Source organism: Panicum virgatum, chromosome 9K (assembly GCF_016808335.1).
Source record: "Panicum virgatum strain AP13 chromosome 9K, P.virgatum_v5, whole genome shotgun sequence".
Taxonomy (NCBI): Eukaryota; Viridiplantae; Streptophyta; class Magnoliopsida; order Poales; family Poaceae; genus Panicum; species Panicum virgatum.
In genome coordinates this window covers 12,487,584-12,559,157 of record NC_053144.1, presented here as the reverse complement: position 1 = coordinate 12,559,157, position 71,574 = coordinate 12,487,584, and the positions used below count along the sequence as shown (strand labels likewise).

The window sequence follows — 71,574 nt, the reverse complement described above, 5'->3', positions numbered from 1 at the left end:
ACGGCGATCCGCCGGCCCGGCTCCACCGGTGGAGCAGAGTGGGGCGGCCGGGCAGACACCAGACCCGCCGGAGCCCTGCCCCGCACCCACCCGGGCACCGGCACTGGGGGCGCAAGATCCGGCCGAGGAGGAGCCGGATCTGCCCGCCATGGCGACCTTGAGCTTGTGGGAGGGCAACTCATGGAGGAGGCACCGCCGTCCTTGGATCCGACCGAGGAGGGGCCGGATCCGCCCGCCGGCGACCCGCAGACCCGCTCCACGCGTGGAGCGTCCAGCCATGGCGACCTTAAGCTTGGGGGAGGGCCAGCTCGGGGAGGGAGGGGGAGGGGGTGAGTGGATGGAGGCCTCGCCGCCACCGTCCCTGCGCCCGCGCAGACTTCCGACGGCGGCGAGGTGGATGGACGGGACGGGGAGCTCCTCTAGAGAAGTGGCGGCGGTCCGCCCGAGCCTCCCCTGGGGGAGACGCGAGCGCGCGCCGGGGGGTGCGGGGGGGGGGGGGATCTCCGTCTAGTCTCCTATTTCATGAAGCGTTATATTGAGCATTCCTCTGTGCTGTTCTTGTAGCGTTATCTTGATGAATTACTGCTGGTGGAATGCGTGTGAATCTCTGCTTATAATCAAACAAAGAGATAATTTATCGGTAGGGCTCCACGGGACAAACAAGCTCATACAGCAAATCACCACTACTTGAAGCACTACCGGATTCGGCGCTTCGAACTACACACACGGCGAAGGGTTTCCCGTAGGGCAGATTGAAGGTATTTACAATATCAAAGTCAGAAAAAGAAAGAACAAAATTGATGTATGGTTCAATCACCCTTTATTTAATAATAACCAACATATATATACAAACTTTTGACATCTATGGCCTAACTATCGAAATCATTTTTCGCTAGTGGGATCCATGATCCAAGAGGGCGGGTATGGAAAACATTGTTCTATGAATTCTTCATTAGATAGGAATCCATCATACCCTGTTGGGTACAAGTTACCCAGATCTTGAACCTTTATGCTATTATTAATAAAATGGTATGCCAATCCCCTCCTTGACCGTTCACCCAAGAAGATAATCTCTTTGTATGGGTGAAATCCTAGGATATTGATGTATCCACAGTACGACTGGCCCTCGTCTTCATCACTCTTAGTGTAGGATTCAAGTTTCTCCTCTTCTGAGTCCCATTCAAACATTTCTTCTACCGGTACTTCTCTGTCATCATCTTCCTTATAACTCCACCTCATCGCTCTATTATAGTGAAAGGTAATGTCGCGTAAGGTCCATGGCCCACGAACTTCCTGTTGCTCATCAATGTCGTGGCTCAATAACCATCCAGTGAGATCAGCTTCATGCTTCAACACCCACGCCATCGGGCAACATGATTCATCAAGGAACCATATTTTAAACTCGCATCGTCCACAGACTAATGCAAAATAAACCCCGTTTTCTGACTTTCCAAGATGAAGTCCTAGATTGTCCCCTTGAAAATGGATCGGAGGTTTCACCACTTGCATCTTATTATCTGACAGGGATATTCTGAAGATCAAATTTTTGATAAGAAAATAATGGTTAGTAGACCGCCGAATCGGTAATCTTGCTATGGAGAAAAAAAATCCAAATTATAAAGTGCGTTGGTTAATAAGGACAGAGAATTTACCTCATAACGAAATCAGTTAGACAGTGTACGTAGAGTGCTTGTCGCCAGTAGACTGCATTGCGATACTCAGAGCAGTCCCAATCCAGACTCTATCATGGAGTCTAAGTATATTTATAGTCCTTTATTTATAGTTTTTTTCCTGATGTGGCACCCTAATTATTGAAGAGAGAAGGAAAAAAATAAGACTTGGTTTCTAGATAAGACCTCGAGTCTACGCGTCCTTCAATGCCCAAGAAACCAGGAAGACTACCATTGTGGAGGGGACGTGGAGTCCATGAATTTTGTGATGGAAGAAAAACAATAAATAGTTTTATGTATAGAAACTACTATTACACACTTTGCATTGGGAAGTATAGTTTCTTGTGATAGAATCTTTGAGACTTAAGACTCTACGAGTGGAGTCTGCATTGGGACTGCCCTCAGGCCAATCTAATCTCATGTCAGCAATGGTCCCTGCAGCTTCCCCCTCTCTAATGAGGGTGTGTTTAGATCATTTTGCATTTTGCGTTTTTGCGTTTTTGTCAAGAAATCTTCAATATTTGAAGTATAACATGTAGACTAATCACAAAACTAATTACAGATCTCGTCTGTAAACTACGAGACGAATCTAACTAGCCTAATTAATCCATCATCAGAGCATGTTTGCTGTAGCATTACTGTAGCAATTTAATGTCTAATCACGTCCTAATTAGGCTCATTAGATCCGTCTTACGATTTACAGTCTATTTTTATAATGTGATTTATTTTTTGACTACATTTAGTATACCATACAAACGATTTATAAAATTTTTGCGTTTTGTCTTTATGGCATCTAAACACGGCCTGAATGACCTCTCTTCCCACCACCCCGTCTTGGAAGAAAAGACATGAAGAACACATGGCGATGGTGACTATTCAGATTGCTCTACCATGGGATCGTATCCAGCACAAGAATCTGGAGAGAAGCCCTCGGAATGCTCCACGATGGGATCGTGTTCAGGCCAAGAACCTGGAGAGAAATCCTCGGATTGCTCTTGCTCCACCATGGGGTTGTGTGCAGCCCAAGAATCTGGAGAGAAATCCTCGGATTGCTCTACCATGGGATCTCTCTTGCAACGGAAACGTGGGAGTACGAACACCTCGTAGTGCGGGGAGATCGTGGGATCATAGGCAAGGTGCCTGACATCGAAGGAATCCGCGTCCAGAAGCGAGGGCGGGCTCGGGGGCAGCTGAGCGCACCATCCCGTGGCGGGGTTGGCTACCAAGTGCGCGCCCATCAGGAGGAGGCCGTTGCAATGGTCCCTGACGACGGCGGACGGCGGCGAACGATACCCGGCGTCGCTGGCGAGGCTGGCGTCCTCGTCGCGCTTGACGAAGACGGAGGAGCCCGTCGAGGGGCGGGAGAAGTGCTCCGTGGCGGACAGGCCGTGGAACGGTGGAAGTTGACGAGGACGCCGGCCAGCGAGCGCGGGAGGAGCTCCGGGCGCAGCAGGCGGTGGGCGTCGACGACGGCGCGCCACGCCTTGCAGACGCGCCTGGACGTGGCCAGGCCGCGCGGCGCCAGGCGGCGGAGGACGCCCGCGAGCACGTCCTCCGGCAGCAGCGCCGGCAGGTCGTCCCTCGCCATGGCTTTCCTGCTTCTGCTTCTTCCTGGCAGTAATCGCTCAGCTCGCGTTGGGTTGGGGACACGGGCGCACGGCGATCTGCTGATCAGCCGAGGCGACGCGACGCGACGCGACGCAACGCCTCGATCTGCGGCTAGCCCCGAATTTGCGACCTCGCTCTGCTCCGCGACTCGCGAGGCGGAACAATGGAAGGTCCTCTGAATTTAGCGATGATTACTTACCATGAACGAATCAGAAGCGGCCGCGCGGAGTCGTGGGTAATAGTCGGGTGACGAGGAGTTCGTTGGAGTTCGAATCTAAAAGCGCCTACCCTGTCCGACTCGGCTTCATCATTCCATCTGATTCCCTTTCGCTTAAATCTTGACCACTTCCCGGTGGCGGGGTCGACCACGGCGTCGTCGAGCAGGAGCAGGCCGTTGCAGTGGTCGAAGCTGCCGCCGTACGGTAATCTGTCGTCGTACGGCCCGCGCCCGCCGGCCGGCCCGGCAAGTGGCCGAGCCCGACGGGGATCTCGGGGCTGTCGTCGTCGGCCGGGAGACGGCCGGCGAGGCCGCGGCGCGGGAGGTGGCGGAGCACCTCGGCGAGCGCGTCGGCCGGCAGCAGCCGCGTCAGGTCCTCCTCCTGCTGTTCCGTCTCCTCTTCGCGATCTCCCCCTCCTTGCTCGCTAGCTGATGTTTCCATTGGCGATCGATCTCGGGTGGGAGTGGATGCACGACGCACGCCGGCCAGGTAAGGCTGCCCGTTCACGTTTCTCGGTACAGCGGCGCAAGTTTGTTTCGGCGGCATAAATTTTTAGAGAAGATGAAATCGAGTCGGACACGATCTAGAGATAAAAAAAAGTCGCACTGGACTTTTCTATATTGTTTCTTTCACACAAAAAAACCTAAGGAAAGCGATAGCCTTTTTCTATATATATATATATATACACCTCTCCGATACCGAAAATATTGCCACGTCTTAAATTTCGAAACAAAGTATCAAAAGCGTTAGCTGGAAGAAAAAATATATAATAACAGGATAACAAAGTATCAAAAGCGTTAGCTTGAAGAAAAAACAAAACTAAACGCGAAACAGACGCTCTATCCACTGAGCTACAGGCGCGTTGTGTGAGAAAAAAATATATCTTACAAATTGTTTTTAACGGGATAAGCATGTCTCCACCACACCTACTTGGGAAGGATAAGGTGGGCACATCTGGTCTCTTGCTGCCATTGGTGGCGGAGTTTGTGGGAGTGTCTCCATGCTATGAGCATGGCTCGAATGAATGGCTTTGAACGGATTGTGTCGACAATGGCATTGCAACAAATTCAACCTAGATCTTTTTAGCTTGAGGATGAGATTTAAAGTGACGAGGTAGGCCAATTCGAAGCGGTGATTACCGATTCGAGGAAATGGGCAAATGCAATGGCGGACCCAGGGAATAAGCAGAGCCTAAGCCAATGTCATGCAAGCTTCGCTAAGCGCAATCCATCCTCACTACAACAGGCCACAAGTACGTATGCATTAGCGGTGACAACATCTCCACAGGCCAGCAGGTGTGGAGCTTCATCCATCGGAGCCCCGGCCATGACCCATGGTCGCTGGGCCCTAGGTCCGCCCCTGGGCAAATGATTTTGGGGTGGGTCACGTTGAGGAATGATTATGGATGGTCGATACATCGTGCGTCTTGTAGTTGCAACATCTTACGGGCACAGTAACATATGTTATATACAGTCCTCCCCCTCCACCACCACCTACCCCTGTCTCCTCCCCTGAGCACCCTTCTCCCGTGAAGGAGCGCCTGCCCGCGCGTGGCCGCCGCATGCCAAGCCGCAGCGCTCTGCCGCGCCGCGAGCCCAGTTCACGCTTGGCCGCTAAGGAAAAGCCTACCTTCATCACCATGGCAGCAAAGGCAACTCAACTCAAGACACTCAAGAACACACTGTCCTGTTCCCGTGACCTGCAAGATCAAGTTGCCAAGCACGGGCTCCTGCGCAAGAAGAAGAAACCCCTGGGCGGCACTGATCTCCGCAAGTTCGCCGCAGCCGCAGGCATTGGGCCGGCGGCGTCTGCGCAGCTGGACCTGGTGCTACAATCCAAGGAATGAAGCCTGATCTCTCGCCATGGACGCGGACTGCTTTGCCACATTTTGTTAGCAGTAGCGCCAACGTCAGTCTCCTTGGTGTTTTAGTTCTAGCTGTGTCACTCGTGTTGTTGTTAACTGATCTCGGTCTTGTTCGTGTCGTCGTTGTCCTAGCTCTTGGGGGAGTCTTCGTGCTCGCCCCTTCTCCCTGGGTTAATGTTAGCTTCGCCACACTGTGCCTTGGATGGAAGGTGCACTGTGTGGTGATTTGCTCTAGCTCGGTGCTTGTCCTATTGGAATGAATCAAAACGGTCGTGTGTTTCACTTGCTCTCCTGGAATGTGTGTGGGCTTGGGGATTCTTTAAAATGCGACATTGTTAAGGATGCGTTAACCTCTGCACACCCCACAATCATCTGCTTGCAAGAGACCAAGCTCTCTTCCACCACAAACCAGAAAGCTCGCTCCTTTTTACCGCCCAACTTTAGAGATTTCCAGTGTGTTGATGCCGGTGGCTCCAGAGGTGGCATACTAACTGCGTGGGATGCACGCTCCCTCTCCCTTGAGGGCTTCATTACCCGCAAGCACACATTAACGACGATCCTCTCCTCTACCGTCACTAACATTCTCTTCTCTGTCACGAATGTTTATGCCCCCTCTGACCACCGGGACTCGGTTCCCTTTCTTGAGGACTTAACTGAGCTTGCGCCACTTGTGTCTGGCCCTTGGCTTCTCGCTGGGGACTTTAATCTTATACGCTCTCAGGACGACAAAAACAATGATCGCTTTGATGCCTCTCTTGCTGCGCTTTTCAACGATACTATCCACACTCTCCAGCTCATGGAGCTCCCTCTTCTCGATCGGATGTTTACTTGGTCTAACAAACGTGACACCCCAACGCTCGCCCGTCTAGATCGTGTTCTCCTTAACGCCATTATGAGCACTACCTTCCCCAACACTACTCTTACCTCTCTCACACGCCCCACCTCTGACCACACCCCTCTAGTTGTCACCATCTCCACCACGGTTCCAAAACCAAATATTTTCCGCTTCGAGAACTCGTGGCTCATACACAATGATTTCCTCCCTTCCATCCTCCCGGCCTGGTGTGCTGCTCCTGGTACAACGGACGCGGCAGGTGATCTTGCGAGTTCGTTGAAGGCGTCGAGAGGTGCAGCAAAGGTATGGTCCAGGGTAAGGCGGGCACCCCCTTTTCTCACACAAAACTGCAAATTCATTATCGTTTTTTTCGACTTGCAAGAAGAAACTCGTGTTCTGTCCGCAAGTGAACTTTTCTTGAGGCAAGCTTGTACTGATCGACTGCATGTGGCAATTCGTGAGAGGGCAGCGTACTGGAAGCAAAGAGGAAAATTCAGGGCAATACGGGAGGCTGATGCAAACATAGACTTCCATCATGCTCACGCCACTGCTCGACTCCGGAGGAACCAATTCAAAACTCTGGTCATTGATGGCACTGAGGTCACAACGCACAATGCTAAAGCAGATGCCCTCACCGCATATTTCTCCTCCATCCTCGGCACCTCTACTGCAACAACCTGGGGCTTTGACATGAACATCATCTACAACAGCTCCCCTGTGGTGGACCTTGCACACCTGGTTGCACCCTTCACCTGCCTGGAAGCTAAACATGCAATCCAGCAGATGAACCGGAACAGTGCGCCAGGCCCTGATGGATTTGGTCCCGGTTTCTATGCTGCTGCCTGGGACACTGTTGCCCCAAAGGTCATGAATTTTGTTCACGCCTTTGCTGAAGGCCGGGTGGACCTCGACCGTGTCAACCGTGCATACATTGTGCTGCTGCCCAAGAAACCAGGAGCTGTGACACCCGGGGACTACAGGCCGATCTGCCTGCAAAATTGCTCCTTGAAGATCATAGCAAAAATGCTCACTACCAGGCTGCAACAAGAAATCCCAAAACTCATTGATCTTGACCAGACCGGCTTCATCAAAGGGAGGTCCATCTCTGAGAACTTCATATATGCCATGGAACTCGTGCAATGCTGTCACAAGAGGAAACTGCCCACTCTTGTCCTCAAGCTTGACTTTGCAAAGGCTTTCGACTCGGTGAACTGGGACAGTCTGCTCCACATCTTGGCTAGCCGAGGCTTCCCCATGTTATGGTGCTCCTGGATCTAGCACATCCTCAGCACTTCCAAGTAGGGCTGGAAAAAAAGCTCGCGGCTCGCGAGCCGGCTTGGGCTCGGAGCGGCTCGCGAGCCTGGAACGAGCCGAGCCGAGCCTCTTTTCTCGGCTCGCTAAAATACCGAGCCGAGCCGAGCCAGCTCGCTCTGGCTCGCGAGCCGGCTCGCGAGCTGAGCCACCTATGGACCACTTGTCAATTTTCATGTAATTTAAAATGTTTTCTCTTCATTTTACCTCGTTGTGGCTATGGTACTGTTAAAATCTTGATATGGTACTGTTAAAATCTTTTTGTGGTACTGTTAAAATCTTGATGTGGTTGCACTCTTGTATGTGATCTGTGAATCTGTGAACTGTGATGCAAATATGCAATAACTAGCAGTGGCTTGCGAGCCGGCTCGCGAGCCGATAATGAGCCGAGTCGAGCCTCTTTCAACGGCTCGTGAAATTACCGAGCCGAGCCAAGCTCGCCTCGCTGGATGACCGAGCCGCGGTGAGCCGAGCCGAGCCTGGCTAGGCTCGGCTCGTTTCCAGCCCTACTTCCAAGTCTGCCGTCCTCCTCAATGGCTGTCCAGGACGCTGGTTCACCTGCAAGCAAGGGTTACGGCAAGGCGATCCACTTTCACCTTACCTGTTCCTACTAGTTGCTGACGTTCTCCAGCAACTGATCCACACTGATGGAGGAGTTCGCCACCCTGCCATGGACAACGCCAGTTGCCCGGTCTTACAGTATGCAGATGACACACTGATTGTACTTAAGGCGGCTTCGGGAGATGTCATCAGGCTGAAAAATTTGCTCGATCAGTTTGCCACAGCAACAGGCCTCAGGATAAACTTTCACAAGAGTACGGTTGTCCCAATGAATGTGGACGCTGCTGATCTGCCTGGCCTCCTCGACATCCTCGGCTGCCGCCAAGATAGTTTCCCTTAGACGTATCTCGGTATGCCGCTATCCAATGTCAAGCTCAACTTGAGCGCTTTCACCCCACTGATCGCTCGAGTGGACAAATAACTCAGTGGTTGGGAGGCGTCCTTGTTGAACGCCATGGGCCGCACAGTCCTGGTGAATGCCATCTTGGACAGCTCACTAATTTATATCCTCTCTGCCATGATGCTACCACAAGGCACAATTGAGGAGCTGGACAAACGCCGCCGCGCCTTCCTCTGGTCTGAGTCGTCAACAAGTGGTGCTCAGTGTCTGGTAGCATGGGAGCGAGCCTGCCTCCCAAAGGAACATGGTGGCCTCGGCGTCAAGGACTTGAAAACCTTTAACCAATGCCTCCTGCTCAAGCTTTTGCATCGGCTACACCACCCAGGTGACTCAGCATGGGCAAAGTGGGTGAAAAATCAGATTACAGTTGCCTCGCTTGCTGGTAACATTGAAGGTGCACACTGGGACAGTTTGAAAGAATTGCTGCCAGCATACAGGGCCATCACAACAACACAAGTTGGAAATGGCATTTCCACATCCTTTTGGTTTGACAATTGGCTGCAGGCTGGGCAGCTTGCTCAGACCTTCTCAGCGCTACACAGCCATGCCACCTGTGCAATTGCCTCGGTCGCAGATGTCCTAGCTCAACCCATACGAGCCCACTTTGTTACGCGCCTATCGCGTGCTGCTGCTGCGGAACTAGCAGCGCTTGAGGAGCTGCTCGATGATGTACACCTCTCGGCCGATCCGGACAATCGTCTCTGCCCTCTAGCTGCCAAGGATAACATTCTCAGAGCTGGTCCTGTCTACGCCACAGCGATGCATGCCCGTGCTGACGCTGACTACCCCTTCTACAAGTTCATCTGGATCAACCACGCACCACCCAGAGTTTGTTTTTTTGCCTGGCTGCTCGTCCAAGGGAAGATCCAGTGCAAGACCAATCTGCTGCTCAAAAACATTGTCGACGATGCAGAATGTGAGCTATGCCACATGGATGTTGAGTCCACTGACCACCTGATTCTCCACTGCCCTACTGCCACACAATTCTGGACGGTCCTGGGGATCACTATCCCCCCTACTGCTTCGGTCTCCTGTATGTGGGAGCTGCCACGGCCAGATCACATCCCGGCGCCTTCCTACCACACCTTCCTGTTGCTGTGTGCCTGGCAGCTGTGGAAGCACCGACACGACGTCGTCTTCAGAAACATGGAACCATCCCTCCTCCGACTGATGCTTGCCTGCAAGGAGGACGCACACCTGTGGCGTTGCCGTCTACCACATGCCCTCCAAGGAATCACAAAAGGCCTGGTGTCAAGTTTTTTGTTTAAATATGTAGTCCCTCACCTCTCCCCGAAAAACTTTGTAATCCTGCTGAAACTATGGTTTTTATGAGCTCCCAAAAGCTCCTTGAAATATAACATGGTGGGGATCCTCTCCCCCCGTTTCCATCAAAAAATATACAGTCCTATAAAGCTATAAAGCTTGATAAATAATGCTTTTCTTCACTGAACGGAGCGCATAACTATTATTTATCTTATAAAGCCTAAAATAATATTCTTCTTGTACTGGACGCACAACAGGTATTTTAAATAAAATAATATAATTAAACCATCAACGGTCCCATGGTCTAGTGGTCAGGACATTGGACTCTGAATCCAGTAACCCGAGTTCAAATCTCGGTGGGACCTATTTTTTTGGTTCATTTCACATATTTTCTTTCAAACTATTTTTCCAGCTCCCATTTCACTTCTTCTGTACAGAAGATGGGCCCTTTTTTGATTCATTTCACATTTTTTCGGTTCATTTCACATATTTTCTTTCAAACTATTTTTCCAGCTCCCATTTCACTTCTTCTCTGTACAGAAGATGGGCCCTTTTTTTGTTTCATTTCACATGTTTTCTTTCAAAACCATTATTCCAGTTCTCATTTCACTTATTCTGTACAAAAGATATGAGTTTATAATAACCATCCATTCCCATTACCTTCACGGCATTAGTGTTTCTCCTCTCTACAATCAAGGATATATTAAGAAAAGGCAAACATATCCCAACGCCAGCATCGGTAATTTTGGAATGCCCAACCTATGCCGAGTCCTTTTTGCAATGTTCTGCATTTGAAGTGTGAAAATCTTCTGTCAATAGTTAAGCAATATCTTAAGAAACCTAACGATGTAGGTAGACGACTTAGTTGAAGCAGAGTACGTATATGGCTCAACATCAAACTTCAAACAACTGCATTGTTCTTCCATGTTGCTTCAGTCCCACACGTTCGAATCTCGTTGGCAATTGGTGAAGCATTATGATTACGTGATCTTCAGCAAATCATGTCAAAGATTGTTCCGTATGATTAGGAGACAATGGGAGGCCATGGATACTGTTTAGCATGAGGTAGTTTGGAGATAACGCGCAATGGAGAAACAATGCGACAGTAGTGGTAGACTGATAGTTTGATGGGAAACCCTAGGACATGTACTCCTACTTAACCAGGCTTGACTTGATTTTTTTTTTACAGTGGCATGATTAACAATGGCCCAACGGTAAAATTTTTCGTCAGAAGATCCTGACCGTTTGTTTAAAAAATGGACCGGGATAAAACGTGACGGGTCGCGCTGAAAGCGACCGCGCGACCCTATCCTGTGACGGAAGCGCACCTCCGCTCCCTGCTGGCGCGCGTGCCCATCATGGCTGGTCAGCCGCGCAAAAGCATCGGGAAACTATCGCTTTCAGCTGACATCATCGCTGATGTCACAATTACGAAATAGACATATTACCTTCAAATAAGCATAACTCTCTCATCACAAATTATATTTTAAATCCGTTTGCACCATTGTATTCTTTGCAAAGAGATCTACAAAACTAGATCCATATTTGGTATATTTTGAAGCTGTTTTATACAACTATCAATTTATGTTGAATATGTAATCACAACATATGTACAGCCTATGTAACAATTTGTATTATATTTTACAAATAATAACTTGTTCTTCATGTGCAATATAAGTATATGTATGTGTGTGTATAGAATATGTGATAACTTCTACTTTGTTACAACTTAAATAGAGATGATGTTTCCTTCAAATTTGTATATTTCTCTCGTCAAGGATCCGTTTTCAATTTTATTTGCACCATTGTATCCTTTTACAACAATATCTACAATATAATATCCATTTTGATATGTTTTGAAATCATTTGTATAGAACTATCTACTTATGTTGATTAATATAAATTTATACATGGACATGTAGCAATATATTTTGTACAGTGCCAACTTGTCTCCATCTCTCTGTTGATGTGTTTTTATTCCTGATCTAAACTTGTTAGTATCCACAACGTGTCAATTTTGATTTTGTTGTTGTGGCAGTTTTGGTTTCGTGAAAGTGTCAACTTGTCTCCATCTCTCTGCCGATGTGTTTTTTCTGATCTAAACTTGCATATTATCATGTATACACATGTCAATTTTGGTTCAATTGTTTGTAGCAATTTTGGTTTTAGTGAAAGTGTCAACTTGTCCGGCGTGGCGGTAAGACCTTGAAAAAAAGCAAACACTGTTGCTACCAGGCGTTGTTGACACAGTTCCCGCTCTCCAATCAAGTATCCTTTAGAAAAAAGCAATTTGAGAGTTTGTTTTTTTAGCCTCTCATCTGGGTACAGCTGTAGGATCTGTTTATACATGCACGCACACCCACCCAACACACGCACGCCTCACAATACCCCACATGTACAAACAAACCTACAACTACACTCAGATGTCAGATCTAGAAACCGCGTCCATCTTGAGATCACCGGAAGATTCCATAGGCGACGGGCGCGTCGCAATCTCTTTGTGGCTCCACACGTGAGAGGCTACAGACTTCAACTGGAAATTGTTAAAGGGAACTACTGTTCCCAGGTGAGACACCAGCGCCGAAACCAGGCTTCGAACGCGGGCGGGCAGGTCGCGCACCAGCGATCCTAGCCAACTGAGCTACGACTCAGTTCTCGAGTTTGTTGTTTGTTTTGATTATACTTCCTATTTTTCATCAGGTGCTAACTTAGGAGTTTAAGGATCCAACTATTACTAAAAGGCAAGGGCGCCCAAGATCAAAGAGAATAAAGAATCCGTTGTGTCTGCAACTGAAAAAAAAAATTCATGTGGCTATTATGGTTCTACTGAACATAATACAACAAATTGTCTATCCAAGCTGGCAAAGAAGCTTACAATAGAGTTATAGAATAAACGAGTTTATATAACAGCATAGGCCTTTTAGGATGCCGCTATTTGGGACAGTGTGTTTTTGGAGACAACAATATTTTCAGACACCTACAATTTATGTAACAGCAAAATCTTTTTAGGGATATCACTAGTGTGTCAAGTTGTGTCTTATTGGTGTATCAAGTTGTGTCTTATTGGTGTGTCAAGTTGTGTTTTGTTGCTGTGTCTAGTTATGTCTTATTGCTGTGTTCTATTGGAGACAAAAAAATACTGATTTGAGACAATATTGTGAGGCAAAAAAGATAAAAAAGAAACATCTTCCATGCATCATTTTTTCCTTACTTCGCCTTCCGATGCTTCCTCTATATCATCTTCCCCATTGATGTAGTATCTACCAGGTTTAGTGCAACTGTAAACCAATGCCCTGCTGCATCCGGTTCTATTTCATTTGCTTCATAGATTGGAAAGAGGACCTGAGGTTGTAAGACACAATTTGATAGTTAGTTCATATGTAAGTTGATAGTTAGTATATCTAAATTGATATTTAGTTCGTATGCAAGTTCGTATGTAAGAAAAAGAAAACACAAAATGTTTCAGGAGCATACCATGTCATATTTGTGGTTGTATCAGCATTGTGGGGGAGTTCCTTTGATATTTAGCTTTGAGCTGCAAAAAACATTATATGAATTATTAGTGAACTTGCAACATGCTGGTGAATAAGTTGATACATGTCCATAAGTGAAGTTGCTATTTGGGCAACATACAGATTGATACTCCCCGAGAAAAAAGCTAGAAAAAAGGGGAGGGAGTGGGGGGTGGTCAGATGACTTACATATAACTTCCCAAATTCAGAATCAGATACCCCTATCCATTCCGGTGATTTGAGTTACCAAGCTTCGTGTCCAAATAGAAACTATTACTTCCGCAGATTGATCTACAACATCACCGGTGTGGAGGGCATTCAAATACAAAATCTGCAGGTAGCATATGTATTGGTTGGGGGAGGAGGTCAGATTTTATAGTTGGCAAAAACAAACAACTTGCATTGTGTGAGTAAAAAAAAGATGATGCACCATACCGTTAGGAAAAGGAGGCAGCCTGATTTCCTTTCTCCTTGATTGAACTCTGTGATACCTTTAAACAACCTTTCAACCACAAGTCTGCGCCAATTATATTTTCTGATCTTTGCTGGATCTACAATCTCATGGAAGGCCCACACACACAAAGTTGTGCTTGAAGTGGGGCACAAGAATGAGCTGATAGTGAACTCAAGCCAATACCACAACCACAATGTGTCACTCTTCTTTCCCTTTTCCAATAACCAATTTTCAGCTTCTGTGAATGATGGTGCTTTTTGATCATTTTCATGGTTGAAAAATTTATAGAATTCTTCATATGTATCAGAGAAGCTGTTCTTTGCATAATCAATATGCTCTTCACCTATTGGGATCCCCAATTCTTGTGGACAGCATGGTCATTGACCTTTATTCTGCCCCTGTAAGGTAATAAGGTATGATCAATTCGGATCTTGTGGCATCAAATCTTTTGATGAGCTAGAAAGATAACTTTTCTGGAACTGACCAACATTTAATCAAAAGTAGTCCCCCAAAACCGACACATTGGATAGCCTTTTTCTGATCATCTTCTAGTGTGCCGTTGATAAATATGATCCTCCTAGCTGATTCCTTTTTCCTCAAATCCTGAACCATGGAAAAAGCATGTGAAAAAAGTGCCTACATACATTGTAGCACATTCCTATAAAATAACTTAATACTTAGTAATATACAACTTGACACTTTTGTATTCATAATTTGATACTGTAGATAAAAAGTGCCTAAATAATTTGACACAAAATTTACTTGGCAGTTTAAACTATATAAGTTGACACTGTATAATGATAATATTGACCATTTATATTTTGCTGAAACAAGTAACTTGACACTTTGTAGCATGATATTACTTGCCGTCAAAAATAGGTGTTATGGTGTAACTTGCTGACAAAATAGACATTACAAATAATGAGATACTAAATTATTATTTGCAGAAACAAGATCTAATCCTGTATTCCCATAATACCCTAGGCACCTAACAAAAACTATTCCACATGTTGTTTAGAGATTAAGGAAAACAACACAGGGCCAGGTAGGAAATGGACCGGGATAAGGCGCGACTGGTCCCGCAGTCGCATATAGCGCGACTTGCTCCCACATCTAACCTGAGCAGACAGAAGCGCACCTTCCTCTCCCCTGCAGCAAATTGCATAATGCAACAAATAAATTTAACAAGTTATGATCGAACGATTAAGGGATACAGACAAGAGAGACAGAGAGAGCTTGTTCATCATCTTTTAGTTTTCATTTCCTGTTGTGCTAGAAAAGAGGAAAACAAACAAGGAGAAAATGACACAGAAAAAATAGTAACACATGACTTGACACTATTATATTGCTGAAGTTGACATAACTATCAGAAAGTAAGTTGACATAAGATGTATCATAAGTTGAATTTTTTTATCCTCATTCAAAGGTCCCTGCAAGTTGGGTGGCAGCTACTAGCTACTATAAAAAACATTAATAAACTGGGTTCCATGCATATTGGGTGCAAGCTATTAGGTCCCTCTAAAAAATAATATATCATGAACGGCTTACAAGGCGTGCCCTCTATCCTGCCTGCTTGCATTGCCTCTCCACTCGGCTCCCCTGCCTATAGCTATGAACAAAATGCAACCATGTCTATGTTGAAGTTTTTTCACTAGTTACATGGGGGTGAAAAGCCGTGCATGATATATTTGTGTTGGGGATTGCTACCTCTAGAGGTCCGGGCCTCTCGAGAGTTCCAAAAGGGTCAGCAGGCTCCTAATGGGCATGACTTCAACCTTCGGTCCTGCTAACCGAGACGGTGAATTCTACCTTTGTTGTAGGGCCGAGTCGCGAGCAAGCCGAAGGCCCAGGAGAGGTTCGAAAGGGAGAATGAACAATCAGGCCCACCTTCGGGGATGAGGCGGCGACTCCGAAGACAGGCGTGAAGGTTATCTTTACATCCAAGCACACACCGGGACAAGGTTAAGGATGTCAATGTGGCGTTCCGAAGGTGTCAAAAGCTCCGGTAACGACATGAAAAACATGATCATGTAGAGAAGTCCGACTTCAAATTTGAAAAGGAGTTCTGTGTCAGTAACTTCAAATTTTTGCTTCCATGCTATGCTAGAAAGAAAAAGGTAAAAAAATATCAAATAAAAATACATTAGTTGTTTTATCAAAAGTTGCTATATAGCTGAAGATTAGCAACATATATATGCCAAGGATTAGCACCAGTGAGGGTTCAACAAGAAAAAAAGCAGTGTACGTGATCTAAAATAAATTGAAATAAAGATGTTGCATGTTGTATTAAAATAGAAAATAAATTTCTGAATAAGTTGATACATGGTCTATATAAGTTGCTACATCTTAGATAAAATAAATTGTACAGATATAAAGACTAAATTTCTCCCTGTTCAGAAAAATGGGCATCTCCCATATAGGTTCAGCATACGTTCTAATCTTAAAAACTACACATTATAATCTTAGGAAAACAACCTACAATTTTTCACATGAGTTATAAACACAAAATTGCACTTACATCTCAATACATGATGAGTTCTAATCCAAAAATTATAGCAAAAAACTCAAGCACACAGGGTACATTAGGATCTAATCCAAAAAAGCATCTGAATCACACTATACAGTTTATGAATAAAAAAATAATAGAGATGCTATGTCACAAGGAGCATATTGCACATCACACAAAATCTAATTTAGAAAAAAAACATCTAAAAATTGCATTGCACACTGCATATCGCACATCATATTGAATAAGAAAAATTGCATAGAGATGCTGTGGCACAGGTAGCACAAGCCCAAACAAGCATCATCATACGACCAAAGAGACATAAACATTATTGCTCAGGGAAGCACATCACACCTCGCAGGCAGCACATACATAAGCAGAATTGCACTTACATCTCTACATGACTAGTAGTAGCATAGGTAGCACATGGAGCATGCAGAAGGTTGGGAAGAGGGACTCACCTTGATTTGTCGTCGGGCCTGTCGGGGGCCGGAGGATGCCGTGCATCAGGGTGCGCGCCTCCGCCTCCTCTCCTCCGATGCTCATGGATGTTGGCCTGCTTGGGGAGTCACCGCCTCCAGGTCAAGCCCAGCTTGATGTCCTTGTTCTCACGCGAACCGTAGCTTTCTCAGGTCCTCTCCGCTGCCGGCATGGAGTCTGCAACCACCAATCTCCCTCGCCGTTGCTCCGCCACACAACTACCATCTTCGAGGTGGCGTCGCAGCCCGTGGTTTCTTCCAGGCCCTCCTCTCCGTCGCCGGCACGAGCCCCCTCCTCTCCGTCGCCGGCACGAGCCCCGCCGCACAGCTACTGCAGCTCCACCCCGCAACTTCCGCCTCCTCTCTCGTCGATGGCGGCATTGATTCCTTCCAAACGAAGGAAGCCGTCTCGATCTGATCTGATCTGTAATGGCCAGCGCAGCCTAGTATGAAGGCCGGTCTGGATGGGTGCGTTGGGTAAAAGGCCGATGGCTTGCTGGGCCGAGGAGTCGCGCAGTCGCGCTCCGGTTGTTGTCACTCAGCAGGAGAATCTGCACCGCACCGCACCGCAACTCCATTTTTTTTTCCTGATCCGCTACAGGTTGGGCCAATCAGCCCAATCTGATTGGCCCAGTATGGCAGAGCCCAATCTCCGCAAGATCGGCAGGGCCCGACCAGACGACCCATATGAGCAGAGCAGCATTCATCCCCGGTCGGCTTGCAGGCCCATCACGGCATCGGCAAAAATATCTCGCCCTCCCGGTGGGCCCACCTCGGGATCCTTATCCTCAGCCGGGACCGCGGCTCCTCCGCCTCGCCGTCCGATCCGATCACGACGGCGCGCGTCGCGCCTCTCGTGCTATAAATCCGCAGGGTAGGGCACCCTGTGCCTCCCCGTGCTCTCTCAGAGGTGGGTTGGCTTCTCCCCCTCTTACCAAGTCCTCGGTTCTAGGGTTTTAGTTGGAAGGGGAGATGGCGGCGGCGGATGTGGAGTACCGCTGCTTCGTCGGCGGCCTCGCCTGGGCCACCGACAACGCGTCCCTCCAGCAGGCCTTCGCCTCCTACGGCGACGTCCTCGACTCCAAGGTCCGTTCGCTTCTTCGAGCTCCGTCTCGCCTTAGGACGGTTTTGTGATGGGGTCCTGCTTCTGCCGGTCTAGATCCGCGCCGTGGCTCGCCAGATCTGCCGTGTTTTGGTCCGGATCTGAGCTCCCCCGAATCGAACTTCCCCCGAATCGAACTTCCCCGCTTATCCTGTTGTTTTTGTTCGTCTGCTTGCAGGTCATCACCGACCGTGAGACGGGGAGGTCCCGCGGGTTCGGCTTCGTCACCTTCTCAACCGAGCAGTCGATGCTCGACGCCATCGAAGCCATGAACGGCAAGGAGCTCGACGGCCGCAACATCACCGTCAACCAGGCCCAATCCCGCGGCGGTGGCGGCGGCGGCGGCGGTTACGGCGGCGGTCGCCAGGGAGGCTACGGCGGCGGCGGCGGTCGCCGTGAGGGCGGCTACGGTGGCGGCGGCTACGACGGTGGCGGTGGCGGATACGGCGGCGGTCGCCGCGAGGGCGGCTACGGCGGTGGTGGCTACGGCAGCCGCGGTGACTCCGGTGGCAACTGGAGGAACTAATGGGGTGGCCCTCCCGTGCTGGCAGCCAAGTTATCCTAGATATCTATTAGTGTTCGTGTTACCATTTGATCCGAGTTACCCCAGAGTTTAGTGTCCGTCCGTGTTACCTGTTGGTTCCCATGTTACCGTTCCCGAGTCGTTTCCGCAATGAAATGAGAAGAAAAGAGTGAGCAAGGTTTTTGTTCGCATCTCTCGCTGTGCTCTGATTTGGTTTTGATGTGCGTGCATTCTGACGGATGAGCGAATTCACATATCAAAGACACGAGAGAGATTTTACGCGCTTCCAACATTTATGATAAACAGTTTTTTTTTACATTGACTGGCGAAACAAAATTGAGCATGGCAAAATATCAGAACGAGCCAATCTGAGTCAATCGAATATCCGAGAAGCGATGTCCTGCACGAGCCAATCGAATCCGTAGAGGAGTCCCTCGCCGGTGTAGGCGCTGCAGCCAACGATCTTCCGGGATTCAGAACATGCAAGGAAACCACAGGAGTATCAGTAGGCCATCTGCCGTGGAGAATTGGAGTTTTGCCTTCCCAAGCCTCGTGGAAACAGGCAAACAGCTAATAAGACCTGCGCCTGGCCGAGCCTTCCAATTCCAAGCAGGTGGATTTTTTACCAGGGTCTCTGTACATGGATGAAACCAACAATGCAAGCTTTCGAGTAGCTGGTCTATGTGGTGATAAATGCCAGGAAGCTCACAGGACCTGTAAGGCAAAACTCGAATTACTGGAAAACACTATCACTTCGAGTTAACAACTCAACATTAGCTAAATGCAGAGTAAAGCAATTTTTGCTGAGACTGCGTACAGCTGAAAATGGCGCAAGCCGTATATTTGTACAGCAAAGAATTACCTCCCCATTTCCCCAATCATGCTACTATATTGCTAGCAAGTAGCAACCCTACTTTTCATCAGACATCTGCTTATTCTACCAAATCTAGTTTACAGGTTCATACTTTTAAGAGAAAAAATGCAGAAGAGATCACAAATGACTGGATAGTGGACATACAACTATGGCTGCAAAGTTGGATGCTGACACGCTATAGAACTATTCAAGAGAATACCTGGTTATAATTACATTCAATTGAGCATATTCTTTTGGGTCTACATCAAAGCAGAACCTTGTCAAACATGAGTGTGGCACATGGTAGCAATGACCCCACTGACAGTAAATGAGCATATGAAGATCAGTATAGCTAAACATAACTGGCTTATGGAATCTGTTTGATGTCTGCAGCGTTTGTCTAATAAGCAGCCAAATAAACATAAGCATGTAATGCATATGTAGGAATTGAGGTTTGCTTACATTAGCAATTTCAGCTGGCTTTATTGCTCCCTGTATTTCTTGTTTGTTTTGCTAAAACTAACAATGAAGCCCCGGCTAGCCTATGTTAAAATCAATAATTCAAGGATCATTCAATTGGAACACTGTCTGAATACATAAAATTCTTAGCCTAGGCTGGCAAAGAGACATTATTCTTTACTGCCAAATACATGGCATAGTTCTTCACTAGTATCACCCTCAATGTTTGAAATGCTATTTCAGTAAGCTCAATAGCACATTAAAATTTGGTGCCCAATGGTAGGGGGGAGAGGATGAAGTTTCACGTTCACTTAACCAGGAGACCCCCTATCATTAACTAAATGGGCTATCATACTAATCATTAGGACTATACAATTATAGGTGGGCCAAATGACATGAAATTTACTTAAGAGCAGACGCGAGACAGGGTATGACAAAATATCAGTCAAGGACGTAGATCCGAGAAGCGATGTCCTGCACGAGCCAATCGAATCCGTCGAGGAGCCCCTCGCCGGTATAGGCGCTGCAGCCAACGATCTTCCAGTGCCTGCTCCTGCCCATCACCTCCAGATTCAGAACCTGAAAGGAAGGCACGCGAGTCAGTCGGCCGTCTGCCATGGAGAACTGGAGTCTTGCCTTCCCTAGCTGGAAGTAGTTCCTGCACTTGATCGACCCTTCTGTTCCTGGCGAGCAAGTGGTTTACTAGGCTGTCTGTAGATGGATGAAGCCAGTGCAAAATTCTGATCCCTTGTGGTGAAACACGATCACTTCCGACTCAAAATAAGCTAAATGCAGAGTAAACAAATTGTTGCTGAGACAGGGACTGCATAACACTGAAAATGCTGAGATATTACTTCCCCAGTTATGCTACTCTATTTTTAGCGACCCTACATTTCATAGCACACCATCTTCTTACAGCAATTTGCACAAAAAATTCGGGAGCATTCGCTTCAACACTACCTGAGAACTCCACAGCAATTTCCATTGAGACAATAAAAATGATGGGGGTGCAGGAGTCCTGAACCCAAGGAGAACTACATACCATCGATCAAATCTAGTTTACAGGTTTGTACTTTTTGAAACAGCAAAATGCAGAACAGAATAACAGATCACACATGACTGAATAGTGGATAAACAACTATGACAGAATATACTGAAATTGGACACTGATACGCTTTATAACTATTCGGAGAGTATAGCTGGTGATAACTAGACTAGATTCAATTTAGCAAATCCTTTTGGGTTGAAATCCAAGCAGAATCTTGTCAAACATGAGTGTGGCTCATGGTAACAACGACATCACTGACAGTAAGATCAATGCAGCTAAACATAACTGGTCTATGATGTTATGAATAGAGAGCAGAAGAGAGGATTAAACTGTATGCCTATTGGATAGCCCCAAAGGGGATAATACAGATGAGAGCACCCAAACCCTAGAATAGGAAAAGACTAAACTACCCTTGACTCATACATGATATTACACTTAACATATGAAATCTGTTTGATGCCTGCAGCCTTTGTGTAACAAAAGCATACGAGAGGCAGTAAAATCAACACAAGTCTCTAATGCATATGTAGGAACCAAAGTTTGATTACCTTAGCAATTTCGGCTGGTTTTAGAGCTCCTTGTATGTCTTGTTTGTTTGCAAAAACTAGCAATGAAGCTCCGGCTAGTCTCTGTTAAAATCAATATTTCAAGGATCATTCAATTGGAATACTATCTGAATATTTCAATGGTGGCAAAGAGACAGTATTCTTTACTGCCAAACACATAGCATAGTTCTTCACTAGTATCACCAATTATGTTTGAAATGCTATTTCAGTACCAGCCTATCATTCAATAAACAGGCCATCATACTAATCCATTAGCAGTTTAGCACTGCTCAATTATAGTGGGTCATTCGAAACAAAATATTTAAGAGCAGACATTACAGTCATCTTCCCATGACATTGAAGGACAACAATGTTTTATGCAGCAAATTTATAGAACTATAGCAAAATATTCATTTCGTCACTATCCCTTGGAGGTCTGGTAATAGCATACCTCTTCTTTCAAGAGATTGTGGAGTTCAGCATGGCAATCATCAAGCCTTCGTATGTCTGAACTATCGACCACCCAAACTAGCCCATCAGTCTGCTCAAAGTAATTTCTCCAATAAGACCGGATAGTCTTCTGTCCTCCAACGTCCCAAATGTTCAATGAGTATCTGAGAATATCACCGAATTAAACTAATTAATCAGACCCACTTGCAAAAGTATGATGGTCACATGTGTTATATCTGGTATTTGTTAGAATGGCATTGACGGTCTGCAACCTACAGTGCTCGAAACTTTGTGTCTATTCTTCTGATGAACCGAATGTTTCTAAAGGTCAACGCTGCACTAAAAACTTGCGTCAAAAGTTATAATGAACTGAATATTCCAAAAGTTCAACACTGTACCAAAACTTATTGTAGTTGAAACTTCAAATAATGAAAATGCACCTCCAGCAGAACTTTTAGGTAGCTTGACCCGGAAGCCTAAAAAATGCCAAAGAGTATCCATTTCCAATGAACCAACACACAACATTGGACTATCAAATTGTTAGCCTGTGCAATTTTCATTTCACAATTCTACAAACACAGAAGTAAAACATTAAGCTGTTTATTTGATGGTTGAACATGTGTTGGCTACAATGATCGAATGTTGAATTTTGTCCTCACATCTTCAACAGACCCTTTTATCACATAATTTACGTTACAAAGTGATCTACTGTAGTTCTCTACTTAAGAAATTAACAGCAATCTAATCAGTAGACAAAGAGAAGAAAGTGCTGTGGATTCTCACTGCATGATATCAAATGACCCTCACTAAACAAGTCCAATACGTTATCTCAAGTAAGGTAAAAAGTCCATGTATTGTGTTTTTATGTAATTTATCAGATAAACATGTACCTGCAGGAAAACATTTTGGTTACTTGACCAGAAACCTCAACATGCCAACCGATCCCCATTTTGTATGAACAAACATGCAAAAACTAGACTGTCAAATTGCTGGCTGGTGTAACTTTTGTTTACAAACGCAAGTAAAACATTGAACTGTTTGTTTGATGACAGAACATGTACAGAGCACTATTGAAGTTTGTCCTTAACATCTTCAATAGACCCTACTGCAATATAATTTACTTCTAAGATAAGCCTACTCTGTAACATACTAATTAAGCAACTAACCACAGTGTAATCCTTAGGGCGAGGAAAAACTGTGTTGGCAGCGGTAGGGTTCTCACCTCATTGTATCAGACAAACATGCACCCATAAATATACGAGTCTACTAAATAATCACAACTTGATGAAAACTTCTTGATATTCTATATTGCAACAGTGGCACTAAACCATATCAACTGAACCAAGTTATCGCCTTTTTTAATTTAAAAAGCAAGGTATTCCATTTGGGACTTTGACCTAACATAACACTCCACTCAAAAGCAAGCAACTTGATGTCAGAAATGCAAATGCACAGGTGCTGTAGTGGACTGGAAGAGGAAGGAAGGGGCACTTACTTGTGGTACTTGATAGTCTTGATGTTGAAGCCGAGGGTGGGGCTGATGACGCTGGTGTCCTCCCCGTTGATCTTGAGCACGATGGTCGTCTTCCCCGAGTTGTCCAGACCCCTGTGGCGAACCCACATCGCATCACATCAGCCGCAACGAAGCAATGCGAAAGGACAATCGAAAGATTGAGGAGACCGGCGGCACGAGCACTGGATCCGATCGAATCTAAGAACCGTGGGGAACGGACGCATAGGGCATCGAAAAGGAAATGGAGGGCGGAGGGAACTTACACCATGAGGATGCGCATCTCCTTCTCCTTGCGCTTGATCTTCCTGATGATGCTGAGTAGCCCCATGATCTCCGCCGAACAGAGGCGAGGACGAGGACCGGAGGCGGGGCAGGGGGAGAGGTATGGCCGAACAGGGGAGTCCAAGGCCGCCGCAAGCAGAGCAGAGCAGAGCAGACAGCAAAGTGATGACGACTTCACTCCAGAGTCGAGATTTCTTTGCAGCAAATTTTTTAGTCTCCTTCTCCTGGGCCGCAAGCCCGCAACCACCACAGCCCGTTTTACATCTTTGGACCTGTCTTTTGTACCCATATGGCTAAAATACAAGATCTGGGCCTCAGCGTGCAATATTTTGTCCAAGAAGTCGAAACTTTACTTGATCAGGGCCAGAAAAAACGGAGCTAAGTCCAATCATGCAATTGAAACATGCATCTGTGTCAAAAAAAAAAGTCCAATCATGCAATTGGCAAAAAAAAAAAATTGAAACAGGTCAGGCCGGTGTGATACATTTTGGTAGACTTTTCTTGATAATTACCTCTGTTATCTAAATCTAAAAAAGCTACAAATCTCAAAGGCCAAACGATTCAATGTAGTATATATGGAATTATCCAAAATATGAACCGAACAACTCAAATATAACTAGATGTTTTGGAAGTCATCAAAAAGAAAAAAGAAAATACAACATCTCTTTGTCGGTCATATTTTCTATCATTCGAACTGAATCTGTGTTGCATATGTTTTAGTTTATCAACTTTTTTGTATTCTTTGCATTGTGGCATAGAACAAAGCCATGGAAGCCAATATAAGACCGATGCACTCACATTTGCTCATGCTTCATTATTGGCCTTAGTACAAGAGCATTTTGGTCCTTGGGCTGGTTTTTAAAAAGGATGACTTGTTTAGAGTATTTGATCGATAACTTGCATTTAGCATGTTTGGTTGCGTAGATTACCTGAATTAGTAGTATTTTTTAAGATGCCGTATGAAACAATTACCATTAAGTAAAGAAGAAGAAGAAAGCAACCAGACAGATGGCGTGAAATGAAGGCAATGACATTCTTGGCATGGCTAGCTATTATTGAGCTTCTCTCCAACAAGGGGAATAATATGAGCTTGCACACCAAAATAAACTACAAACACACAAAGTGTGCGTCTGTGCGACCAGTCTACTGTTGATTAGCAAGTATAAGTAGCACCATAGCAATCATCTATTTTAGCATAAAACCTTTCTAGGACGAAGAGCTATAGCCAATACCAAAGCATTGCTTTTTTAAAAAAATACCCCCCAACACCTACACCTACATGCTTACTAGTTAAGCATATCAACAACAAGTTATGGTGATCTTGGTCGCCTAAGTACATCACAATCACGAAACATCATCTAGTTGTTGTAACCAAAAAGACCTGTAAATGCACATTCACAAATATAGATAACATTATCTCGAAAACATATTGAAATAAGTTGTATGTGGGCGTTGCCCATTCTCAACCATGTTTAATGAAGATTGATTATAGCAGGATATTAGAAGCAAAGTCACAAATAAATAAATACAATCATCACCAGCCTCTCGCATCATCCTTAAAAAAAAAGACACAAAAATCATATATGACATGTCCTTGACAACAATATCTCCCCCTTCTCAAAACTGTTGCGCAGAAATGTCATTACATGCAATTCCCTTTGGCTCCACCATCATCACACGCCGGCTGGCTTGATTTGTATGTTCAGTTCCCCACAAATAAAGGGATAATAATGTTAAATTATTGCCGATCTAATCCAGCCTGAATCCGTACAAATTAACTTTATACAAATGCTAGAGTATCTATATGCCAGAGCAGTAGTTGTCACTGTATATTTTTCAAAAAAAAAAATGTGTGTACTGTATGTGTTGAAGAAAACTAGTTAAAAAAGAGAGTAGTTCTGTCGTCTATATTCTGAAAAAGTGTCACGATCAGCTCAGCCCGCGTGATTCAATTTTTTTATCTAGCAGATCCACCAAATATTTTTTTTATTTGGTAACAGTTTCTTTGCAAAAAATAAATTTGTTTTAAAGGTATTTCATCGAGAGTAAAGAGAGTTTTACAAAAATAAAATAAGAGAGTTTTACACTGGTCATCGAGACAAAATGCTTGGTTTTGGGGTCAGCTGCTGCCAATGCAAGCGAAAATGCGAAATAACAAATCTCTCTTGCGAATGAACAGCCACCAAAAGATGAGTGATTGTCTCTGACTCCTGGCAACAGAAAGCACAACTATCATCCATTTGCAAATTATGCCATCATCTCCTCAGCTCGCAACTGTCCAACAGCAGTCATGGAGCACAAGCCACCCAAAGAACTTGAACTTTCCGGGCGCTGGATCTTCCTGAGAAGCCGAAGCCGTGAAAAAAATCTGGTCGCTCGTCCATTTCCACAGCAGCCGATCCGATCAGGAGTCCCGGGTGGAGAGCGATTGTCCTAGTGAGGTCCCAGATCAGCAAGTAATTAAGGATTTGCCTCAAAAAAAGTAATTAAGGATTACTTGCACCGTTAGCTGTTAGCGCTCCACATCGAGATGTCTAGATTCACTGATCTTCCTGCAGTCCTTGCGCGAATGTCTGTTCGCCAGTTCTTTTCAGCCACAACTATCTCAAACGCAAGACATAGCCAAAACACTACAGGTCTGTTGTGAGAGAAAATTACTGCTGGCTGGCTGGTGCTGGTTTGGTGTGAGAGAAAAATACTGTTGTTTGGCTAGAGGAACAGCCAGCAAAGCAGAGTGTCTGTCCCCAAGCTCCGGTGGCCTGCAGACTTTCGGCCAGTGCCCGCCCTTCACAGTGTCACTGCCCTTCCAAAGAAAAGCTCCAGCTCGATCTCCTCTTGCTGTCAAATGTCAATGCATTTGATAACCCAATGCAAGGGGACAGATCGATGACCATGGCCGTATGAATAGGGATCGCTTCGCCGTTCAGCTGCCCAGCAAACCAACTGCTGGCTGCTAGCTGCAGCTGCCGATCGGCTGCTGTGCAGCAGCAGCTGCAGCGCAACCTGCAACCAAGTAGCCGGGCAGGGTTTTGTCCGCCCATCAACGAACCAATCCTACCTTAGCTTGTAATTCACTTGATTAATCACCATTTCAGCCAATCGATACTATACGTGTCATGTGTGGCATCAGCTCGAGCTCTATCGAGAGTGAATTAATTTAGGCAAGTTACCTATTTAGCTGTATTTTAATGGCCTTAATAGCACGGATGCTGCAATGCACAGACAAGGAGTAGTAGGTCTCATGGGATTTGAAGATAGATAGATCTCTAAGCAACCGAGGTGTCACGTACCAAAAGCTTCAAATATACACAAATAAACTCATCTGTTATATTATACTCCACAAATGTTAGCGTTCGCACACACGCGCGCGCTAGCTAGACTCTCCACAAGTACTCACCAATGGCATCGATCTTGTGAGAGTAGGCCTCAATGCAGATTTAGCAAGATTTTGTGCGTGAACAACATTTCTTGTGCGCTTACCTGTATCCTGTCCCACCGTGATGTTGCCACGGCTCTGTGCCTCTGTGAGTAGTCATAAAAAGACATCAAACCTTGACAGGAAAATTAAAATGTGACGTAAAATTATCGAATTTGAAAACCTCTCTCTGGATGAATCTTGAACCGTACATAATTTAATTTACAAACCTGCGCTAAGTGGACAAGGATTCTATATATGCAGTACTCCCTAGCTCTATTCAAAACTGTAGGCCATTTTGGCGAATTTAGATTCATAATTTTTGCTATGTTATCTAGACATAGTGTTTCTTTAGCTAGATGCATAGAAAAAGCTACTCCACTCATAGAGGAAGAACTTTCTCCCATGGTTACTAGATCATTACTATATAAGCCAACATTTTCCAAATCATTTGGGAGGTAACTGAGTTCATGAATTTGCAGTACATTTATTTCTAGTCCTAGGCTACTTTTTAGGGCAGTCCCAATGCAGACTCCACTCATAGAGTCAGTCTCAAAGACTCCATCACAAGAAACTATACTTTCTAATACAAAGTGTGTTACTTTGGTTTATATGGCCCATTTGTCTCTCTCACATTCATTCTTGATTTGCGTGAGGACTTGGAGTCTAAATAAGACTTGGAGTCATGATTTCTCTCCCTCTCTCTTCCATAAATATACTGTCATATCAGCAGAACACAATAAATAGAAGTCTTTGACTCCATGGTAGAGTCTGGTTGGTACTGCCCTTGTGATCGATCTGCATGTTCGTTCCTTCTGTACTGAATGGCAAGCTATCTTTGGTGATCTTTTGTCCTATATATAACTTTCTGCACTCTGATCGAGTTACTAATATAATCAGGATATCATCATCTGCTGCAGTTAATTACCAAGCCATCTGCCGACATGGAGGACACGAGCCTTTTCATCAAGTGTGCGACGAACGCGCTGCAGCACGAGCAGCCTGCTGGATTAGCCGCCGGCGACCTGCTTGACTTCAGCGAGGCTACCTTCCCCTCGCTCCAAGCGCTCCGCGAGGCGTCGCACGCAGCCGAGATGGTCCAGGAGCTGATCACGGGCGTCCACGCACCAAACATCAGCTGGAGCTCCGGCGGCGGCGGCGGCGCGGCGAGCTGGACCTTCGGCGCCACCACCTTCGCGCATCCTGGCAGCAACGGCCTTCGCGGCCTGCCGGATCTGGGGCACGGGGCGCCGCCAACGAGGAGAGCCGGCGTGGGATCCATGTCGGCGTCGTACGCGCAGGACCACATCATCGCAGAGCGGAAGCGGCGAGAGAAGATCAACCAGCGGTTCATCGAGCTCTCCACCGTCATCCCCGGCCTCAAGAAGGTACGGTGATCCTGAGATCCAGAATTCCAGATTCATTAAATTTCCCGCGCCTCTCTTCGATCTATAAATCGACGCCCATGTTGGCGCTGCCCTGGAACACGCGTTCCACGCTCACGCACTCTCCCTTGCTCGCGCAGGATGGCGGCCAACGCCCGCCGATCCTTGGCACGGTCCTTGCACTCCACCTCCACGGCATCCCAGAGTTCCAACGCCTCGAGGTTCACCTGCGTGACCAAAGACCACTCGTGGTAGGTCCTCGTCAGCTGCGGCACCTCGACAACGCCGGAGTTGGAGACGATGCGCTCCACGACAACCTCGCGTGCGCCGCTGCCGCTGTTGAACTTCGGCCTCTTGGGCGAAGAAGGACGCGGGGGACTGCTATCACCGGCCATGACTTCCTCCGGGCTTCACCGGCTCTGATGCCAATTGTTGGCGCTGCCCTGGAACACGCGTTCCACGCTCACGCACTCTCCCTTGCTCGCTCTAGCTCTCACACGCGCCAGCAGACCAAGGAAGAAGATGAACAGTAGACACAAGAAAACTGGCGACGAACGCCCCGGCGATAACTCGCCTGTATGTTGGCCTTTGATTGAAACTGAAAAACAACTCCGGCAACAAGTCACGGAGGAGCACTGGGCTACAAATAGGCCAAGGACACTCGGAGCCAACCTCCACGTCCTAGCTTCACGCCACGATCCGCAGGTCCCGCTCGGCGTCGTCGTGAGCCCGTTGCTTGCCCGAACGACGCAACCTCTCCTATGCAAATCGTGCGCCACGCACACCTCCTCCTCCTATGACTCGAACGACGCAGCAGCTTGCAGCGGAGCCATCTCGCGCACGCACTGCTCCGGACCTGTGGACACAGCTCTGCACGTCCACGACTCGACACTTCTGCAGCAACTCTGCTGGTCTACGCACGTTCACACATCCGCGACGCACACACACACTGATGACTGACTCAAGCATGCCAGGAACACACCCATGGCGCGACACACACGCACATGTCAAGATTATTGCTAACAGCCCATGTATATGATCAGCCAATCAGGCCTGATCGACGCAGATTATTATCACTTAATGCAACGGCTAATTTGTGATCAGATGGACAAGGCGACGATCCTCTCGGACGCGACAAGGCACGTGAAGGAGCTTCAGGAGAAGCTCAAAGACGTGGAGGCCGGCGCGAGCAGCGGCAGGAGCATCGAGACGCGCCTGGTGCTCGTCAAGAGGCCATGCCTCTATGCCGAGGCCGCGGCGGCGGACGATGATGGCTCCCAGCGGTCGGCGTCGCCTGGCACACCGCCGGCAGCGACGAAAGAGCTACCGGAGATTGAGGTCCGGTTCTCCGAGAAGAACGTGATGGTGAGGGTTCACTGTGAGAAGAGCAAGGGGGTGGCCGTGAAGGTGCTCGCCGAGATCGAGGGGCTCCAACTCACCGTCGTCCATGCCAATGTTATGCTGTTCTCCGCTTGTACTCTGATCATAGCCATCACGGCCAAGGCAAGTTTTTCATCCCCTTTTCATGACCAATCATCTGTCGCGTCTGACCATACTGAATTTCTTAAGAACAAACACATCATGCATAGCCACCAAAATGCAAACTGCTTTTTTATTGTAAATGCAAACTGTTATTATTACACCATGTCATGGATCATAAGACTTATATATAAAGCATCAATCTATCTATGTTCCATGTTATCAGGGTACTTTTGCAACGCAAATCAAAGGAAAATTGCATGGTTCAGCTTTAACACTTGTATTTCATGCATGATAGACAAACTCGTTTTTTGCTAATTTCTATAGCAGCACTTGGTCTAACAAGAGCGCCGAAGGGTCCAACTAACCTTACCAGTTGAGCTTGGTTTCGTTTCAAAGAATATAATTATTACAATACTTGATCTGTTACTTACCATAAAAATCAAGGCTGTGATAATGAGTCTAAACAAGGGTCAACAAGTCTACGCTAAGTTCATCTCCTACAACAGACAATACCTTTATTTTCATTTGCTTCTAGTTTTGTCATATTTCAATCATCTAAAACTGCACAATTATATATAACTTAGAATTCCAATACAATGAGGCATGCACATATCTCAGTTGTAAAGCAAGGGTCGTAGTTGAGGATCCTTCCCCTAAAATAATCAATGGTTCAAGGAAGTGACCTAAAGTAACAAAAATGTATAGCATCTGAAAATTAGATATACCTTCCAACCTATTTTACTCCATAGGACATAAATGACTGTCTCTTTGAAATTGTCTTATATATGAAGCTTGAAGACAAGTAGAATGTCCCTCTATCTACACAGAATAAAAGACAAATAATGCATCTAGCGGCACCTCTATGGAATTAAATTTGGAAAAAGGGAATTTAACGAATTATTGTGTCCAAAACATTAGAGAGGAAACATAAAAAGGTCTCTAACTGCTAGTCGTCTAAAGAAATGTGTGTCCCCATGCCCACATGTGCCTACAGTGCTAACACCCGCTATCTAAACTCTCATAAAGCACCCAAAAAGGCCGGGGGGGGGGGGGGGGGGGGGAGGGGGCGGCTATGTTTTTCTTTGTGCGTGTGACGAGAACATATGATTAGCCGTGCCAACGTGCACCAGGAGGAGATCTTGCTATTTAATTTGCTAAGTTATTAGATGATGATTCAGATCAATTGATTCATGTATAGTTATTATTGTACTTCTCGATTGACTAGGTTGAGGAGGGTTTCTCCGCAACAAAAGAGGAGATTGTCCACAGACTTGACTCTGCATTACTGAACCTGCAGCATAGCAGAATCTGCAACAGCACTGAAGAAACATGAACCTAGCTACTGAAGGCAGCGTGTGCACAAATAAACACTTGTCACGGTATGAAATGTCCGACAAGCAAGATACGTCATATATAGTATGTGAAGCATGCATTGGTGGTTTTTTTATTGATTATTTACGGGTTGAGTTTTTCTTCCCTTTGGTCACGTAGCGTGCATGCATGTGATGCGATTAACCATCACATCCCATGCACACTGTATGTCATTATTGGCCGTGCAGTACTGAATTCATACTAGCTAGCTAGTGGATGCTCCTGCGAGTTGCGATGAGAATTTCTGCACCACATGTTTGCAATTTGGCTGAAAGCTCAAATACTTAAATGCTAATAATTAGAACGTACGAAGAAAGGTTCTGGACCACATGTTTAAGGCTTAACATGAAACATCAACGACTATGCTGCTATTGTCGCAGAAAAGACTGTCAAGAAAGACCAATATCTTCAAGTACTACTTGAAGTTGCTTTTTTATTTGCAGCAAGCCTTTTCATGCTTGTAAAATATAAAATATATGTAAAATCGTGTGCTATATATAGTGTACTACAAACTGTTCATGAGGCTTGCTGTCTCCATGCATGTATGCATGGATCTATTATTTGTACACGTATGTGTATTATTCTGTATCATGTAACTATACTGCTCACTACGGGAAATAGTGGGTTTGCCGTGTGCCAAAGCACACGGCAAAGACCCAAAAACACTTGGCAAAGGATTTGCCGTGTGTTACACACGGTAAAGAGCGCACGGCAAAGCTCGGCCGGCATACAAGCTGTTTGCCGTGTGCCCTTTTTCGGGCACACGGCAAAACCATTGCCGTGTGTTTTATTGGACCCACGGCAAAATAAAGTTACCCCGTCGCCCAGCATGCCACGTGGGCTGTGTTTGCGAGCGTGTTGGGCGAGTGTGTTTGCCGTGCGCCAAGATCCAGGGCACACGGCAAAGGCACTGTTTGCCGTGTGCCAAGATCCAAGGCACACGGCAAATAATTTTCAGCAAAATTTTTTTTGGCTGAATTAATTACATTTGAAAAATTGTTTCATAACATTTTATCAAATGAGCATTGAAAACACATTTCCAAAGACACTGAACAACTTATGGTTTACGATTCTAATCAAAAAATTCTATTATTTCATGCATTTCAAATTGTATAAACCAAATCATTTCCACTGTGTGTTTAACCAAATTTGATTTAACAAACTTTAGTGTCTTTTTTGCCAAATTGCATAAATATTACATGTTTGATGATTATTTTCAAAAAAACATTATTTCATGTGGTTATAGCTTAATTTTAATGTATATTACGATGATATGGTTTAATTGCAAAAAAAAAATTAAAATTCATAAATGGATCCGAAAAATGACCAAATTTTTGCATTAAGGAATCTAAGTACGATATTGCATATAGAATTTTTTTGAATGTGAAAACCCATTTCGACCATCACTTTGACTTGAAATATGAACGATCCGGTCTTAACCACTACGGATCTTCTCTAGATATGCTTCGGTTAGTAAGGAGTGTATGTCAAACATTCGAGAAATCTACCATAGTCTAAGCACACGAAATTATTGTATCATGAAATTTTTTACGATTTCTGGACTTCATATGCTATTTATAAAATTTTAAAACGATTCGGCCTCATGTTACCGGTCATGGTTCGGGATAAGGGTAGTCGATATTGCCTCTGATTTCATTGACACGGCCTCAGATTGGACTCAACAACAAGAATATGATTTTTGGATGAATTTTTCTACATTACTCAAATCACTAACAGTACAAATAAGACTTAAATCTAAGAAATGTGATTAATAAATTTAAATAATTAAATATAGCAAAGAGAATTAGAAAAATACCAGATGTTAACATTATGGTCCATACACAATAAGTGTATTCCTGAAAAAAATTTGGGAGCGTTAATTTAACCTTTTTATCAATACTTTGTCGTGTGCTAGGGCCCAGGCACACGGCAAACATATAAAACACTCGGCAAATGTGGTTGTTTGCCGAGTGCCAAGGGGCGGCACACGGCAATTTTTTTTCCCGTTATGTGTTTGAAATGTTTGTCAAGTGTTTAGAGTTTGCCGTGGGTTTAATCCGTAAGCACACGGCAAATAAGAGATAGGTGTAACGGGATTCAAAATTTTGCCGTGTGTTTTTTTAGCTACACACGGCAAAAGTTTTGTTCGCCGTGTGCCTAGTGTTTGCCGTGTGCTTTATATGTGGCACACGGTGAATAACCCTTTTGCCGTGTGCCCAACATTAGACACACGGCAAATAGTATGGCGCACGGCAAATATGGGATTTCCCGTAGTGGCTGTATATTTCACAACAGAAAACAAGGTCTACAGTACAATAAATATATGCATATGTGTACTGTAATGAACTGGAGTTGTACCTTTAATTTATTTTTTCTACTATAGTGACAAAAACTTCCCTGTGTATTAGCATGGCCCTCCAGCAGTTTAACAGTTTTGCAGGAATTCTAAAAAGAACAAAATTGTAACTGGGGAAACAGTACCTAGCTAGTCTATACGGCAAGCACATACAGTAAATCCATCTGTGCACGGCCTGATTTATTTCGTCTATATCATCATGGAATACGCAAGCATGATTACGAATGGTAGAGATGACCAGGAGCGCGATTACGGTATGACGATCTCCGCAATCAATCAATTAAGGAAAGCATGATTAGTGTTAGGATACCTTAGTTTAATCGGAGACATATGTTAGTTGTGTGAACACAACATCTTTCCTGGATCCATTCTGAAAGTGATTATGTACTATTTTCGGCATATACTAATCGTGCCTGGTGGGCGTTTATTATTGAAACCATGACATCACCATCAGACACCTCAATCTCCATGATTACAGTTAGTGCTAAGCAAACCATCGAGAAAGCACAAAGGAAGACACCGAACTTTTTTTTTCTTTTGAGGGCAAGGAAGACACCGAACTGAACAGATATTCTTTACACTCACTAGACTCTTTTACTAGTCTATTCATTGGCCGGCAACGGGAACCAAACAAGCCATTCCAGAAATGCTAGCTGGCCATTTTTTACATTATGCTCGGTTGCAAGTTTTTTTTTTTGAACAACAACATCAATGAGTGTGTTTCTATTAATATAGTAGAGAAATACAAGGTTATGTCCTGGGGAGGCTATAATCAGACAACAAAAAGAAAAGAGAGAAAGGAAAAACAACACCGACGCGTTGGATTAAGAAAAGAGAGAAAGGAAAAACAACACCGACGCGTTGGATTGGGACATCAACATGCGCCGAACTCAACACTACTCAACAACTCAGTCCCGTCATATTGGGACACCGACGCAAGCCGCACAACTTATTTCCACGAGACAACTCTGGTCGATCGGAAATAACTCCGCATGATAAACGCAGCAAAACCAAAGTCTTTTCGCGAACCTTCAGGCATGACCCTGCATCGACACAGAACTGAAAGCTGCAGATGGCAGTATACCGGGAAGACCAACACTATGCGGGACCCTCCACCACCTAGCCGTTGCAACACTACCCTCCACCTGACGGATTGAAATCACTGAAACCGAAACTCTCATAGATTGCCTTGCAGCCGCCAACACGATAACACGACGCGCGGGGGCCTCGCCACATCTGCCGTTGGACCTCGCTCTCGTCGCCTCGAAGAATCACCATGTGCGAGGGCCTCGCCACGCTCGCCACATTACTCCACGCCACGGTTTCGTTTCTTTTGTCAGGATGGTGAGCAAAGTTGCCCCAAATCCTCTGATCGATCTCCAACAAAGCCGAGCCACCACTATAGGCCGACCTCACTCCTTACTTCATCCGTGAAACATAACCTCCGTCGTCATGCCAGCAAGCCGAAGAAGTCGCTTGCGCCGTCTTCCGACGATGGATATCGCACCGGGATAGCCCAGCCAAGCTGAGCGACCCGCCGTTGTCTGCTGCAAGCGAAGTCGTCCCCTAATGTCGATGCCGCAAGCACCATCCTTCGATGTTGTCCCACACCACACTGACAGTTGGCATGCAACGCCAGCCGCCGCGGTCTGCTACAAGCAACCACAATGACAAACCTGCGACAAGATAGACATCCTCACGAAACTAGGAGCAGACACCACAAATCGATCAGTCTAGAAACGTAGATCCAAGAAACAATATCCTGGATTGAACCAGCCAGTCCATGCCGTGGAGAATCCCCTAGCTCGCCTGTGTAATTAGGTTTCTGGTTTTGTCCATCATTTTCAGATTCAGAACCTTTTCTTTATGACACTGATTCAGAACATGAATAGGCAAATGAGTCCGTCGGCAATCTGCATTGGGAAAACTGCAAAGCCAATTCAGATGGGGAACTGCACTATCTGTAGTCGCTACAAAAGCTAAACAGATGACAAAAACCAAATACTATTAATAGTGTTACTCCCTCTGTCCAGAAAAAATGCAACTTATCGCTTCCCGATAAATCAAACAATTTCAAATTTAATAAAATTTATATAAAATAATACTAAAATTTATGGTACAAAATAAGTATCATTAGATTAACTATATAATATATTTTCATACTAAACATATTTAAAGAAATAAATATTTATACTGACCAAAGATAACGGAGGAATCAGCCGCCCACCGGAGCAGCCTACTCTCTTGTGACGAAGAACGGGGAAGTCAAAGGCTGAATGAAGCAGAACTACAACGGCAAAACAGGGGTGGCCGTTTCATGATTTTTCTTTTAAAAAAGTGAAGACGAGGCTTTGATAGATGATGCTTCTAGAATATGAATGCTGTTACAGGTATGGGTTCCAGGAATTTTTTTTTGAGCCTCTCATCTGGGTACAGCTGTAGAATCTGTTCATACATGCACGCACACCTACCCAACATACGCACGCCTCACACACACCCTACATGTACAAATAAACCTACAACTACACATAGATCAAGAAACCGCATCCATCTTGAGATCACCGAAAGACTCCGTAGGCGACGGACGCGTTACAATCCCTTTGTGGCTCCACGCGTGAGAGCCAGACATCAACTGAAAATTATTAAAGGGAACTACTGTTCCCGGGTGAGACACCAGCATCGAAGCCATGCTTCGAACGCGGGCGGGCAGGTCGCACACCAGCGAACCTAGCCAACTGAGCTACACCCAGTAAAATATGAGGATCACCATCCCTATCTTGAATCATTACGTATATATATGAACCAAATGGTACACGTAACCGAATGTATACATAGTTATTAATCGCTAGTGTAGTACGGGACAAGTTGTTAGATAGCTTGCTACTTCATGTCAGCTGTTTTTTTTACTCCAAATAAAGTCCAACCTGCTGCGTTGGCATTGTATAGATATGTTTATCTTTAGCTACGTGAACTTGTGAAGTGAAGGGAAGAGGGAAAGGACAAGGAACTTGAACCGCCGCTAACTCTAAAGTAATAACAGAAAGAGCTACCTGCATGTTACGGGGCTTAATTACGGCCGGGCCGGGTCTAGGCGCCAGCAAGTAACTTTCAGTTGGATTTCCTCCTCCCAATGCAACTCTTGTGATCTCCATGAGACTTGGACATGGTGACAGCCGCACAAACTCTAGAAAATAAAGCGATAATATATCTTAGAATCAAGAGAAAAAGACACCTGTGTACGGGCAGCATACAGTTTGAGGCCACGCAATGAGAGTGTGTTCTTCTCGTGTTGTGCATGCGTCTATCTGAAGCTGGGTTCTTTCTTGACGGCCGCATTTTGTACAGGGCACAAATCTATGTAAACAGCACGTGGATTTTACACTGCACCTCTGACCTACACGACGCATTAGATAAAAAAAAATTCTTGATCTACTCGCAAAAAAAAAAAAGATCTGCTGATGAAAACTAATCGGGCCCTGTGCGTGGGTTTAGTTAAAAAATTTGCTAGCGGTAGTAGATTAATGTATTGACGCCCACCCATCGGCTACAAGATTGGAGGCACCATCAGCTAGGAAAGCGATGTTTTTGCTTGTGTTTAGAGGGGCCAGGGTTTAACTTGCATTTGCCAGCACAGTTTGTTGACAAAACGGCCGTCGTTCTCCATGGAAAAAATGGCAAGATCTCTGATTGGCCAGCATGATGTTTATAGTGGCCTTGCCTCAATAATGGAGCTCCTGATGTGGAAGCAATGCCTTTCCATTTGTAGGAAAACCGTACGATACATATGTAGGTCCAATTTTCGGTAGTGTAAACAAATTAAGCCTACATACCCTAGCTAAGATCTTAGGTAGTATTAATTTTTATGGACGATCGAACCAGCTGGTATATATAAACCAAGATTAGGAAACCTCCTTGGCTCTCCAATCAAGAACAACTCCAGCATCCAAAATCCGCATAACGATTTGCTTGTTCTGGTTTGTTATCTTTTCCAGAATAATCTCCAAAATGATGCATAAGAGAAGTATCATTTGCAAGCATCAGAGACAAATAATAGCCTCATCTTACTATTACTAATTGGAAGTTTCTTTAAAGCCTCCACGTGAAGCCATCTAGGATCCTAGGTGGAAGCAATGCCTTTTCATTTATAGAAAAACCGTACGATACATATGTAGGTCCAATTTTCCGTAGTGTAAACAAATTAAGACTAGATAACCTAGCTAAGATCTTAGGTAGTATTAATTTTTATGGACGATCGAACCAGCTGGCATATATATGTCTAAATAGCTTTGGACACCCTGGCCCAATAACCTCTTGTTGCATTCATATATTGACATAGGTAAACCAAGATTGTGTTTTTAGGAAACCTCATTGGCTTTCAAATCAAGAACAACTCCAGAATCCAAAATCCGCATGACGATTCACTTGTTCTTGTTTGTTGTCTTTTCCAGAATAATCTCCAAAATGATGCATAAGAGAAGTATCATCAGTTGCAAGCCTCAAAGACAAATAGTAGCCTCATTACTCAAAATGTTTGGAGACTAGCTAGGGATCAGTTTTTTGTAGATTGCTCAGCTCTTTGTGTGCTGTGTACATGCATGTGTCTGTTTCAGTGTTGATGATCTACATGTATCCGCAGCAACACATACATAACCATCAGTAAAGAACAAAGAATGAATCCTCCACGTATCATTGGTTGACCAGTCACCACAAAACCTCACTCGATCCGTGACCAAGATATGGCTTGCTCACCTGACCCTGATTTGGATAGGAGGCCAAATCAACATATATATACCGTGACCTGCACAAGTAGCGCTACCACCATCTTTACCTCGTGAACTGAATCACCTTTTCAGTGGTGTGCAAACTATCATTTTGTGAGAACCGCCCAATTTGATACTATTTTAAACGAACCGCCGGTCATTATCATCCAGATGAGAGTTAACACGTGCTTGCCGGAGAGCGTGCCACGTGTTATCCCACATCTAGAGACACGAATAACCGACACGTCATTCATCCAAAATAATATCAAATCCGGTAGTCCCGGTATGTGCTCCAACATACGCCCAGAATCAGCATATGCACATACCGTTTACAATCGAATACATCGCCAATAATCCACAAAGAGCAGTTTTACATACTTAATAATACAAGTTCAAAATAGGTGGGTTCAAATTTCCTTTACAAGCCTTGGGCTCACGAAAGTCATATTAAACAGAAACCCTTATCCAACAGAATCTTGAGTTGTTTCTTCAATTCCTTCAACTCATTGGGAGACATTCGATAAGGCTGTCTAGAGATAGGAGCAGTCCCGGGCATAAGCTCTATAATGAATTCCACCTCACGATTAGGAGGCATCCCCGGTAATTCTTCTGGAAAGACATCCGGATACTCACAAACCACGGGAATATCTTCCAACGCCGTGGCTTTGGTACTCGCCAAGGCATATAAACAAGATTCCACCTTGGCAAGAGACAGAAAAACTCTACTCCCAGAAGGGTGCAAAAGATCAATGGTGCGGGGCCCACATTTGATAACTCCGTCATGCTTACCCAACCAATTCATCCCAAGAATCACATCTAACTCCAGCTTGTCTAGAATGAGAAAATTGGCTCGAAAAGTAACTCCCTCAATGAGAATTGAAACCTCACTAGCAAAGTGTCTGGCAATGATTTCCCCACCCGGTGATTCTATATGGTATGACACTTGTAGGTTTTGCATCTCAAGCTTACTATGCAGCATAAATTTCTTGCTGATGAAAGAAAAAGTTGCTCCAGAATAAAAAAGAACTATAGCAGGGTGAGAATTGATTAGGAGCGTACCCATGAGGACTTCGGCATTCTCCGGAATTTCTTCGGCGGTGGTGTAGTTGAGGTGGCCACGTTTAGGAGCTTGTTGTGGCTTAACTTCTTGACGTTGTGCTTGAGGTAGAGGATTATTAGGCCTGGGTGCATTGAAGGCACTGCCACGCCTCGGAGAGGGGCAATCCCTGGAGAAATGGCCTATACCACCACAATTGTAGCATGGACTCTTTGCAGCAACATTTGGATTGCTCCAATAGGCATTAATTTGCCTAGGAGCTTGTCCTTGAGGAGGTTGAGGGTGACACACAATCCACATAGGGCGGGGAGGTTGAGTACCCGGCGCCCGAGGTGGAAAAGGAGAAGGCCCCAGACGTGGACGTGAGGAGCTACCGCCCGCAGAGGTAGGAGCAGGACGCTTGTTCTTTGCCTCAAGATTCTTCATCTTGTGCTCAGCTCTGATAGCAATATTCACCAAGTCATTGAAATCTTCAAACTTGGTAGTGGAGAGCTTGTCTTGTAACTCTGCGGAGAGCCCATCATACATGCGTTCTTGCTTCTTGGCATCGGTGGCCACTTCTTCAGGTGCATATTGGGAGAGAGTGTTGAAGGCATTGACATAGGCCATCACATCACGATTTCCTTGAGTGAGATTCAGAAATTCCTTCTTCTTGATGTCCATGATACCCTTGGGAATATGGAAGGAGCGAAAAGCTGTACGGAACTCCTCCCATGTGAAGCGGTAGTTAGCAGGGTGAGATGCCTTGAAGTTCCGCCACCAAACCCCAGGGGCATCATGAAGTTGGTGAGTAGCAAAAAGAACCTTCTCATGGGGCTCGCACTCAATAAGACCAAGCTTCTCTTCAATCACATTGAGCCAGAAATCCGCATCCAGAGGATCTTTGGAGCCACGGAAGATGGGCGGGTTGGTGCGGAAGAAACCCCCAAACCTGTTCACTTGAGGCTCAGCTCTTGGACCATTATTGCCGGCATTGCCCAACTGATTGACTAGGTGTGCCATGAGTTCAGTTTGTCGGGCCAAGACGTCCGTGAGGTTTGGGTGAACTGGAGGATTAGGGAGGGGATCCTCGTTGTTGTGATTATTATTGCCACCCGAACCATTGGCACCATCCCTCTTAGTTCCTGAACGCAATACCATCATGTTAATAAACAAAACGGTTAGTGGTCAGGAATGAAAGATGAAGAATGGTACTCAAAGGCAGGGTGGAAAGATAATGTGTAGATAAAAATCTAACACACGATCAACACCAGAGTAGCAACTCTAAGAGATAGAGTAGGTTTGGTCCACTAAGATTAGCAAGAACGAGTTCAACGAAATCTAGATCACGACACATTAGATTGGTTAGATGCAGATTTGAAAACCAAAAGAAAGTATGCATGCATGCGAGGTATGAATGCAACATGATGTCTCCTCACATCGTTAGCACGCCTTAACGTTCTAGCACTCACTCACGACCCAAAACAACCGCATTGTCCAGCAGCGCTACAACCCTCCAGCTAGCGCTCAGGACAATGGGTGATTCTCACCCACTCAACTCCTGTAAAAGGCTCAAAAGGTTTCCAGCAGGTAAAAGGGTTTTCCTACGCTCCTGCTATTCATGCAGACAAGAGGGGTTAAGCACATTTTAATTAAACAAGTGAAGCAATAAGGAGGAATTAGTTCTAAGACAAAGGAAGAAAGCTAGCATTTTACCTTAAGTTCAAATTTTTAACTAAAGTAAATCTTAGTGCAAGTAATCAAATTTTATTTTACTCTCACCCCACTAAGCAAATTTTAGATTCACTTCATGGAACCTTAGCTCTGATACCCGTTGTGAGAACCGCCCAATTTGATACTATTTTAAACGAACCGCCGGTCATTATCATCCAGATGAGAGTTAACACGTGCTTGCCGGAGAGCGTGCCACGTGTTATCCCACATCTAGAGACACGAATAGCCGACACATCATTCATCCAAAATAATATCAAATCCGGTAGTCTCGGTATGTGCTCCAACATACGCCCAGAATCAGCATATGCACATACCGTTTATAATCGAATACATCACCAATAATCCACAAAGAGCAGTTTTACATACTTAATAATACAAGTTCAAAATAGGTGGGTTCAAATTTCCTTTACAAGCCTTGGGCTCATGAAAGACATATTAAACAGAAACATAAAGTTTATTGCATTTACATGCTCTCACGAAACGCAATTACGATAAAGACCTACTAAAGTAATGACGCCTTGCTCAAGGACATCATTACAGCCACCACGACCTACTCTTCCCCCGTGTTTGGATTAGCGGGGTAGAAGTGGCCGAACACCACTTCCGGCTCACCTGCAACTAGGTTTAGAAAGCACCCTGAGTACAAAGGTACTCCGCAAGACTTACGCGATTAAATAAACAAGGATCATGCAACGGCTCAAGTAAAAGCTTTAAGGTTAAGTAATTATTGCATAAGCATTAGCTCTCTACACTATCACCTATCAGAATTAATTAATCTTGCCCAACCCCCAAACACTTTTAGTTGGTTAAGAGAGTAAAATAATCTATAGCTGATCATAGCTGTAACATGAACCATTCCCATGCTCGAAATTCTATGAGGAGTTCATGGGATAATGAGCTTGCTCATAACCGAGAGCGCGGCAATTCGAATTGATTATAACCTTGCAAGGGTGTACTACTTTACCCACACGACGCGAGGACCATGCGACTCACCCAACCGATCACGCCGGGCAAGGGGGTACTCACGTCAACCGTTCCCAACAAGGCTCGATCATTGAACCTCACACCTAGCTTACGAGTAGAGACTTAGTTCCACCAGGGACATCTCTAAACTTTCCTACACATAGGTCCACCTGGGGACACACTAAGCCTCTCTGCATAGCCCGTAGCCACGTAGCTAGGACTGCACATCAATGATCAAGTCAAAGAAGGTAACTGGCTTATCCGTTCCATTATATTTGATATGTGGTAGCACGGAAAGGTGCTCAAAACCGACGTCGTCCACTCGGTCCTTAATCGATCCAAGCGGACTATGCCCATGTGACTTCATTCTCTAGGCCCTACCATTCCGCTCGAATCTCGATACTACCAAACTCTTAACAACCCAACCGAACCAGTGCGATCAAGGGTAAACGGTAAGTGTGATCCTCCAAACCATTCCTGTCTAGCAAGCAATGTAAGTATTCTAAGCAGGGCTAAGCATCTAGTCAATTTAAGTAATTAACTAACTAACATGTGGCAAGGACATGGTTAAACAATTCAAGGAAGAATAGTGCATCAAAGTAGGTACAAAAATGCAATACATACGTAATATAAATAACCCAACATTACCCAAGTGAGATAGCTAAGCTAGTCAAATTAGATAGGTGCAAGGAATAATGCTTAGCTGCTTGCCTTGGTTAACTTCGGGTTCGACCACGAACGGGATTCCAGGCTCGGGCTCAACGGACTCGGCGGGCTTCACGGGTTCGTTCTCCAACGGTTCGGTCACTATAATGCATGAATGTGATGCAAGAATTAAGAAATAGTGTAAAAAACAAGCATAAATCATGAAATAACTTGAGCATGCAGAGAACAATACAAGAAACTCAAGAAAATTGGTTTTGCAGCAAAACCATTTTCCTATAATTAATCATAAATATATTAGCTTCAGCCACTCTAAGCAAGATAAATCGGGAAAGGAATGTAAACTGAACTAAACAAATCCAAGAAAATTATCATAGAAACTAGGCATGTAAACAAAGCTAACAAAACCGGCTTTTGCCATTTTACCACTTTCCAGCGCAAAGTTCTATATTAAACCATTTTCATATAAAGCATAAGAAAACAAACTAAAACTTTGATAAACAGCAAGGAATCATGCGAACAAGTTGCACCACTGAAAACTACACCTCACAAGGAGTCTAAAAAAATTTAGTTTAAAATTTTTAGAGCAATACACAAATAAATAAGCATTAAACTCACTTTTGTAAGATAAAACTATAGATAAATCTATAGCAAGGTAACATGCAAAACAATATTTTTCCTGAGTAGATCTAAACTAGAGGAATCCAACAAAACAAGTTTCATAATTTTTGGAGCTATACACGAATTTCTACCGATTTTGCAAAGTTGCAGCTAAATAAATCCTAAAGAAACCCATCAAAAACGCTAGGTATACCCAGATCCGGCCACACCCGTCAGCCAGAGGCCGACAGGTGGGCCCCACGGGCAGGCGCCCCCGGGCCAAGTCAAGGCAGGCCGGGCGGCGCCGGCGAGCAGCGGCACGACGGAGGCAGGGCCGGAGTGGCCAGGGGAGGCGTGCACGGGAAAGAGGATGAGGCGGCGAGCCTCACCGGCGGAGGCGCAGACCAGGAGCGGCGACGGGGCGGCGGTGCGACGGCGCTAGGCGGCTACGGGCGGAGGCGTTCGCTGGCGGCCTAGCAGAGAGGGAGAAGAGGCCGGGTTAGGGACAAAATCGAAGGAGGACGACGAGAGGAAGCTTCCTACGTGAGGAATCGAGGCGGCGGTCACCGGAGACGGAGAATCACGGCGGCGACGGGAGCTCGGGGCGGCGGCAACAACAATGGAGGGGAAGGGCTAGGGTTTGGGGCGGGGAAGAGGGCCGGTCGGGCACGGATAAGGAGAGGGCGAGGGGAAGAGTGAAGGAGCGGCACGGGACGCGAAGATGGCCGGCACGTGGCGCGACTCGCGAGGATGAACGCCGGCGGTGGCGATGCGTGCGCGCGGCGCGGCGCCGAACAGAACAGAGAGGAAGGAGAGGGAGAGGCTGACAGGTGGGGCCCGTCGGAGGATTTTTATTTTCTTTATTATTTTTTTCAGGGCTGTGACAACTCTCCCCCCCTTAAGAAAATCTCGTCCCGAGATTTAGGTAGACAAGAAGGAAAGGATAAAACTCGGACTAAGTTGAGGCCTTATTCACCTAGACAAGATGAACATCTAAGAGATGATGCACCAAGACAGGGATGGTGTGGTGTGAGACATTCCTAGGGTTTTCTTGATGGTTACTGTGGACACATATATAACATCTAGAACTTTGAACTTCATCAAGAAAGTGGGGTGGGGTAGGGAAATAACTTACTCATCGGAAAAGAATTCAGGGTATTCTTGACGTAATTGATCTTCACGCTCCCACGTGGCTTCATCTTCGGAATGATTGCTCCATTGGATCTTTACAAACTTCACCATGCTACGCTTCACTTTTCTTTCATCTCGGTCAAGAATGGCAATTGGGTGTTCCTCGTAGGTAAGGCCCGGTTGAAGATCAAGTGACTCAAGGTCGACGGCGTCAGCTGGAACACGATGGCATTGCTTCAATTGAGAGATATGAAAGACATTGTGCACTGCGAAGAGTGATTGAGGAAGTTCCAATTGATAAGCCACTGCTCCAACTTTCTTGATAATCCGAAAAGGTCCGACATAGCGTGGCGCTAACTTTCCTCTGACTTGAAAACGGCGAGTGCCCTTAAATGGAGAAACCTTGAGATAGACATAATCACCAATTTTGAGATGTAGTTCTCGGCGACGACGATCAGCATAACTCTTTTGACGAGATTGAGCAATGCGAAGATTCTCATGAATAATCCTGACTTGATCCTCGGCATCTTTCACCAAATCTGGACCAAAGAAAGGTCTTTCTCTGGATTCGGACTAATTGATCGGAGTTCTGCACCGTCTTCCATATAGAGCTTTAAAAGGAGACATCTTGATACTTGCTTGATAACTATTGTTATAGGAGAACTCTGTGAACGGCAAGCATATAACCCATTTCTTCTCATATATGAGAGCACAGGCTCGCAGCATGTCTTCTAAGATCTGATTGACTCTCTCAGCTTGACCGTCGGTTTGAGGATGATAAGCAGTACTGTAGGTGAGATCAGTTCCCATGGCTTCATGAAGACTTCTCTAGAAATGAGCGACGAATTGAGGACCACGATCAGAAACAATTTTCTTGGGAACACCATGAAGACAAACGATGCGAGTAAGGTACAACTCCGCATATTGCTTGACAAGATAAGTTGTCTTCACTGGAAGAAAATGAGCCGACTTCATCAATCGATCCACGATTACCCATATAGAATCATACCCTTGAGAAGACTTAGGTAACCCGGTGATAAAGTCCATTCCAATTTCTTCCCACTTCCATGATGGGATAGGCAAGGGCTGAAGGGTACTGGCAGGTTTGAGATGTTCGGCCTTAACCCTTTGGCAAACATCACACTCAGAGACGTACCGAGCAATTTCTCGCTTCATGCGAGTCCACCAAAACCTTTGCTTGAGATCTTGATACATTTTGGTACTGCCCAGATAAATGGAGAATTGAGAACTATGGGCTTCATCAAGGATAATTCGCCTGAGGTTATGATCCTTAGGCACCACAATTCGCTTTCCAAAGAATAGAACTCCTTCATTATCCGTAGAGAAACATCGAGCTTTGCCCTCATTCATTAACTCCCGAATTCGAGCCATACCCTTATTCTTCTTTTGGGCTTCCTTAATTTGATCATAAAGATCAGATCTGACTGTAAGAGTAGCAAGATAGCCTTCTTTGACCATAGAAATTCCGAGTTTCCGAAGATCATCACAGAGAGTATGCACAGGAGGAGCTATGGTCAAGCAGTTGCATTGAGCCTTTCGGCTTAGTGCATCGGCGACGACATTCGCCTTACTGGGATGATAGTGCACTTCAATGTCATAATCCTTAATTAACTCAAGCCATCGACGTTGTCTCATGTTGAGATCAGATTGAGTGAAAATGTACTTGAGGCTCTTGTGATCAGTATAGATGTTGCAATGATTACCAAGCAGATAATGACGCCATATCTTTAGAGCATGGACAACAGCCGCAAGTTCTAAATCATGGGTAGGATAATTTTCTTCATGTCGCTTAAGTTGACGAGAAGCATAGGCCACCACTCGGCCTTTTTGCATAAGAACACAGTCAAGACCGATGCGAGAAGCATCGCAATAAACATCAAAACTCTTGGAAATATCTGGCTGAGCAAGAACTGGAGCAGTAGTGAGACGATCCTTAAGAGTTTGAAAGGCTGCTTCACAGGCTGGGGACCACTCAAACTTGACCCCATTTTTCAGTAACTCGGTCATAGGCTTCGCAATTTTAGAGAAGTTCTCTATGAACCGGCGGTAATATCCCGCAAGTCCAAGAAAGCTCCAGATCTCATGGACATTCTGAGGTTGCTTCCAATCAAGAACATCTTGTACCTTACTAGGATCCACAGCAATACCATCTTTGGAGAGGACATGACCAAGAAAAGATACTTCTTCAAGCCAAAACTCACATTTGCTGAACTTGGCATAAAGACGATGCTCTCTAAGTTTTTGGAGGACGATATGAATATGACGAGCATGATCTTCCTAGGTCTTGGAATAAATGAGAATATCATCAATGAAGATGATAACAAAGACATCAAGTTCCTCCATGAAGATGCTATTCATCAAATACATGAAATAAGCCGGCGCATAGGTGAGGCCGAAGGACATGACAGTGAATTCATAGAGACCATATATAGTAGAGAAAGCCGTTTTCGGAATATCTTCTTTCCGGATCTTGATTTGATGATATCCTAATCTTAAATCAATCTTGGAGAAATATCGAGCTCCCGAGAGTTGATCAAATAAGATATCAATCCGAGGAAGAGGATATTTGTTCTTGACAGTGACTTCGTTTAATGGACGGTAATCAACACACATCCGTAAACTATCATCTTTCTTCTTCACAAAAAGAGCCGGGCATCCCCAAGGAGGGGAGCTCGGACAAATGAAACCCTTATCCAACAGAATCTTGAGTTGTTTCTTCAATTCCTTCAACTCATTGGGAGGCATTCGGTAAGGCTGTCTAGAGATAGGAGCAGTCCCGGGCATAAGCTCTATAATGAATTCCACCTCACGATCAGGAGGCATCCCCAGTAATTCTTCTGGAAAGACATCCGGATACTCACAAACCACGGGAATATCTTCCAACGCCATGGCTTTGGTACTCGCCAAGGCATATAAACAAGATTCCACCTTGGCAAGAGACAGAAAAACTCTACTCCCAGAAGGGTGCAAAAGATCAATGGTGCGGGGCCCACATTTGATAACTCCGTCATGCTTACCCAACGAATTCATCCCAAGAATCACATCTAACTCCAGCTTGTCTAGAATGAGAAAATTGGCTCGAAAAGTAACTCCCTCAATGAGAATTGGAACCTCACTAGCAAAGTGTCTGGCAATGATTTCCCCACCCGGTGATTCTATATGGTATGACACTTGTAGGTTTTGCATCTCAAGCTTACTATGCAGCATAAATTTCTTGCTGATGAAAGAAAAAGTTGCTCCAGAATAAAAAAGAACCATAGCAGGGTGAGAATTGATTAGGAGCGTACCCATGAGGACTTCGGCATTCTCCGGAATTTCTTCGGCGGTGGTGTAGTTGAGGCGGCCACGTTTAGGAGCTTGTTGTGGCTTAACTTCTTGACGATGTGCTTGAGGTAGAGGATTATTAGGCCTGGGTGCATTGAAGGCACTGCCACGCCTCGGAGAGGGGCAATCCCTGGAGAAATGGCCTATACCACCACAATTGTAGCATGGACTCTTTGCAGCAACATTTGGATTGCTCCAAGAGGCATTAATTTGCCTAGGAGCTTGTCCTTGAGGAGGTTGAGGGTGACACACAATCCACATAGGGCGGGGAGGTTGAGTACCCGGCGCCCGAGGTGGAAAAGGAGAAGGCCCCAGACGTGGACGTGAGGAGCTACCGCCCGCAGAGGTAGGAGCAGGACGCTTGTTCTTTGCCTCAAGATTCTTCATCTTGTGCTCAGCTCTGATAGCAATATTCACCAAGTCATTGAAATCTTCAAACTTGGTAGTGGAGAGCTTGTCTTGTAACTCTGTGGAGAGCCCATCATACAGGCGTTCTTGCTTCTTGGCATCGGTGGCCACTTCTTCAGGTGCATATTGGGAGAAAGTGTTGAAGGCATTGACATAGGCCATCACATCACGATTTCCTTGAGTGAGATTTAGAAATTCCTTCTTCTTGATGTCCATGATACCCTTGGGAATATGGAAGGAGCGAAAAGCTGTACGGAACTCCTCCCATGTGAAGCGGTAGTTAGCAGGGTGAGATGCCTTGAAGTTCCGCCACCAAACCCCAGGGGCATCATGAAGTTGGTGAGTAGCAAAAAGAACCTTCTCATGGGGCTCGCACTCAATAAGACCAAGCTTCTCTTCAATCACATTGAGCCAGAAATCCGCATCCAGAGGATCTTTGGAGCCACGGAAGATGGGCGGGTTGGTGCGGTAGAAATCCCCAAACCTGTTCACTTGAGGCTCAGCTCTTGGACCATTATTGTCGGCATTGCCCAACTGATTGACTAGGTGTGCCATGAGTTCAGTTTGTCGGGCCAAGACGTCCGCGAGGTTTGGGTGAACTAGAGGATTAGGGAGGGGATCCTGGTTGTTGTGATTATTATTGCCACCCGAACCATTGGCACCATCCCTCTTAGTTCCTGAACGCAATACCATCCTGTTAATAAACAAAACGGTTAGCGGTCAGGAATGAAAGATGAAGAATGGTACTCAAAGGCAGGGTGGAAAGATAATGTGTAGATAAAAATCTAACACACAATCAACACCAGAGTAGCAACTCTAAGAGATAGAGTAGATTTGGTCCACTAAGATTAGCCAGAACGAGTTCAACGAAATCTAAATCACGACACATTAGATTGGTTAGATGCAGATTTGAAAACCAAAAGAAAGTATGCATGCATGCGAGGTATGAATGCAACATGACGTCTCCTCACATCGTGAGCACGCCTTAACGTTCTAGCACTCACTCACGACCCAAAACAACCGCATTGTCCAGCAGCGCTACAACCCTCCAACTAGCGCTCAGGACAATGGGTGATTCTCACCCACTCAACTCCTGTAAAAGGCTCAAAAGGTTTCCAGTAGGTAAAAGGGTTTTCCTACGCTCCTGCTATTCATGCAGACAAGAGGGGTTAAGCACATTTTAATTAAACAAGTGAAGCAATAAGGAGGAATTAGTTCTAAGACAAAGGAAGAAAGCTAGCATTTTACCTTAAGTTCAAATTTTTAACTAAAGTAAATCTTAGTGCAAGTAATCAAATTTTATTTTACTCTCACCCCACTAAGCAAATTTTAGATTCACTTCATGGAACCTTAGCTCTGATACGCGTTGTGAGAACCGCCCAATTTGATACTATTTTAAACGAACCGCCGGTCATTATCATCCAGATGAGAGTTAACACGTGCTTGCCGGAGAGCGTGCCACGTGTTATCCCACATCTAGAGACACGAATAGCCGACACATCATTCATCCAAAATAATATCAAATCCGGTAGTCTCGGTATGTGCTCCAACATACGCCCAGAATCAGCATATGCACATACCGTTTATAATCGAATACATCACCAATAATCCACAAAGAGCAGTTTTACATACTTAATAATACAAGTTCAAAATAGGTGGGTTCAAATTTCCTTTACAAGCCTTGGGCTCATGAAAGACATATTAAACAGAAACATAAAGTTTATTGCATTTACATGCTCTCACGAAACGCAATTACGATAAAGACCTACTAAAGTAATGACGCCTTGCTCAAGGACATCATTACAGCCACCACGACCTACTCTTCCCCCGTGTTTGGATTAGCGGGGTAGAAGTGGCCGAACACCACTTCCGGCTCACCTGCAACTAGGTTTAGAAAGCACCCTGAGTACAAAGGTACTCCGCAAGACTTACGCGATTAAATAAACAAGGATCATGCAACGGCTCAAGTAAAAGCTTTAAGGTTAAGTAATTATTGCATAAGCATTAGCTCTCTACACTATCACCTATCAGAATTAATTAATCTTGCCCAACCCCCAAACACTTTTAGTTGGTTAAGAGAGTAAAATAATCTATAGCTGATCATAGCTGTAACATGAACCATTCCCATGCTCGAAATTCTATGAGGAGTTCATGGGATAATGAGCTTGCTCATAACCGAGAGCGCGGCAATTCGAATTGATTATAACCTTGCAAGGGTGTACTACTTTACCCACACGACGCGAGGACCATGCGACTCACCCAACCGATCACGCCGGGCAAGGGGGTACTCACGTCAACCGTTCCCAACAAGGCTCGATCATTGAACCTCACACCTAGCTTACGAGTAGAGACTTAGTTCCACCAGGGACATCTCTAAACTTTCCTACACATAGGTCCACCTGGGGACACACTAAGCCTCTCTGCATAGCCCGTAGCCACGTAGCTAGGACTGCACATCAATGATCAAGTCAAAGAAGGTAACTGGCTTATCCGTTCCATTATATTTGATATGTGGTAGCACGGAAAGGTGCTCAAAACCGACGTCGTCCACTCGGTCCTTAATCGATCCAAGCGGACTATGCCCATGTGACTTCATTCTCTAGGCCCTACCATTCCGCTCGAATCTCGATACTACCAAACTCTTAACAACCCAACCGAACCAGTGCGATCAAGGGTAAACGGTAAGTGTGATCCTCCAAACCATTCCTGTCTAGCGAGCAATGTAAGTATTCTAAGCAGGGCTAAGCATCTAGTCAATTTAAGTAATTAACTAACTAACATGTGGCAAGGACATGGTTAAACAATTCAAGGAAGAATAGTGCATCAAAGTAGGTACAAAAATGCAATACATACGTAATATAAATAACCCAACATTACCCAAGTGAGATAGCTAAGCTAGTCAAATTAGATAGGTGCAAGGAATAATGCTTAGCTGCTTGCCTTGGTTAACTTCGGGTTCGACCACGAACGGGATTCCAGGCTCGGGCTCAACGGACTCGGCGGGCTCCACGGGTTCGTTCTCCGACGGTTCGGTCACTATAATGCATGAATGCGATGCAAGAATTAAGAAATAGAGTAAACAACAAGCATAAATCATGAAATAACTTGAGCATGCAGAGAACAATACAAGAAACTCATGAAAATTGGTTTTGCAGCAAAACCATTTTCCTATAATTAATCATAAATATATTAGCTTCAGCCACTCTAAGCAAGATAAATCGGGAAAGGAATGTAAACTGAACTAAACAAATCCAAGAAAATTATCATAGAAACTAGGCATGAAAACAAAGATAACAAAACTGGTTTTTGCCATTTTACCACTTTCCAGCGCAAAGTTCTATATTAAACCATTTTCATATAAAGCATAAGAAAACAAACTAAAACTTTGATAAACAGCAAGGAATCATGCGAACAAGTTGCACCACTGAAAACTACACCTCACAAGGAGTCTAACAAAATTTAGTTTAAAATTTTTAGAGCAATACACAAATAAATAAGCATTAAACTCACTTTTGCAAGATAAAACTATAGATAAATCTATAGCAAGGTAACATGCAAAACAATATTTTTCCTGAGTAGAACTAAACTAGAGGAATCCAACAAAACAAGTTTCATAATTTTTGGAGCTATACACGAATTTCTACCGATTTTGCAAAGTTGCAGCTAAATAAATCCTAAAGAAACCCTAGCAAAAACGCTAGGTATACCCAGATCCGGCCACACCCGTCAGCCAGAGGCCGACAGGTGGGCCCCACGGGCAGGCGCCCCCGGGCCAAGTCAAGGCAGGCCGGGCGGCCTCACCGGCGGCGGCGCAGACCAGGAGCGGCGATGTGGCAGCGGCGCGACGGCGCTAGGCGGCTGCGGGCGGAGGCGCTCGCCGGCGGCCTAGCAGAGAGGGAGAAGAGGCCGGGTTAGGGACGAAATCGAAGGAGGATGACGAGAGGAAGCTTCCTACGCGAGGAATCGAGGTGGCGCTCACCGGAGACGGAGAATCACGGCGGCGACGGGAGCTCGAGGCGGCGGCAACAATGGAGGGGAAGGGCTAGGGTTTGGGGCGGGGAAGAGGGCCTGTCGGGCACGGATAAGGAGAGGGCGAGGGGAAGAGTGAAGGAGCGGCACGGGACGCGAAGATGGCCGGCACGTGGCGCGACTCGCGAGGATGAACGCCGGCGGCGGCGACGCGTGCGCGCGGCGCGGCCCCGAACATAACAGAGAGGAGGGAGAGGGAGAGGCTGATCGGTGGGGCCCGACGGAGGATTTTTATTTTCTTTATTTTTTTCATGGCTGTGACAGATTTTCACTAGATTTAGGTCACAAAGCGAGAATCCAAAGAAATTCTTTACTACTAATACAGTATTTACTACTCCTATTTTTGCTTGAGAGTAGGGGTGGTAATGGGCTATGGCCCTAGTGGCCTCTTCACAGTCCAATATGATCTTTAAATTTTTTAGCTCAAAATTTGATAGGATTAGACCCGATCTTTAAATTTTTTAGGTTAAAATGTAGTGCCCTTCACCAAGAGACCTAGGGCGCCACTGATTGGACTCCAATGATCGATCCGGAGAACAATAAAAAGGGACAGAGGGTGTCAAGTTTGCGGCGGCAATATCTATAAAAGGCGACTCTCTCTCCCATGGTTCTTTCGACATTATTTAGTGAAGACGACTTGCCTGCTTGTACTGCCAAGCAGTATTTTGAGGTAATTATTGCTTGTCTGGGTTTCTGAATAATCAGCAATATATAGTACATTTGTACCTGCAGGCCTTAATGACGTACTAGTGCGTTTATTTGGTCTTGTCTAATTCCTTCAACTTTTCTACCTAGCAAGATATGCTCACGTACGTAGTGATTTTTCTTGTGATTTCCCCGGGTGATACATACACCATTTAATTAATTTGCACCATAGCCAAGTTATCGTACTTAGTAGGAGCCTTGCATTAGCATATCATCATCTCTCTGCTAGCTGCAGACACAACACCGCCAAGCTGAGGACGGGCAGAATAATGGAGGAGGACTCGAGCCTGTTTATGCAGTGGGCGATGGACACGCTGCGGCACGCCGCCATCAGCAGCAACGACGGCAGCGAGGCGACGACCTTCCCCTCGCTCCAAGCGCTCCGGGAGGCCTCGCACGCCGCCGAAATGGTCCAGGAGCTCATCTCGGCAGCGCCGGCGAGCAGCTGGAGCTCCGGCGACACCACCGACGGCGACCCGCCCGGCGCCGCCATGGATCACGATGCCTGGCCGCCGACGCCCAACTCCGCCAGGCGCGCAACGACACCGACCAGAAGCAGCAGCGGCACCAACAACCTTCCGGTGAGCTGGAACTTCGGCGCCGCCTCGGCGCTGCCAGGAAGCGACGGCGTGCTGGCGGCGGAGGCCGCCCCCACGCACCGCCTCCCGGACATAGTGTCCTGGTCGTCGCCACCGACGAGGAGAGCCGCAGGTGCAAAGGGCGCGGGATCCATGTCGACGACGCCGTACGCTCAAGACCACATCATCGCGGAGCGGAAGCGGCGGGAGAAGATCAACCAACGCTTCATCGAGCTCTCCACCGTCATCCCCGGCCTCAAGAAGGTCCTCATCCAAATCAAACTATATTAATCCCTCCACCTCTTAGCTTGGACACCATCAATAATATAATTATCTCTGACACGAATCGCACGCACGATGCAACGATTAACTTCATTCTGGTCGCCAGATGGACAAGGCCACGATCCTTTCTGACGCGACCAAGTACGTCAAGGAGCTCCAAGAAAAGCTGAGGGACCTGGAGGCTGGCGGCAGCAACGGCAGGAGCATCGTCGAGACCGTGGTGCTCGTCAAGAGGCCATGCCGCCATGATGCTGCGGCCAAGCCGGAAGAAGATGGCTCCCCGTTGTCAGCGTCATCAGCCGCGCCTGCGGCTGCGGCGAGGAAACAGCTGCCGGAGATCGAGGCCCGGTTCTCGGATAAGAGCGTGATGGTGAGGATTGACTGCGAGGACGGCAAGGGGGTGGCCGTGAAGGTGCTCGCCGAGCTCGAGGAGCTCCCCCTCAGTATCACCCACGCCAATGTCATGCCGTTCCCGGCGGGCACTCTGATCATAACCATCACAGCAAAGGTAAGGTCTGACGACTAATTAACCAGTCTAATCGATATCCTAACTCTGATCATATAATTCTAGCGCTGTGCTTCACTATTTCATAACAATGCAACAAACACTCTGATAGATAGTCTTTTGATGTGAAAGAAAAGCTATGCTGCTGGTTACGAATTCCTAATAATGGAAGAACTTACCTAAAATATAAATAACTAGTACTCCCTCCGTTCCAAAATGTATGTCGTTTTGACTTTTCTAGATTCATATATTTTGCTATGTACTTAGACATATGCTATATTTAGATGCATATCAAATACTATGAATCTAAAAAAGCCAAAGCGACCTACATTTTGGAACGGAGGGAGTACTATCAATAGGATATTATAATCCATTAATTTTGTGTTGACACAGGATACCTTTTTGCAATGCAATCAATGACAGTGCGTATGGTTCAACTTTAACTTTTATTTTTTCTGCAAAAACAAAGCTTTTAACTTTTGTCCCATGATCAGGTTGTGAATGAGATAATCAGTACGTAGCACATGTTTTAGTAACAAGACTAGCATGATTCACCTTTATTTAAGTTTTATTTCTTTATTTCATTTTGAAGAGTAAAATTGCATACATTGATCTCCTTGATATATATCAAACGTAACCCTGCATCGCTACTACTGCTTGCATTAATATACATTGACTGATTTCTTTTTTTTTTCCTTCTGAAACTACTCTTGTTGAGTTGCTGACCTATATGTTAGAAAGTGAGGAATATTATAATGCATTGTATAAATTATTTGGATTCAGACCACCTCTTTATAGTCGGAAATCTTGTAGGGAAAATGTTTCTCTTCTCTTATATGGAAAAAGGTGGGCATTCAATTAGTCTGTTGTACTTATGGCTAGCTTGGGTTTTGCATTATCTAATCATGCATGTGCTATATTATAGCATATTGCGCAAAACACACACAACAATTCTGATTAGAGGTAAACGGGCGTCAGGATGATGAAAGCAGATCTTAAATCATTACGGTGATGCAATCCGTTCATTTCAGTTTCTCTATTTTTCACACCAATACATCTTAATAGTTAAACTACAACTACATAACTTACAATAACTGAATCGAGTTTTCTTATCTATGAGTGCTAGCTGAGATGTTAATAAGTGGATATTCAGAACATCAGGTTAACAACAATCTTTTGGTTTGATCAGGTGGAGGAGGGGTTCACCCTAAATGCAGAGGACATAGTTGGCAGACTCAATTCTGCATTACTGCACCAGCATAATAGCAGCTGTAACAGCACTGATGAGGAAACAGGAAACTAGTAAAGTCCGATGGCATCAATAATGCTTGAGTGTGTTTTTTTTTGTTTGTTCTTCTTCCTTTGCCACGACATCCCTTCAAGTAGCGTGCATGCAACAAACCATGCACATTGTTTACTGGTGATGACCATGAGCATGCACCACTAGTGGATGCTCGAGACGAGAATTTCTGCACTACATGTTTCATGGTTGCAACGAGCCAGGTATATGTATGCATCAACATCATGCAGGCAGGTGTCATTGTCACGAAAAAGTCCTAAAAAAAGATCAAATCAGATGGCCGTCTCCAGTGGAGTAAAGCGTGCATGCATGTACCAGCATGCAAGTGGTCTGCAAGCAAGTTGTCAAGTTGATTTGAACCAAGCTAAGCTAAACTCAATGCTTGTAAAAATATATGTAGCCATGTGCTACTACCTCTGTTCATGATTCTATCTGTCTCCATCGATCTATATTTGTGCATTTACAACTATAGTCATGTACATTTCAGTTCACATAAAAATATTAGGAATAAGTCCATTTTACCCCACTAAACTTGTCAAGGAGTCTGGATTACCCCCTGAACTACAATACCGAAAATGCATAGTCCCTCAACTACTGAAACCAGGCAAATTACCCCCCTGGCTGGTTTTCACGGTGGTTTTGCTGACGTGGCGATGATGTGGTGGCGGCCCCACATATCAATCCTATCCCTCTCCTCTCTTCTCTCCTACTCTGGTTAGCTGTTTCCGCCTCCCTTCTTCCACCCGTCGCCTCCGTGCCACCCTTCGCCACCTTCTCCCTTCCTCTGTCGTGCCTCCCTTCCTCTGCGCCCGTCCCGCCACCGCCTTCTCCCTCCCTTAGCTACGCCTCCCTCCGCCGCCGCCGCGCCGGGTGGGGACTGCTTGCTCGGCCATGTTCTAGCGGCGGTGACGCCGGAAGAGGAGGGGAAAGAGGTCGGGGAGAAAGAGAGTGACGCTGCCGAGCTCACCGTGCACTCGAATTGGATGGAGGAGGGCCGAAAGGAGGAGGTCGACGTGTAGGGACGGCGGTCCGGCGGAGCAGCAATGGCGGCCGGCGGAGAAAGGGTCGATTTGATCGGGGAAAAGCTTAAACAGGCTCGCAGAGGTGCGGCGGAGGTGTGGGACGATGTTGGGGAGGCGCCGGGTGCGCGGAATTGAAATGGGTGGCAAGGAATGGCCGGCGCAGCACTGGTGGAGGAAGGAAGGCGCGGCGACAGCGGAGGGTGGCGGTGGAGGAAGGGAGGCAGCAGCGGCTAACCAGAGTAGGAGAGAGGAGAGGGAGGGAGGACTGACATGTGAAGCCTGCCACCACGTCAGGAAAACCATCGTGAAAACCAGCTAGGGGGGTAATAATTTATCTGGTTTCATCGGTAGTTGAGGGACCATGCATTCCCAGTATTGTAGTTCAGGGGGTAATTCATACTCCTTGACAAGTTTAGGGGGTGGTAAAATGGACTTATTCCAAAATATTAAGCGGGTACAATTAGAACGTGTATTGTTAAGAGATGTGCCTTCGAGCAATATAATGATAAATTTAAATACAGTAAAAATTTTAGATGCTTTGTGTTGTATTTGTGTGGACTGCATTTTAAAATTATGCGGACATTATATTGATTCAGAAACTCTCATGTAGTTGAATATCTGGGAGGAACTTGATGAACAATTCAGGAATTGTATTGTGATAAGTTATATATTACCTGCCAGGGATTTCGAGTGATTTAGGAGCAACCATACATATACTCCCACACCGGCCCCACAAATAAGTGAATAAACGACATTCTGGACACTAACATGTTATTCAAAACATGACTTTAACTAATACTTTTTCTTAAGGATCGGAACACTATAAAATAAATTTGTATACTTTTCTAAAACTGTATTTTTAGATAAATCCTCACATTTTATCTTCGAATATACACACGTACACATAAAAGCAACTTGCAAATTTGAAGTGATTGACTTATTTGTGATTTGAGGGAGTATGTACAAATGAAATCAATAATAGTTACTCTAACCCCTCTCTCCTAAAACAGAAGCATTTATAGTTTTATCTTAAGTCGAACCATCTTTAGTTTAATTAACCTTAGACAAGAATAAAAAGATATACGATATCATTAACACTACTAGGTCCATTATGAAATATAATACATAATTTACTTTGATCTGGTACATAATTTGATACTTCTCTATATAAAAATTTGTCAACTTAATATATAGCTTCATTTAGAATGACTAGTAGAGCGCACGTGCGGCACGCACGTGTTAACAAGGCAGGCAATAACAACAAAGATCTTTACAGAAGAAACATCTAATTCCATTGTTCTCTATGCAGCGGTCTAGACGAAGAACATCATCATGTGGAATGAATTACTGGTCCTTTTTTGAAGTACAAGAATGCGAGCTCAACACAAAAAAAAACTGATATGGCAGCTTCATGTGTGACTAAATTGAGTGTTAGGGGCTATTTGAGCTTCGTGCCTTTGATATTGCCCAGCCAGCCATCTTTTTTGCTTCGCCGAACACCATGGGCCCGGCCTGTTATATATAGTTCATCATCGATCTGGATGGTACCACTGGAAGGAAAAGGAAATGAAAATGCGCTTATGTTTTCCCTGCAACATTGTTTATGTTTTTCACGATAGTGTGTAACATCCCGAAAATTTATCAAATCAAATCACGCGCTAAATAATTTCAAAATCTCTTTTCAATCGTTGAGCTCAGTCCATTCAAAATCATTCCCCGCCCGATCTCCCGATCTCCCGAAAACCTGGTCCCCATATCCAACCGCTGTCCCGTCTCCGTGTTCCTCCTCGTCCCGTGCGCCACGCCCGACCGGCGCCCGTGCGCGACCGGCTGCGGTCAACGCCGCGGAATCCGCCGAGCGATCTCTCTTTTCCTCTTTTTTCCCCTCCCCTTTTCTTTTTCCTTTTTCCTTTTTCTTTTCTTTTTCTCCCTCCCTCTCTCCTTCCTTCCCTCTCTCCTTCCCCGCGCGCTGCAGGGCAGCCTGCTCGCCACGCCACCCCGGCCACGCCCGCGCGTGCACCTGCCTCGGCACCGCCCACGCGCACGCGCACGCCCCCCTCCCTGGCCTGTGCACCCCGCCGCGCCAAGCACCGCCGCTGCCTCCCCTGCCCTGTTGCGCGAGTGCTGCTGCGCGCACACGCGCTCGCCGCGCCCCGGCGCACCGAGCTGCGCACGACGCCACGCTCGGCCGCCTGCTCACGGATCGCCCGCGCGCGTCACGCGCTCCACGCGCACCACGCGGACGCGCCGCTCACCGCGCCGCTCGCCGACTCGTCTCGTCGCCTGGCCGCCTCGCCACGCTGTCCGCCGAGCCGCACAGCACTCACAGCGTCTGCTCCACGCGCGCACGTGCTTCGCGTGCCCGGGAGACTCGCCGCGCGCGCTCTGCTCCCCGCCCACGCGCGTCCTTGTGTGCCTTGGGTGCTCGCCGCGTCGCTCGTGCCTGCCCGAGACGTCCCGTCGTCCTGTGGCCGCCTCGCCGCCCGTGCCGCCGCTCCACGACACCGCGGTAGCGGCCAAATGCCATTAAGGAGCCCCGCTGAGCTCGCCGGACCACCACCAACGCGTCCCCTCCCCTCCACCATCTCACCGCGCCTACAAATAGGCCACCTCGTCGCCCAGCATCCTCACAACCTCCATCGCCACCTCAAGCCACGCCAAGCTCCAGGGCTGGCCGCCGCCCGCCTCCGTCGAGCCGCCTTCCCGAGACGTCTCCGCCCAAGGTGAGGGCAAAGATAGAGCCTTCTCGACCCCCACGACCCCTTCGCCCACCTCGAGTCCCTTCCCCGAGCCCACAACGCCGCCGCCGCGTCCATCTCCGGCCATCTCCGCCGACCACCGTGGCCACGCCACCACGGGCCGTCTCCGCTCGAATTGAGTGGGGGAAACAAACCCTCTCGGGCCCATCAAGATTTTCCCCCACTTCGCGGCCGCCACCGTGGCCCAGGGCCACCGGCCGGGCGCCGCCGGCATTGCGCCGCCCCCTCCCCTGTTTCTCAATGAGGGGGAGGAAGAAGATAGGTCATTCTACCCATACCCCCTGCCTTTGTTCCTATTCATTTAAGAACCCTTCCACTCTCTAGCTTTTTGCAAAATAAACCCTCTCTCTTATTATTTTTTCAAAATAAACCCTTCCACCATATAAACTTAATTATAAATAAACCCCCACACCTTTTAGTATGCCCCAAATATTTCTAGAAATTACAACTAAGTCCTTTTCTATTATAGACAATTTACAAATAAGCCCCTGGATCCTTATTTAACCCTAAATCCCTCTCCAACCTATCATTTCATGCGCCAAACGATCTCCGATCGACCCGAAACTTTACCGCGCCATTCCTAACATAGTTTTGGCCATGCCATTTGTTGGCGCTCCTTAAGTATCCATTTTATCCCCTGTTTAACTTTGATAATGGCATGAATTTAATATCAAAATCACTAACCATCCTAACCTCGGCCCAATTATTGGTCGTTTTCACGTTTGCACATATATTTTGGAGGTACTTCGTTTTTGCATGTTTTTGACCAATTTTGGAGCATTAAATGGCGAGGCCCACGATCACGCGATGACACGAAGAAAGACGAAGGCCAAAGCCCGAACAAAGGATCGAAGGCCATGATGATTAGAGGCCTGTTCATGCACATCCACCCTCCAATGAAGCCCAAAAGGCAAAGCCCACAAGATAAGATCAAGATACTTCGGGGCTAAGTAAAGCAAAGAGATATTTAAGAAAGGATTTTCCATCCTATCCTTCTCCTCGAAGAAATCTCGAAGATAACGATGTCTAAAGGGGTGCAATCGTGAAAGACATAAACTCTAGAAGATTCCAGGAGACTTGGGGAGAAAGTTGAGCGCAAGCCGGCGAAGGAAAGTGCTAGGCCGGCCGGCCTAGGCTCATTGGGCCGGCCGGCCCAGCCCTTTTTTAGGTCGGTTCGACCTCCCCTTTGACCGAGGGTTCCCTGAGGCTATTTAAAGACCCCTCCCCAAGGTTCACGCAGAGATCAATTCGGGAGTCGACGCCAAGGAGCAGAGAAGATAGAGGGACACCTCTCGGAGAGCCGAGGGTCGTGCTAGTTGTCTAGGGTTCGCCCTAGCTGACGTGGGAACCTTGCAAGGAAGACCACGTCGGAGTTCTGGAGCTAGGATCATCAAGATCAAGGTAGGGCCCCGATTGTGATCTTGTGATGAACTATCATTCATGTTGAAGTTATTTGTGTTTCCGAATGTTTAGCGACCATGTTCTCCTCTTTCGATTTTGTTCTTTTCTTTGGGTTCGCTTCATCCTAGATCTATTATCGAGATAGATCGCTTAGCATGATCTTGTAGTCATGGTGGCTAGAGGTTCATGACGGAACTACCAAAGGGGGTTCGACTTGCTTCAGGGTATCTTGTTGAAAGGGGTGGCGTCGTGACAGGCCGTTGCCACTTAGTAGGTGGGGTATCGAGGGATCGGATTGGAGATTTTGGGTTTAAAGAGGCTTTTCATTGAGATTCACATCTATCTTACTTTACTTTATCTAGCTGGAACTACAACATATGCATGATCTAGGTGATCTAGATTGGTTATCTCTAACTTTCTCTTGCTACCTTCGTTGTTTGTCGTGTTTTTAGTAGATTAGATTCGTTTTCACCATCTCAACACAAAGGAATCTCCATGCTAGTAGATTGTTTCTTGTCTCTTTGGTTCTGTGGATTGATAAACCTTGGGGGAATACTCTAAGGGAAAAGCTACACGAAACCGTGCGCTTGCGGTATATAAATCGGGGGCGCTAAGGAGCGTCAACAATCTTTTCTGGCGCCGTTGCCGGGGAACCATCGATTTAAGATCCAATCTTACTTGCATTCGTAAATATTTCTTGATTTTTCTTTTTGAATTTTTTTAGATCTCTTATTTTTTTTGTGCTAACTAAAAAAACGGATCTATTCCACGAAAATCAATCTAATCTAGAGTTTTCTTTATTTTTGCTTTATTTTTCTTTTATGTTTTAGATCTTGTACATTCATCTTTTAGATCTCGTATATATTTTTCTTTTTCACTAACCCCTAACAGGAGATGGACGGGAGCCTCTCCAACAAACCCGAAAATTTTGTGGATGATCCAGAAAAAATTTACAGGCAAAGGAGACGAGAAGCACGATCAAAGAAGCCGGAACTAGTAGATCCAAAAGTTGAAGCCGACGGTTCATCGTCTTCACCTCAAGCAACTCCACCAACAAGTACAAAGGAGGCGCCACTTCACCAAGGGATGGCGCTACCGGAGCCGGAGCGTACGATCGGAGAGCTATGCACTCCGGACGTTCGGGACTTGCCGATCCAGAATCTCGACAACATCGGAGTTCCGTTCGAGATCAAGACTTCAATCATAAGGATGGTGCAAAGCTCGCCAATCACTGGAAAAGAAGACGCTAATCTACATCTTCAAGGGTTCCTCCAACTATGCCGCACCTTCGACATGCAAGGGATGACTCAAGATCAAATAAGAGCGAGGCTCTTTCCGTTCTCTCTACTTGGGAGAGCGCTGCAATGGTTTCATTCTCTACCACCACGCACGGTGCAAAATTGGGAGTCCTTGATGAAAGAATTCATGACGGAGTTCTACTCGCCGGGCAAGACCCAGATTCTGCGCAACAAGATTGCAACATTCGCGCAAGCCCTGACGGAGACTATTGCGGAAGCCTATGAGCGCTTCAACGACTACATCCGCGCCGTACCTCATCACAAGTTCTCAAGGGAGGATGTGGTCCAGAAGTTCTATCAAGGCCTCACTACTGCATCAAGGGTGATCATTGATGCATCGGCCGGAGGTTCTATCATTGAGCTCACGCCTACTCAAGTTTTCAAGCTATTCAAGAAGGTGGCGGACAATGACGCATGGGCATCATCGGGGCGCCTACAACCACTCCAAGCCGTGGGCACCGCGAAGAGTGTATTACAAGTGGAACGCGAAGAAGAGCTAGAAGGGAAGATCGACTCGCTCATAAGAAGGTTGGAGAAGATGGAAGTGGAAAAGAGAGAAGCCCAAGCTATCGATTTAAAGGCGGCCGAAGCAAGGTCTACATGTGAAGAATGTGGAGAGTACGGCCATGTCCAAAAGAATTGCCCGGAGGAAGCCAAGATGCTCGACTATATGAAGAAGGGAGAATGGATTCCGCCAACCAACTTCCGCTACGAGCAAGGTAGACCCCAATTTAATGCAAGCTCTTCCATTCAAAACTCGGTGCCTCTTCGTATACAATTGAAGGAGTTCATGGAGGAGCAAGGCAAGATCAACAAGGATACCGTCACCAAGTTCAAGGCTATGGACAAGATCTTGGAGAACATTGATGGCAAGGTGACGGAGGTCGGGAGCTCTAACCTTCAAGTACTCAACATGATGAAGATGCTAGAAACACAAGTAGCCCAGCTCGCCGGACGCCTATCTAGTAACGAAGGAAAATTGCCCGGGCAACCTCAAAGTCCGGAGACGGCTAAGGAAATTCAAACTCGCTCAGGAAAGGAGACCGAAGAACCCGAACAGGCGGCGGGAGCAAGGAAGCCTAAGCCAAGAGTTGAAGTGGAGACCATCATCAAGGAGAAGGCACCTACTCCTATGCCAGAGATAGTCACCGAAGAGCCGGAGTTTGAGCTAGATGATATAGACACCAAGATTCTACCGCCAAGGCCACGATACCGCAAAGGTAAACATGAAGATGAGCAGTTCAACAAATTTGTTGACATGGTACGCAGGTTGAGCATCAATATGCCGCTCTTGGACGCTCTACAAGTTCCGACGTATTCTCGCTACTTCAAAGACATCATGGGAAACAAGCGCGAGATACCGCCAAGCACTGTCAAGCTAACCGAGGAATGTAGCGTGGCAATCGCTAATGAAGCTCCTGAAAAGAAAAGGGACCCCGGATGTCCTACCATCCCGTGTTCCATTGGATCTCTTATGTTCGAAAGAGCACTTTGTGATCTCGGTGCAAGTGTGAGCGTCATGCCAAAGAATGTGTTCGAGAAGCTACGCTTACCAGAGCCGGAGCCCACCGCCATGTGCCTAGAGTTAGCGGACAATTCCGTTCGTTATCCTTTGGGAATCGCAGAAGACGTGCCCGTGAAGATTGGAGAACACTTAGTCCCCATTGACTTTGTGATTCTCGATATGGGAGAAGGGAGCAAGGCGCCTCTCATACTTGGGAGGCCTTTCCTCAAGACCGCAAGGGCAAACATCGACGTTGGCAAGGGGGAGATAAAGTTCGACATCAATGGCACCACAAGCGAATTCAAGTTTCGTCCACGCCTCGAGGTATGCAACATGATCAATGTCAAATATGTTTCGCCTCACCGCCGTGTCACAGAGGAGAAGCCAAAGAAAGAAGAGGAGCCGAACAAGAAGGAAGCGAAGAAGGAGATAGAAGTCATCGCGTCCATCGCGACAAAGAAGATCGTTGCACCCGTCAAGAAGAAAGCTAAAAGCCCGCCTATGAAGACCAAAAAGACGACTAACATAGAAGACAAACCCGCACCAAGGATTGTGCGGAAGTGGGTACCCAAGACTGCAGCGCCATCACCGAGCGCTGGTCCGAAGTGAAGAAGAAGAAAGTCTAGCTATAGACTATAAACGAAGCGCTTTGCGGGAGGCAACCCGTTCGTCGAGTCAAGAATAAAGCTGCCGGGAGTTCAACACGTTCATCGAGTCAAGAATAAGCTGCCGGGAGGACAACCCGCAAAAAGTTTAGGTAAGTGAGTCGAGAATTTTGCTACGCCAGAACATGATACACTTTTAAACAATTGGTCGTTCGGTCGAACATCTCGATTTGGATTTTATTCGCTCAGTCATTCCGATGTTATCTCTTATTTTAACCCAATGACATGAGCCATCCTATGATTTATTTGCCTCTTCTTGAGAAAGCCACATACAAAATTCCATACCTATTTTTGGCGACCGTCCTGTCCATGACGGCCGGTCCAAGTTGAGATAAAACACACGAGTAGAGCCGCGCTATGTTTATATTACTTAAATTCTTGATGCGTAGGTTCGCACAAACATAGAGAGAATTTTCAGTTTCATTACCATAGGACTAGAATTTTCCTAACCTTAATTATTCTCTTTTTCAAAATTCTCTCTCTCATTTTGGCAAAAATTAGAACCTAAACCCAAGACCTACGGTTGAATTCGAGATTGTTCGCTATCAATTCATGAAAGTGAACGGTTCCGGTGCAATCAAAATTAATGTAATCGGGAAATATTTTTTTCGACTTACAAATGTAAAGATGTTTCAATTCCCCTCTAATTATTCATTTAAACTCATTGCATGCTTTGAGTCAATTCTGAAATTTCAAAGTTAGAGGAGGATTAAACATCTAAGCATGATTTGGAGAGGGTTTATGTGCTTGATTAACATCCATTGATCAAAGTGAGTTCACGGGAAAGATTTGTGCTCTCTATCTACCACCACATGCAAATAATTCAAAGGACGGAGCAGCCATGTATGGAAGGACATGTGATTTTCAGCAAAGATGGCACCATGTGATGCATGATGAAGCATGGGACAAGGTGAATGACACAAAGTGGAGAAATAATGTTGCAAGTGGACATCAAAGGCAAAGGAGTGGTTCACAGGATTTGGATGGTGCAAAGCATGCAAGATGTACTGGACAGAAGTGAATAATTGCACCAGGAAGCCACCAGAGAAAATTGAAGTGGAGAGGAGCCAGAAATCCCCTAGGCCGGCCGGCCCCAAGGCCCTAGGCCGGCCGGCCTGGCCCCTATTTAACCCCTCTGGTGCTCCCCTTTGGCAGGTATACTCCTCACTTAGTTTCTTGCTTATGTTCTTCAAGTTCTTCGCCCAGAAACGTCAATTAGAGCCCTGAAAAATTCATCCACCAAAATTTTGACCAATTTTGGAGCATTAAATGGCGAGGCCCACGATAACGCGATGACACGAAGAAAGACGAAGGCCAAAGCCCGAACGAAGGATCGAAGGCCATGATGATTAGTGGCCCGTTCATGCACATCCACCCTCCAATGAAGCCCAAAAGGCAAAGCCCACAAGATAAGATCAAGATACTTGGGGGCTAAGTAAAGCAAAGAGATATTTAAGGAAGTATTTTCCATCCTATCCTTCTCCTCGAAGAAATCTCGAAGATAATGACGTCTAAAGGGGTGCAATCGTGAAAGACATAAACTCTAGAAGATTCCAGGAGACTTGGGGAGAAAGTTGAACGCAAGCCGGCGAAGGAAAGTGCTAGGCCGGCCGGCCTAGGCTCATTGGGCCGGCCGGCCCAGCCCTTTTTTAGGTCGGTTCGACCTTCCCTTTGACCGAGGGTTCCCTGAGGCTATTTAAAGACCCCTCCCCAAGGTTCATGCAGAGATCAATTCGGGAGTCGACGCCAAGGAGCAGAGAAGATAGAGGGACACCTCTCGGAGAGCCGAGGGTTGTGCTAGTTGTCTAGGGTTCGCCCTAGCCGACGTGGGAACCTTGCAAGGAAGACCACGTCGGAATTCTGGAGCTAGGATCATCAAGATCAAGGTAGGGCCCCGGTTGTGATCTTGTGATGAACTATCATTCATGGTGAAGTTATTTGTGTTTCCGAATGTTTACCGACCATGTTCTCCTCTTTCGATTTCGTTCTTTTCTTTGGGTTCGCTTCATCCTAGATCTATTATCGAGATAGATTGCTTAGCATGATCTTGTAGTCATGGTGGCTAGAGGTTCATGACGGAACTACCAAAGGGGGTTCGACTTGCTTCAGGGTATCTTGTTGAAAGGGGTGGCGTCGTGACAGGCCGTTGCCACTTAGTAGGTGGGGTATCGAGGGATCGGATTGGAGATTTTGGGTTTAAAGAGGCTTTTCATTGAGATTCACATCTATCTTACTTTACTTTATCTAGCTGGAACTACAACATATGCATGATCTAGGTGATCTAGATTGGTTATCTCTAACTTTCTCTTGCTACCTTCGGTGTTTGTCGTGTTTTTAGTAGATTAGATTTGTTTTCACCATCTCAACACAAAGGAATCTCCATGCTAGTAGATTGTTTCTTGTCTCTTTGGTTCCGTGGATTGATAAACCTTGGGGGAATACTCTAAGGGATAAGCTACACGAAACTGTGCGCTTGCGGTATATAAATCAGGGGCGCTAAGGAGCGTCAACACTATTAGGAAATCGCCCAAAAACATTACTCCTATCTCCATATCTTAATTGTTTCTGATTTGAGCTCAATGATAAAGCTTTTATTTCTTTTTTCTTGATTGTGTGTTTGTTTGTATGCGTCATAGATCACGGTGTGAATGAGGGAGACCCCGTCGACGAGCAGTACTGCGAGCAAGCGAACGAGGACCAGTTCCGTGACCCCGAACCCGAAGGACAGTACCTCGATCAGGACTTCCCGAAAGGCTTTGAAGACGGCAAGTTCAATCCCGCCCTTTGATGCATGTTTTGTCCTAGTTTTTTTATAAACACAACCTATTGGCCTGTTTTATAAAATTGCATATGTTTTGCCTGCTGAAAACATGGTTGGATAGCCACCCCTTGATTTGTTATAACCATTCCTTGACCACCTAGATTAATGTCTGAATGTGATTTGTTTGGACGTTAATCGCTGCTAGAACGCTTAGGACCTTAAACACAATACAATTTGTTTTATAAAAGGAAAATGTGTGAGTGTGTGGGAAGGGAAAAATGTGAAATTTTCGAAAGATAAGTTTAGACGGGATGGATGACACTTCTGTGTGATTTGCCAAATGGTGTGCTCGTGCCTGTGTGGTAGAGCAAGGAAGGGAGATATCCATCTTGTCACAACTAAGGACCGAGTTGGTGTGTCATCTCACCTAACTCCATTATCGTGCAAACCACTCGACCGTTGTATGGGCAACGGCTTAGCATAAACCCTACTGGTTAGTCTGATAGCCATCAGGAGAGCTGAGAGCAACTGGTGATCAAGGAGAAGTGATTAGCTCTGTGTGACTTATGCCCCGGTTAAAACCTCTGTGATAGGTCAATGACCCCTTGGTGGATCCCGTGGTGACTCGTCAGGTCTAGCTAAGGTGGGTAATGGCTTTGTTGGGATCTGCACCGACACTAAGGTGATCGAGTTGCAGTATCCCGCTTGTGGGTAAAGTTACACACCTCTGCAGAGTTAAAATCTATTCGAATAGCCATGCCCACGGTACTGGGCGAGTTACGGTATGGTCACATAATTAGTGTTTCTTCTCGGATTGGATGGCTTGGCGTGAGTTGTTTTGGAAAAGTGTCCGGCAGTTGTGCCGTGTGCTACGGCGGATGAGGAGTCCGGTAGCAACTTAAAACTTGGATCCTGTGTTACTCGAAAAACTTGCTTTGAAAATCCTTTCTTTCAAATGAACTCTTGCATAAAAATCAGCTTTTCACAAATTAAACTCTTGCCTTATCCTTGATTTATCATGTGCATTATATTCTGTTTAAACCTCTCCGTGGGTGTGGTTGGACTTGCTGAGTACGTTTGTGCTCACCCCCATTCTTAATTTTTACAGAGGAAGACCCAGACTTCGTCCCTGAAGACGTCGAGTAGAGGTTCCGTCCTGCACCCAACCTGTTACATCCCAAAAAATTTACCAAATAAATCACACGCTAAAAAATAATTTTCAAAAATCCTTTTCGTCGTTGAGTTCGATCCTTCCTATCCAAGCCCCTAATTCCCCGGAACTCTTTCCTGACCCGACACCCGAATCCGACCGCTATCCCGTCTTCCTTTTTCTCTTCGCTCCGCGTGCGTCGTCCGACCGGACGTCGCGGCACGCGTGGCCGACCGGGCCGCTGTTGCCGACCGCGAATCCCGCCGGCGTGCGCTCACTCTCTCCCTTTCTCTCTTTCTCTCTCTCCATCTCTTTTTTTCTTTTTCTTTTTCTTTTTCCATTTTCCTTCTTTTCTTTTTCTCCTCCTCCCTTCCTTCCGTCTCTCCTCCCCCGTGCGCTGCAAGGCTGCCCGCTCGCCGTGCCGCCCCGGCCACGCCGCGCGCGCACCTGCCTCGGCGCCGCCCACACGCACGGTAGCTCCTCACTGGCTCATTTTTGACGTGTGGCAGCTCCTCACTGGCTCCCAAGGTCGGTTCCAAGGGGTAGAGCTGCAATCCTCGGCCAAAAGCACCATGGCTCCCTCCTATATATATGAGGGGAAGGGCTCCAAATGAGGACACACCACCAATTGGAGTTTCACATCCATCCAAGTGCTCTCTCAAGCCTTCTCTTGGTTTAGAGTTGTCTTAGAGTAGGGAGAGTGTAACACCCGGTTTATAAAAGAACATAAACCGAGCAATCATATACGTGCCAGGATCAAGTCACACGTATATACAACAGAATGAACAGTATATCATAGCACATATCACGTAAAAAGACATAATAAAGCGAATACGAATGTTATTTATTACAATAATGACAAAATGTCTGATACAGCGGAAGCGAAGTACAAAATACGATAAAGCTCTCCGAAGCTGAAGCAGGGCGCCACAGGGACGTCGACTGGGAGACGAAGCACCTAGAAGTCCTCGTAGTCCTGGTAGCGCTGGACGAACTCCCTCGTGTCGGCAGGAACTGAGCAGCAGTAGCGTAGCCGAGAGGAAAAAGTAGAGAAGAGGCAAGAGTGAGTACACAACTTGTACTCAACAAGTATAACACAAACTATGAGGCTCTAGGCTGGCTGACTCAACTGCATTAGCTTTTAAGTGTTGGCAAGATTTTATTTAAGCTATTTACTACTAGTTGATGAATTACCATTAACCCAGTTACATAGTAATTAATCAAGTTTAAATCATGTAACTGCTGAGAAACCAAACCAAACCAAGCCACCAAGGTAACCCCGAGAAGCACCTCCCTCGTCGGAAGGAGATAACTTCACTAATCAAAAGGAGGATCTGGGCCGCTCATAACCGTGAGCACGGCTAGTATACCAGTTTCACACTCTGCAGAGGTTGCACATCTTTACCCACAAGTCGTGAGCTACGCCAGTTGTTCATCACACTTCCTTAGGTGAGATGGCCAGCGACTCACTACGAGGCCTTTAAAAAGAATCTCGTTGGTAAGGCGTAACCGCGAGAGTTAGGTCGGCGACGATGGGGCCCACCTCCGGGGGTACAAGCACAGGAGCGCAATCCAAGCACAGACCAAGCCGGAGGAGCAGGGACCATTGAAGCTTACTACTCTTGCCCCGCAGGTAAGTTACTCCAAACCAAAAAGATCTAGTTATTACGCCAAGTCTATCCCATTCTAGCCTTGTGGTAGCGCTGTTGTCCCAGGTTGTCGCTCTATGAACCGGTCCTTATGGAGAGTGGCCAACCAGGCAGTAAGCACCGTGCTGGCCCCCTAAACCATGTTTCTAAAAAAACATCTTTTAACGAGAAGTGAGCCACTCAAGCCACACAGAGTGCCACTCTCAGAATTAAGTTCAAGTAAACCATTAATCAAATTAATTAAAAAGGACCAGAGTGTGTTATAGCGCAGCAACCTAGCACAACTAACCAAAATGCAACCCAAGGTATTTATATAAAGGATAAATGTGGCTAGGAAATCCTTAAAGGCATACAGTATTAAAATGCAGTATGGAAATGTATTTAAAAGTGATGGGTTGTTCATGTTATACTTGCCTTCCTCGTACTGCTCCTGCTGCTGCTCAAACTGATCCGAAGACGGCTGCTCCGGGTACTGGTACTGGGGCTCCTCAGGTGGCTCAGCGTCTACTCACGAACACATGGCCAAAACAATGCACGAAAAATAAGCATACAAGCAAACATTATCAAAAACTATGAAACAGTACATCAATACATAAAAACAGCGCACTAAACTACTCTAATACTATTCTACGCGTTACAACGATCGCGTGGATATAAAGAACGCTAAAAACGGAGCTAAAACGCGTAAACTAGGCCTAAAACAAGTTCTAGGGACTTATTTGTAAGAAAACTGAAGTTTCAGGGGGGTTTCTACAAAAACTGAGGACTAAAACGTAAATAACTATTAAATCTAAGGGCTAACGTGCAAAACCAACTGCCCTGGACGGCGGGTACTAAAACTAGAAAGGTCAGGGGGCTTTGTGCAAAAACCGGGACCTAACCGTAATTATTTTTGACTAAGGCTGGATTGCGGGTTGATTAGCAGAGAGTCCAGGGACTCTTTAGCAAAATGGCCAGGCCGAACCGGTATCTAGGGTTCTGGGCCGTTGGATCTGGATCCGGCGGCTCAGATCTGAAGGATCCTAGATCTAATCCTGGACATACATTTTAGATCGGACGGCCCTAGGTGATTGGGGCTCACCGGCGGCGCTGGGTCGCCGGAGTGTCTCTGCTCCGCGGCGGCGCGTGACCGGAGAAGGCCAAGGCAGCGCTCTAGGGCTCGGTTTTGGCCGTGGACTGGCCGGGGAGCACCGCCCCGGCATGGGTAGCGCACTAGGGTGCCTAGGGAGGTGCTGCAGGGCTGGGGGCATGGACCTCGACGGCGAGGCGGCTCTGGGCGCCGGGAACTCGCCGGAGTAGGCGGTTCGATGGCTCCAGGGGGCTACGGCTACCAAAAATTAGCACGTAAAGAAAGGGCGGACCGGGATGTGGCTCACCGAGGGCTTGGATCGAAGGGCGAGTCCGGCGCAGGGCTCGACGGCGAAGACCGGCGGCGGCGTACGGGGCGGAGCTCAGGGACAGGTCGGAGCGGGGCTTCTCAGGGCGTATGGCGGCACGGCGCGACTCTTGGCGGCACTGCGAATCGATTCCAGGGGTCAGAGGGCACAGGTGGTCGTCGGCGGTGAGAAATTGAGGTGGCGCAGCGACTTACCGGCGGCGATGGCGGAGCTGTCCTGGAGCGGCGGCTAGGGTTGGTGGCGGCACTTGGCGTGGATATGTGCAGGGGGGGGTCCGTGGGGTGCTAAAATAGGGGCCGGCGGGGATCCTGGGCCTCCGTGCGGTTGGGCGCGGGCGAAATCTCCGGCGGGGAGACCGGCTTGGCTGGTGCGCTAGAGAAGGAAGGGGGCGGGGAAGGGGATGACAGGCGGGCCCGGGGCGTCGGTGGGAGAGGGGGCGTGTGTGCGGGCGACGCGCTGGGGCG

At 46.2% G+C, this 71,574-nt stretch overlaps 4 protein-coding genes, 1 non-coding gene and 1 pseudogene across 5 annotated transcripts; 4 read left to right on the top strand and 2 right to left on the bottom strand.

Moving 5' to 3' along the window:
• Positions 1-2,432: 2,432 nt before the first annotated feature.
• LOC120648379 lies at positions 2,433-4,106 on the bottom strand (annotated as a pseudogene).
• A 5,917-nt stretch (positions 4,107-10,023) lies between these two features.
• Positions 10,024-10,095, top strand: TRNAQ-CUG. The gene has a single exon. It is a non-coding gene; the product is annotated as a tRNA-Gln (tRNA).
• A 7,461-nt stretch (positions 10,096-17,556) lies between these two features.
• On the top strand, positions 17,557-18,499 carry LOC120648378 (glycine-rich RNA-binding protein 2-like). Its single transcript, XM_039925139.1, has 2 exons — positions 17,557-17,767; positions 17,962-18,499. The coding sequence occupies exons 1-2, from the start codon at positions 17,654-17,656 to the stop codon at positions 18,307-18,309; spliced, it is 462 nt and encodes a 153-aa protein (XP_039781073.1). The 5' UTR covers positions 17,557-17,653; the 3' UTR covers positions 18,310-18,499.
• A 113-nt stretch (positions 18,500-18,612) lies between these two features.
• On the bottom strand, positions 18,613-23,653 carry LOC120648377 (ADP-ribosylation factor-like protein 2). The gene is made up of 5 exons (XM_039925138.1): positions 23,438-23,653; positions 23,157-23,267; positions 21,663-21,825; positions 21,215-21,295; positions 18,613-20,197 (listed from the first exon to the last, which is right to left on the bottom strand). The coding sequence occupies exons 1-5, from the start codon at positions 23,500-23,502 to the stop codon at positions 20,060-20,062; spliced, it is 558 nt and encodes a 185-aa protein (XP_039781072.1). The 5' UTR covers positions 23,503-23,653; the 3' UTR covers positions 18,613-20,059.
• Positions 23,654-27,796: 4,143 nt separating this feature from the next.
• Positions 27,797-30,534, top strand: LOC120647715 (transcription factor bHLH18-like). The gene is made up of 3 exons (XM_039924573.1): positions 27,797-28,259; positions 29,361-29,763; positions 30,530-30,534. Exons 1-3 carry the CDS (start codon positions 27,816-27,818, stop codon positions 30,532-30,534), a joined length of 852 nt encoding a protein of 283 aa, XP_039780507.1. The 5' UTR covers positions 27,797-27,815.
• Positions 30,535-52,784: 22,250 nt separating this feature from the next.
• On the top strand, positions 52,785-55,933 carry LOC120648376 (transcription factor bHLH18-like). The gene is made up of 3 exons (XM_039925137.1): positions 52,785-53,681; positions 53,806-54,207; positions 55,394-55,933. Exons 1-3 carry the CDS (start codon positions 53,109-53,111, stop codon positions 55,505-55,507), a joined length of 1,089 nt encoding a protein of 362 aa, XP_039781071.1. The 5' UTR covers positions 52,785-53,108; the 3' UTR covers positions 55,508-55,933.
• Positions 55,934-71,574: the final 15,641 nt, after the last annotated feature.

Bases quoted from the DNA above. Each gene is read 5' to 3' on its own strand.
- LOC120648378 (XM_039925139.1), top strand. From the start codon at position 17,654: ATGGCGGCGGCGGATGTGGAGTACCGCTGCTTCGTCGGCGGCCTCGCC. The intron at 17,768-17,961 runs GTCCGTTCGCTT...GTCTGCTTGCAG, and splicing joins GCGACGTCCTCGACTCCAAG to GTCATCACCGACCGTGAGAC.
- LOC120648376 (XM_039925137.1), top strand. From the start codon at position 53,109: ATGGAGGAGGACTCGAGCCTGTTTATGCAGTGGGCGATGGACACGCTG. The intron at 53,682-53,805 runs GTCCTCATCCAA...TCTGGTCGCCAG, and splicing joins TCATCCCCGGCCTCAAGAAG to ATGGACAAGGCCACGATCCT. The intron at 54,208-55,393 runs GTAAGGTCTGAC...TGGTTTGATCAG, and splicing joins TCATAACCATCACAGCAAAG to GTGGAGGAGGGGTTCACCCT.
- LOC120647715 (XM_039924573.1), top strand. From the start codon at position 27,816: ATGGAGGACACGAGCCTTTTCATCAAGTGTGCGACGAACGCGCTGCAG. The intron at 28,260-29,360 runs GTACGGTGATCC...ATTTGTGATCAG, and splicing joins TCATCCCCGGCCTCAAGAAG to ATGGACAAGGCGACGATCCT.
- LOC120648377 (XM_039925138.1), bottom strand. From the start codon at position 23,502: ATGGGGCTACTCAGCATCATCAGGAAGATCAAGCGCAAGGAGAAGGAG. The intron at 21,826-23,156 runs GTAAGTGCCCCT...TGATATTCTCAG, and splicing joins AAGACTATCAAGTACCACAA to ATACTCATTGAACATTTGGG. The intron at 20,198-21,214 runs GTAATCAAACTT...CCTTCCTTTCAG, and splicing joins AACCAGCCGAAATTGCTAAG to GTTCTGAATCTGGAGGTGAT.